At 42.8% G+C, this 72,089-nt stretch overlaps 1 protein-coding gene, 1 long non-coding RNA gene and 1 pseudogene across 2 annotated transcripts; 2 read left to right on the top strand and 1 right to left on the bottom strand.

Annotated features, from left to right (window-relative positions):
• LOC8072054 lies at positions 28,691-38,667 on the top strand (annotated as a pseudogene).
• Positions 47,715-48,221, bottom strand: LOC110436197. Its single transcript, XR_002453940.1, has 3 exons — positions 48,174-48,221; positions 47,994-48,092; positions 47,715-47,842 (listed from the first exon to the last, which is right to left on the bottom strand). It is a non-coding gene; the product is annotated as an uncharacterized LOC110436197 (long non-coding RNA).
• On the top strand, positions 65,034-68,675 carry LOC110436465 (uncharacterized PE-PGRS family protein PE_PGRS20-like). Its single transcript, XM_021463566.1, has 2 exons — positions 65,034-65,125; positions 68,165-68,675. Exons 1-2 carry the CDS (start codon positions 65,034-65,036, stop codon positions 68,673-68,675), a joined length of 603 nt encoding a protein of 200 aa, XP_021319241.1.

Here is a 72,089-nt window from a genome sequence, read left to right as displayed (position 1 = left end):
TATGAATAATACCAATCTTTATTACCGAAGATCCGAATCCAGAGCGTAGTGCTCTACTTCTCTAATTGCTATCTAATCAAACCTCTAAACTTGGAGGATTAGGGAGTAGCTAATTCTAATTCTCTGTGGGAGAGAAGCTCTAAACGCTAACTTTGATGGCTACCTCTGAATAATGATTTCTCCTCTTCTCCTCCAGGGGCCAGGCGGTCTGGTTTTATAGTCCCCTCAAGTGAACGTGAGCCATTGGATCAAACCGACATAGATTGTATGGTTTAGATTGATCCTTTAGGTCGGTGGAGTCTTGCCCCGAAGCAGAGTCCTGGTTGGACTCCAACCCTGGGCGGGCGCCCTGCCCCCGAGCCCGAATCGCTTCCCGTTCGTTCCCGTGGCTTCTGGATCCTTCTAGATTGAGGAAAATTGCGCGGCACGTAATTATCTCGTTGTAAACATGACATGTGGGACTTCTCTCCATATTTTCTGATAAACCCCTGCAGAAATAGATAAACACCAAAGCTCGTGGAATTCTGTCAGATAAAACCCTAATTCTAGATGTTTGTTTCATATTGATCCTTTTTCATGTTTATTTGATTATTAATTTTAGTACTTAAGGACCGTCAACACTCCCCAACAGATAATGGTGCCAGATCTTTAATGCATGTACTACAGCGGCTAGTTCAAGATCATGGGTCGGGTAATTCTCTTCATGTGGTTTAAGCTGTCTAGAAGCATATGCAATTACGCGACCCTCCTGCATTAGCACACAGCCTATCCCTATCCCTGATGCGTCACAATACACATCAAAGGGCTTTTCAATATCTGGCTGGGCTAAGACAGGTGCAGTTGTCAATAACCTTTTCAGAGTCTGAAAGGCTTGCTCACATTGTGGTGACCAAACAAATTTTGTTTGATTCTTGAGCAAGGTCGTGATTGGTTTCGCGACTCTGGAAAAGTCCGAGATAAAACGACGGTAATATCCCGCCATACCCAAAAAACTACGGACCTCATGTACCGTAGTCGGGGGCTTCCAATTCAACACTTCTTCTACTTTACCTGGGTCTACAGCGACTCCCTCCGCTGATAATACATGACCCAGGAAATGGACCTTGTCCAGCCAGAACTCACATTTGCTGAACTTGGCATATAGCTGATGCTCCCTGAGATGGGTCAGCACAGTTCTCAGATGTTCCGCATGTTCTTTCTTGGTCTTGGAATAGATCAAGATGTCATCAATGAAGACGACCACAAATTTATCCAGTTCTGGCATGAAGACAGAGTTCATCAAGTACATGAAATGGGCCGGTGCATTAGTCAACCCAAAGGACATCACCAAGTATTCATACAGCCCAGAACGGGTTGTAAACACCGTTTTGGGTACATCCTCCGGCCTAATTTTAATTTGGTGGTACCCTGATCTCAAATCAATTTTTAAGAACACTTTGGCCCCGGCTAGCTGGTCAAATAATAAGTCAATACGGGGCAATGGGTATTTGTTCTTAATCGTCACCTCATTTAGGGGACGATAATCGACACACAGCCTTAATGTTTGATGTTTCTTTTTCACAAATAAGGCTAGGCAACCCATGGAGAAGAACTGGGCTGAATAAAACCTTTCTGCAACAGCTCTTGTAGTTGGGTTTTTAATTCGGCCAGTTCTTTCGGTGCCATTCTGTAGGCCCTTCGAGATATTGGGGCTGTCCCTAGTTTCAATTCTATACTGAACTAGACATCCCGGTCCGGTGGCAGACCTGGTAGGTCTTCAGGAAATACATCCAGAAAATCTCGAACTACCGGGATATCTTTGACTGCAGACACATTAGCGGCATGAACTTGCCCAATTGTCCGCTTGGGAGTAGCTAACTGGATCAGAAGGTAAGATTTATCATTGGGCAATAGGATTTTAATGGTTCGATGCAAAGTATCTAGCACAACCCCTCGTTGTGCCATCCAGTTCATGCCTAGTATGACATCAATCTCCTGGTCCTTAAGAACAATCATGCTAGTGGGAAAACTATGCCCACCAAATTCGATGGGTACCTGGTGAACCATTTCTTTAGAACTCAGTCGTCCTCCTGGCGACTGTATATAAAAATGATCTTTCGTTTCCCCAATGGGTATGCCATGCTTTAACACAAAGGTGCGGTTGATGAATGTATGAGATGCACCAGAATCGAAAAGCATTAAAGCAGGATGGTTCGCAACAGGAAACGTACCCATCATCACCGGTTCTCCTTCCGGTATCGTCTCCACCTCTGTATGGAAGACTTGCCCCGCTTTCTTTACGGGTTTACCCTTTGCACAGGTTGTCCTTTCTAAGCCCCAGCCCTGAATTGGCTCGGCTGGGGTTGGCCAATAGGTGGCCTTTGGAAAGTGGGGTTGGTTTGGCGGGGGTAAGGGCATTCTTTAGAAAAATGCCCAGGCTTACCACAATTGAAACAAGGATAATTGTGGCTGGGCGGAGCAGTGGGACGAACACCTGGGGCGTTCGGCTGGCGTGGTGTAGTGACGATGGCAGTAGGTCGAGGATATACCTGCTGCCCTGGTCTATATTGTGGAGGGGAAAAAGGACCACGATAAGGTGACGGCGCTGGAAAGCGTCCGTGGCCCTGTGGATGATAAATGATTCTCTGGCGCTTTTGACCGCGACCAGAGAAGGAGGAGGAAGCAGCCTTCTTCTTGGCTTCTTTGTGCTTTCTATTCTTTTCTTCTGAGGCGATGGCAATATTTACCGCCTCGTAGAAGGTAGCATTTTGGCAGGTGGTCATCATGGTCTGAAGTTTGGTATTTAGACCACGCATGAAACAGGCCTTCTTCTTTCTATCTGTGTTCACATGGTCTGTGGCATATTGAGAATGATGATTCAATTTGGCCACATACTCTATGACACTTTTATCGCCTTGCTGCAAGGCGAGAAATTCTTTGGCCTTCATGGCCATGAGCCCTTCAGGGATGTAATGGGCGCGGAACGCATCCTTAAACTCTGTCTAAGTAACCTGGTGTCCTGGAGCTTGGATAGCTAAAAAGTTCTCCCACCAGCTAACAGCTAAACGCATCCTTACCCTTTGCTCGTCCCTGAGCAAACAGCTAAACTCAGACGGATCAGGAGTTGCTTCGATGTTTTCTTTCCTCATAGGCACACATGCTTTTACATAAAAATTCCTCCAGATTAGAGTGAAGTGTTATGGAGTTTAGTACCTGCACTTAAGTCTTAAGTAATCGAAAGACAAAATAGTTAAGTCAAGCACTATCCCTCCTGTCTATACTTCACCTTTGTTCTAGAGTTTTTTTATAAGTTTTCAAAATAAAACTCAGAGTTCCCAGCAATGATTCTCTCAAGTCTCTCTATATGTGGATCCTTACCATAATGTCACTTACCTATAGCTAATGGAATATTTAAGTGGAGCTCATAGGAGTGAAAAACAGCTCATACATATGTTGTCTAATCGAGCCATGGATCCAAAGGAACTCAGCATATAATTAAATCAAGATGTGCATGTGTGGTGGAGTAAATGATAGTGATGGTGATAATAAAACTTAGTTCTCATTGCTTCTTATATTGCTATCTCTCCTCCTCTTTGATCTTTGCCTTGGGAGAACATGGGCTATATATATTTTTTTTCTTTCTTTTTTTTCAGGTGGGTAGTAGATACCCCTAATTCTAACACTTGTCCATTTTTTCCGCTCAAGTGGGCATCTTTGTACCCCTAATTTTACTTCGGACACTTGTCCATTTTTACCTCTCATCTCACTCTTTTTCTTTCTTTTTCGAGGTTCCGGGCACTTTCCCCTTTTTATTTCCTCGTATATTTTTGCATAACCCATGTCTCTTCTGCATTGAATCTTTTTAGAGAGAGAGAATAACAATACTTGGGACAGTGAGTGATAATATTTTTTAGCAATTTTAATGATTGATGATGAATGTTGTGGTAGATGTGTGCAAATGAATGTCTTAATTTAACCACATGAAAAACTCCTAAGGGTCAACACAGCTCGATCAAACTCAATGTAAATATAGTAAAAGATGTTATAGCAAATATGGCTATGGTAGGTAGTTTTGTTTATGCTAGGAACTCATCATGTGATTTGTAGGTTTTCAAAATAAATCTCCAGAACTTAGTGTAGTAAGAACAAGATAAACAGTAGCTCAACTTTATATCATGCCTTTCTCTTACCTAGACTTTAGTTTTATGCTTTCCAAAGATAGTAAGTTTCAGTTTTAGTAATTCCTGGAAGAATTCTAATATAAAAGCTAGGTACTTGAAAGTAAGCAACAGAGCAACTGTTCATCATTTCCATCATGCATCTTTTTGGTCTTTTTATTTTTTTAGAGATTAAACTTAGCAGATTAATAAAGCACACTTATCTACACACTCTTTTTATTTTATTTTCATGTTTATAAAGTGCAGTAAATTAAAGCAAGAAAATATTTATTTGCTTTTCTAAGTTTTTATTTTTTTAAGATAAATTAAATACTAAGACATAATAGAATAGATAAGAAGAGCAAATAAAAACTTACTTGATAAATTAGGGAGGAACTCCCCCAAGCTGGATGTTGACGTCGGTCTTACCCGATGTTCCAGAACCGCATCATGGTTGTGATGTTGTCATTCATTGTTGTTGTATCTTGTCTCAACTCTTGCACTGCAGCGGCATGGTCCTGGTTCCATTTTTGTTGCTCTTCCAGGAGTCTTCCATGTTCTGCTTGCGTGTTCTGGATGTCGAGGAGGGTGTTGTCGGTACGACTGAAGAAAGCACCGGCCTCTTGGTAGTAGTCATTCGTGAAAGCGTAGGAGGCGTCAGAGTATCGTCCTGCATCAAATTGGGGCGGAGGTCTAGATCCTAAAGCTCCATATGGATCAATGGAGTACCTGCCCGTATGAAAAGGCGGGTTTGTCCACTGGTGATCTTGGCTCTCCGGCCATGTCTCCTCTGTTGGCTCTTGTGGTTGCGCATGACGAACCCATGGGTCTCGAAGGACTCGAGGGTTGTAATCGCAATAATGCAGGTGTGCTGCTTCTTCTGGTCCGGGATCAACTCCATACCAGGTGCGGTCTCGGTGAGTGGTTATCCTTTCAGATGCCACTCGCTGTGGAGTTCTCTGGTTCACTGTTTCTTGTAGTAGGATTGGATCGATAGTAGGGGTGTGAATGAAATCTTTGTTCCTCAATTGCTGATAGACTTCCTTCTCCCTTCGGGTCTTTAGTCCAAGGTCTCCTATCTTGAGAAGGACCTTGACTTGCTGACCTGATGAAGATGATGGAGCTTGTGTGGGTGTCGGGTCGACGTTCATCTCTGATGGTTGTGAGGAGTGTCGGGATGAACTCCTTGTACCAATGTTCTTAAGAGCCTTCCCTGCATTCTTAACCTTCTTAAACATCCTGCAAACAAAAGTTGGCAAAAACACAACTAGTGGAAAATGTGAGAGAACGTGTTAGTGGTCAGTTGTCCGGAGTGTCAGTAGTCCAGGGGTTAATCGTTCAAGACAAATTTCTATTTTGGTAGAGCCTCCCCCTAAACAACTTTTAATTCCGCTTAGACAACGGGATCACTACTTGCTAGGTGATAATCACTGTCTCAAAAGAACTCCAACCTTCTCTTCCACTCTCCTCTTTCTCTCTACTCTCTTCTCTTCACTACAAGAGCTCCTTCTCGGGAAACTGAAACTTGTGTGGTTTTCTGGAGTGTTTGTGTGAAGAGAAGGGGAGCTGGAGGTGGCCTTTTATAAGCTGAGCAGGGGACAGGGCGGGCGCCCTTGGTAGGTGGGCGGGCGCCCACTTGTGATGCCCATCCTGGGTGTGCCTCCTCCACTTGCTTCCTTGCTTTGATCTTACGCAGAATAATATTGTGTTGGTGGTGGTTGGACGGTGGAAAGATGTCAGGTGAGTGGAAACATATTGGTGGATGAAATTATGTGATGGGATGTATGTGAGGTGAAGTGTATGACATGTGGGACCCAAAGAGTGTGGGTCATACTTCTAGAAGATCAATATAAATATAATGCAGGAAAAATCTATGAGAATTGAAACTTAATTAAAATGATTATGGAAAATATTTTTGTGCCTCCACAATAATTAATAAATATGGGTTGTTACACACCATGAATATTATTTATATGGGACTTTTTGATTATTATAATTATTCTATGAATGTATGACTAATGCAAGAATTAATTATGCAAGAATTTAAATATGAGAAAATTAATAATGCGGATAAATACCGATTTACCTCCTGGTGAGGGTTTGGGATTTTTAGGTCCCCCAAGCTAGACCTCCAAATCTTTTAATCTTCTGAGTTACCTTCCTCCGGAGATGGTGTCTCCAGTGGTTCTTCATGAACTTCCTTTACTGTAGAGTCTCTCTCTGGTCTGGGTTTGAATGTGAAGTGTTCTTCTTGACCGTTTATGTTGAACTTGATTTCTCCTTTTCCGACATCAATGTGGGCATTGGCAGTGCTCAGAAATGGCCTTCCAAGGATGATGGACACTTTTGAGTCAGGACTCATGTCCAGTACTACGAAGTCTACTGGCACCAGGAAATCTCTGATCTTGACTGGAATGTTCTCGGCGATGCCCAACGGGTGTCGAACCGATTGATCCGCTAGTTGTAGGCACATTGATGTTGGTTCTAAGGTTGCATGCTCAAGCTTTTTGTAGACTGATGCTGGCATCACACTGACACTTGCTCCGAGATCACAAAGTGCATTGTTGAAGTGTTGGTTTCCGATCGAGCAGTCAATAGTGGGGCATCCTGGATCTTCCTTCTTCTTTGGTGGTTTGTTGAGGATGGCCGCACTACATTCTTCTGTCAGCTTGATAACCTCAGTGGTGGGCAGTGGTCTCTTCTTGTTAAGAATATCTCTGATGTACTTTGCATATGTAGGTACCTGTATGGCATCGAGCCGAGGTATGTTGACATATAATTTCTGAATGACCTCTACAAACTTACCAAACTGCTCATCCGACTGCAGTCCTCTGTTTCTTCTGGGAAATGGCAAATAGTTGGTGTCGTAAAAATCTTTCCTCATTTCTCCAGTTCTTGGTGGTTGTAGCAGATCTTCTGCTTCAACTGGGCTTTCTTTTTCTATCACTGCTGGTTGCACTGGTGCTGATGTTCTTTGTTTCTCTTTTAGGTATGGTGGATCTCTGGTGGCTTTGCCTCCTCTAGTAGTTATATTCTTTACCTGCTCAAGGTTAGTAGCAACAGGCAGTGCAGCAGCTAACTTTATTAATTTAAGCTCTACCCTTTTATTAAGAGTGTTTTGCTCATCAAAGGCAGTTAGTAGAAAATCCATTTTATTGTGTATATCTTTTAGAGATGATTCATTTGTATCTAGCCTTTGTTTAACTTCATCATTAATTTTGGTTTGTTGAGCAATTATCTCTTTTAATGAAAGTTGCTTGACAGTATTACCTGAATTCATACCTTTGCTATTGGGTTGACTCGAAGTTGGTTGATATTTGTATGCTGTCTCAATGGCCCTTTGATCTTCTTTGAACTTGGCCCTCTGGTCAACCCAATGGAGCAAATTTTCCATCTTAGTTGATAATGCTTTTACTTCTTCTGGTATTCCTTCAGTTTGATGACATTGTTGAGCTTTATCTTGGAACCAGCTTTGGTTTTCTGCTATCTTATCCAAAAGTATCTCTGCTTTTCCAGTTGTAAGCTCCAAGAATGATCCTTTAGCAGATGCATCTAGGCACTCACGAGCCTTCTGGGTTAATCCATGGTAGAAGGTCTGCATAAGTAACCATGTGGCCATTCCATGGTGAGGACAATCTGATATGTATCCTTGAAAACGCTCCCATGCTTCTGAAATGGCTTCTGTCTTCTGTTGTTGGAAACTGACAATATTTCCTCTTAAGGCAGTTGTTTTGCCTATAGGGAAAAACTTTGATAGAAAGGCATCTGACAAGTTCGTCCAGTTGTTGATGTTATCTTGATGAGTGTAGAACCACTTCCTCGCTTTTCCTTCTAGTGAGAATGGAAAAAGGCGAAGTAGTATGACGTCTTTGTCAACTCCATTGATGTGGATTGTGCTTCCAATCTCTAAGAAATTCTACAAGTGTGCACTGGCATCTTCATGTGCCTTTCCACTGAATTGTGTAGCTTGTAACAAATTGATGAGGCTTGACTTGAGCTCAAACTCGGGTATTCCTTCTTCTACTGCAAATCTTGGACCAGTTGGAATGTTCTCAAGACTTGGAGCAGAGAATTCTCGCAAGGTCTTTTGTGCCATAGCTTCAGCAATTGGTAGCTAGCTTCTTCTTCTCTAGATTGCTTTGGTTCTGATGATGAAGAGTTGAATGTACCCAAAGTCAATCCTGTTATACCCTGTATAAAAATATAAACATAGAAAAACAACAGGGTGAACCTACCAAAGCAGCGGTGCCTTGTTATGATTTCTCACTTAGTAGCTGTTTTGATGCAATTATTTCTCTATAGTCTAGTCTAATATTTTATATGAATAACCTTGACTAATTTTCTGGCTTTCCTAAATATTACCCTTTTGTTCCCTTTTATGACCTATTCCTGAGACTCGTATAATTCCTATAAGTCCCCGGCAACGGCGCCAGAAATGCTTGTTGACACTAGCTAACACCACTTAGATACTAGGTTGTCATCCCTAGCATGGCGCCAGAGTGTACAAAGGTATTTATAAATGTAAAGGCTCTCTAGAAAATAATCTATTCTATCCGCAAGCGCACAGATAAAACACCTCATTGTAGCATTTCACCAGGATAAGTATTCCAGGTATCGTTATTTATAATTTTGCTCAAGGGATCTCAAGAAGATGGAATTAAATCAAGGGGCAAAATCTATCAAGGCATAGACTAGAGATAAACTTGCAAGAACATGATTACTAATGAGAAACTCGTCACACAGTCACATACTTTAGCAGGGGGTAAACCATAAAGATAATGATAATGAATTATAAGTTCATGGGTAGATAACACAGCGATTAGAAAATAGACTACTCCTCATATATGTAGGTGATGTCGGATTAGCTAGAGAATGGATTCTAAGTTATCTACTAACTACTAAGTCATAATCTACTCTAGTTATCTACAAGATCATGTATAGCATAAAAGACTCTTCATTCATGTATAAGGAACATTGATAAAGTAAATTAGAGCATCGCATGACTTACTCCACAATACCGGTTCTGCCTGTCCTATCAACGGAGGGTGGACTATATAAGAATCAACGAAGCTGTCACTATCACGAACTACCACACGACTCGGCCAATAGGATACATTTGCAGATAAATAACATCTAAGCACCACGCTCACATGTGATCTATCACCTAACTCCCTCGCGTCAAGAGCTAAGCGCTTTGCAAACTTATACATAAACTCATTATCAATTAGAACTATATCAAATATAGAACTAGAACAAACTAAGAACATAATAATTAGAGACATAATGCAATTAGAACAAAGAATTAGAGAAAGATATGAATAATACCAATCTTTATTACCGAAGATCCGAATCCAGAGCATAGTGCTCTACTTCTCTAATTGCTATCTAATCAAACCTCTAAACTTGAAGGATTAGGGAGTAGCTAATTCTAATTCTCTGTGGGAGAGAAGCTCTAAACCCTAACTTTGATGGCTACCTCTGAATAATGATTTCTCCTCTTCTCCTCCAGGGGCCAGGGGGTCTGGTTTTATAGTCCCCTCAAGTGAACGTGAGCCATTGGATCAAACCGACATAGATTGTATGGTTTAGATTGATCCTTTAGGTCGGTGGAGTCTTGCCCCAAAGCAGAGTCCTGGTTGGACTCCAACCCTGGACGGGCGCCAAAGGGGGGTGGGCGGGCGCCCTGCCCTCGAGCCCGAATCGCTTCCCGTTCGTTCCCGTGGCTTCTGGATCCTTCTAGATTGAGGAAAATTGCACGGCACGTAATTATCTCGTTGTAAACATGACATGTGGGCCTTCTCTCCATATTTTCTGATAAACCCCTGCAGAAATAGATAAACACCAAAGCTCGTGGAATTCTGTCAGATAAAACCCTAATTCTAGATGTTTGTTTCATATTGATCCTTTTTCATGTTTATTTGATTATTAATTTTAGTACTTAAGGACCGTCAACACTCCCCAACAGATAATGGTGCCAGATCTTTAATGCATGTACTACGGCGGCTAGTTCAAGATCATGGGTCGGGTAATTCTCTTCATGTGGTTTAAGCTGTCTAGAAGCATATGCAATTACGCGACCCTCCTGCATTAGCACACAGCCTATCCCTGTCCCTGATGCGTCACAATACACATCAAAGGGCTTTTCAATATCTGGCTGGGCTAAGACAGGTGCAGTTGTCAATAACCTTTTCAGAGTCTGAAAGGCTTGCTCACATTGCGGTGACCAAACAAATTTTGTTTGATTCTTGAGCAAGGTCGTGATTGGTTTCGCGACTCTGGAAAAGTCCGAGATAAAACGACGGTAATATCCCGCCATACCCAAAAAACTACGGACCTCATGTACCGTAGTCGGGGGCTTCCAATTCAACACTTCTTCTACTTTACCTGGGTCTACAGCGACTCCCTCCGCTGATAATACATGACCCAGGAAATGGACCTTGTCCAGCCAGAACTCACATTTGCTGAACTTGGCATATAGCTGATGCTCCCTGAGACGGGTCAGCACAATTCTCAGATGTTCCGCATGTTCTTTCTTGGTCTTGGAATAGATCAAGATGTCATCAATGAAGACGACCACAAATTTATCCAGTTCTGGCATGAAGACAGAGTTCATCAAGTACATGAAATGGGCCAGAACGGGTTGTAAACACCGTTTTGGGTACATCCTCCGGCCTAATTTTAATTTGGTGGTACCCTGATCTCAAATCAATTTTTGAGAACACTTTGGCCCCGGCTAGCTGGTCAAATAATAAGTCAATACGGGGCAATGGGTATTTGTTCTTAATCGTCACCTCATTTAGGGGACGATAATCGACACACAGCCTTAATGTTTGATGTTTCTTTTTCACAAATAAGGCTAGGCAACCCATGGAGAAGAACTGGGCTGAATAAAACCTTTCTGCAACAGCTCTTGTAGTTGGGTTTTTAATTCGGCCAGTTCTTTCGGTGCCATTCTGTAGGCCCTTCGAGATATTGGGGCTGTCCCTGGTTTCAATTCTATACTAAACTGGACATCCCGGTCCGGTGGCAGACCTGGTAGGTCTTCAGGAAATACATCCAGAAAATCTCGAACTACCGGGATATCTTTGACTGCAGACACATTAGCGGCATGAACTTGCCCAATTGTTCGCTTGGGAGTAGCTAACTGGATCAGAAGGTAAGATTCATCATTGGGCAATGGGATTTTAATGGTTCGATGCAAAGTATCTAGCACAACCCCTCGTTGTGCCATCCAGTTCATGCCTAGTATGACATCAATCTCCTGGTCCTTAAGAACAATCATGCTAGTGGGAAAACTATGCCCACCAAATTCGATGGGTACCTGGTGAACCATTTCTTTAGAACTCAGTCGTCCTCCTGGCGACTGTATATAAAAATGATCTTTCGTTTCCCCAATGGGTATGCCATGCTTTAACACAAAGGTGCGGTTGATGAATGTATGAGATGCACCAGAATCGAAAAGCATTAAAGCAGGATGGTTCGCAACAGGAAACGTACCCATCATCACCGGTTCTCCTTCCGGTATCGTCTCCACCTCTGTATGGAAGACTTGCCCCGCTTTCTTTATGGGTTTACCCCTTTGCACAGGTTGTCCTTTCTAAGCCCCAGCCCTGAATTGGCTCGGCTGGGGTTGGCCAATAGGTGGCCTTTGGAAAGTGGGGTTGGTTTGGCGGGGGTAAGGGCATTCTTTAGAAAAATGCCCAGGCTTACCACAATTGAAACAAGGATAATTGTGGCTGGGCGGAGCAGTGGGACGAACACCTGGGGCGTTCGGCTGGCGTGGTGCAGTGACGATGGCAGTAGGTCGAGGATATACCTGCTGCCCTGGTCTATATTGTGGAGGGGAAAAAGGACCACGATAAGGTGACGGCGCTGGAAAGCGTCCGTGGCCCTGCGGATGATAAATGATTCTCTGGCGCTTTTGACCGTGACCAGAGAAGGAGGAGGAAGCAGCCTTCTTCTTGGCTTCTTTGTGCTTTCTATTCTTTTCTTCTGAGGCGATGGCAATATTTACCGCCTCGTAGAAGGTAGCATTTTGGCAGGTGGTCATCATGGTCTGAAGTTTGGTATTTAGACCACGCATGAAACAGGCCTTCTTCTTTCTATCTGTGTTCACATGGTCTGTGGCATATTGAGAAAGATGATTCAATTTGGCCACATACTCTATGACACTTTTATCGCCTTGCTGCAAGGCGAGAAATTCTTTGGCCTTCATGGCCATGAGCCCTTCAGGGATGTAATGGGCGCGGAACGCATCCTTAAACTCTGTCTAAGTAACCTGGTGTCCTGGAGCTTGGATAGCTAAAAAGTTCTCCCACCAGGCACCTGCAGCTCCCCGCAGCTGCTGAGCTGCGAACAGGGGCTTCTGAGTTTCCGAACATCGAATCAGACTGAATTTGTGCTCCATGGTCCGGAGCCAGTCATCCGCTTCTAACGGCTCATCAACCTTGGTGAATACTGGGGGCCTGGTCTCGGTAAAGTCCACGTACCGAGTTTCTCCGTCCCCATTGTGCTGTGCTCTGAAGTTTGGGGCAGGGTGTGGTTGGCGTTGTGCTAACTCGCGTAGCAAGCGACCATTGTCGGTAGTGGCACTCAAAAGAACCGCAATGTCATCAGCCAGAGAAGGTGGAGCAGGTGGAGGGTTGGGGATGTCCTCCCCTCCCTGAGATGTCCCGGCTCCATCAGATCCTCGTGTGCGCATCGGCATCTGCTGCAAGAGGTATATGTACTTGTTACCACATGTAATTCATAACTTAGAACATATCTTACATGCTTCCATTTATTTATCAAACATTAGTTCAACACACCAGAAACAAACGAGTACAACTTCTTAAACTGAAAGAAAACTCTATACTACAAACCCGACCCCACTACGGTAAACTAGGAACCCTACAACGACGATGCCCGCGGCTTCACCGAACTAGTCGGTGTGGCCAGAGCTGTAGCCCGGGTCGTCATTGCCATCGTCATGATTACCCCCCGGGTTGTCATCATCGAAGTCAGATTCCTCCTCGTCACTGAGGTCTTGGTCGGGTTCCCCAGCATCCGCCAACTCTCCGTCTGTATCCATCTCTCCTTCGCCTGGAGGTGGATTGAGCTGATGATATAGGTCAAATGCAATATCACGATATTGCATTGCCAAGTCGTTGACGGTGTCTAAATGATGTGCCAGCTCCAGCTTCTCCAACTGGAGCTGGTCCTCCCGCTGCCACGCGACATCCCGCTGCGCGGTGACCGTGGCCGTCATCTTCACGTACAGATCTTTAAGGTACTTGGTTTTGTCCAGGTTTGCCTTCATCTTGGTCAGCTCGTGCCTGTGTGCACTCCTGGCCTCTTCTTCTCGGGCAATAGCGGCATTCCTCTCCTCCACCATACAGGACAGCATGGCCTCACAGTTCTCTGTGGCTTGTTTTTCTTTGGCTAGTTGAGCTTTAAGTTCGCCGATCTCCATGACGTTGTACATCCTTTCTCTCATCACTTCGGTCAGCTCGGCGGACAATCTGTCCACCTCATGCTGAGGCGGTGAACGGCTACTGCTTGCTTGATCGCTTCGAGGGGCCATCTGGTGTTTGGGGACCCCTTTTGGACCTGTCCTCTTGCGCGGGGTCTGTTTCCAACGGCCCATCCTGTAGAGGGTAAGTTTGGATTAGTAAGAGAGACCTTACAGGTTAGCAAGAAGGGGATTGATTCTATACAACCCAACCCAAACAAGGAGGAAGGAAATTTAACCAAGTAGTATATCATGATGCATGCACGAACTTACGAGTCGTACTAGTGATTCATAGCAGTATTACTTAAAACTTTTACAACATAGGGCAATACTTTATGTTGCTCCTCCACCCCACTTCAAAATTTCTAACAAGGCCTACAGACAGGGGTAAGGTAGGACTAAAGCACTTGGACTCAAAATAGGCAAGTTTATAGTATTAGATCCAAATGAGTTTTGAAGTTTTTCAAAGGATACAGCAGTCATCCTAGCAACGAATGCTCTGATACCAGCTGTGGCAGAACCTCCTAAGTGTTTGGGCCCACCGGCACCTGTCATTGTCCCAAAGACCTCTGACGGTGATGCCGAGGATCCTCCCACTCTAGAAGTCCGATGAGCATCTCAGGACGCTCATTCCACCGCTACCTGGGGCGATTCAAACAAACTCGTCTTGACCACCAGCAATGGTCAATCACCGAAAATTTCTTCTCCTCGCCCTTACATGATAGCAAGTGGCCACCTTAACACCAGGATCACTCGTTGCGAAGACATTGCAGTATCACAGACGGTATAAGATCAAAATAATATTTCAGAGTAAAACAGCGGAAGTATTACATAACTTAATTTACAAAAGGAGTTCTTCCAAATAGTAGAGTGTTATTACAAGCCTGGTCCAGCGGAGCAACTTAAACTTTAGTGCATAGATTACAAATTTACAGACCCTGCCCATGGGTCACGCTCACTCTTCTTCGTTGTCAACCTCGATGACGGACACACAACAGGGTCCGAAACATGTCGGCTCCTGAGCTTCACCTGCAACAGGGGTTATGAAACCCTGAGTACGGGAGTACTCAACAAGACTTACCCGGTAGAAAAAGAGGAGAAATTAGGAATGCAGGCTTAGGGTAGACAAGGAGTGGCTGAGCAAGGAGCCAGAGTGTTTTGCCAAAAGCTTACTAATAGTGCATCCTTACTTTCAAGTTTTACACGCGAATTCCTCTCCTGAAGAGGCCGAGGAGTTCGATGACAGTCTATCTAGTTGCCTCACAAATTTTGGGGATTTTTGGATATATTAGTAAATTATTAAAATTCATAGAAGTTTCATTTATTACACAAAAGACAGAATTTTTACACATGTTCATAGTATCAGAAAATGAACTTTAGTATTTTTCCTATGTTCTACTTATTTTATGGAACCTATACAAAAATTTACATAATTTTTGGATCAGCACATGATTTATTACACAAAATCAAACATAAATCAAAAACTGCACAAAAAGAAAAAGGAAAACAATACTATGCAGCGAGTGGCCGGGAAATCGGCCCGCAGGCCGGCCCACTCCCGCTCGGCCCACGCGCGCGCCGCGCGCGCTGCCCCCCTCCTCTCTCTGCGGGTCACTGACGGGCGGGTCCCGCTCGTCAGACCCTTCTTCCCCCCTCTCTCTGCGGGACGCTGACGGGGATGCCCCACCCGTCAGCTCCTTCTTCTTCACGCGCGGGGGCACTGCCGCGGCTCCGGCCGCCGTTGGCGAGGGTCTCGGCCCGCGCGCGCGTGCGCATCGGCCTCGCCTCGTCTTCGCGACTCCGACGACATCCTCTACTCACGCTCTACCCTCTCCCTTCCACCTCGGCCACGCGAAAGGCGGGCGGCCGCCATGACCGACCGCGGACCGGCCACTAGGGCTCGGTAGAGCGCAAGCGGACGTGCTAGGGAGTTTCCATGGAGGGTAAGGGACATGGTGCTCACATCACCATGGCGGGAGAGGCAGTAGAAGAGCTTGGCGATGGTGGCCGTGCGGTCGGGCGGGTGCTCCTGCTCCGGTGAGGTCGTTCCGGCGATCCTGCTCGCGTTTAGGGAAAAAGAGAAAGCGCATGAGCTTCTGGGGATAAAAAGGAACTGGAAACATCTCCTAGTTCGATCTTTTGCTCACGGGAATAGCGCGGCCACGGAGAGAGCTCACGGTGGCAGTCTCGGCCGGAGTTGAAGAAGAACAGAGAAGCTCTGGCGACTGGGTGGGTTAGAGAAAGAGCTAGGGGGTGCGCTGAGTTCGCAAGGGCGTGGCGAACATTGTGAAGTGCTCAATTTGGCTCAAGAGGGATCGGGTGTGGTGAATTTGAGAGAGAGAGCCGGGTCGTCAGCGTCGGGCAGAAAAGGGAAAAGCGAGGCGGCCGTGCAGTGGAATCAGCAGGGGAGTGGATGAGCACGCTGGGGGCTCGTCCACATCACGGCGGGCGCGCGCAGCCAAGCAGCTGCGTGGCCAGGCACGTGGCGGCGCTGGGCGCGGCGGCTCTGCCCCGGCGGTAGAGCATTCCCCCCCTGCTCGGCATTGTAGCAAGCTCTATCAAAGCTAATTTTGAGTGGAACTTAATGAATTTGCCAAAACAGTTTGCAATTCAAATCTCAAATCAGGGAAATTCAAATTTTTGAATTGGAGCAAATCAGAATTTCCAAAATTACTTTTGATTTTTCCAAACAACTTGAAAAACTTACAACATGAAAGTTGTTCAACGTTTTGAGCTCTACAACTTTCATGTTGGCCACTTTTCAAAATTCCAAATAGATTTTGAATTGGAGGTTCAAATTGGAAAAGGGGACACTATCTGGAAATCTGTATTTTCAAAATTACTTTGAATTTTGTATTGAAACTTCGAAAACTCAAAACACCAAAGTTGTACATCTCAACATGATCTACAAATTTGCTTTTGAACTCAACCTCAAATTTTGCTTGGTTTTTAAATTGCACAAAAGGGGGTAAATCCAGGGTTTTAAAATTAGGGTTTCCCCCCCTAATCTTTCGGAAATCTTTCACCCTAGGGTTGTAGCAACCAACACAAGCATCAGTACACAATGTAAGCACACTTTAATTCCCTAAGCACACCCAATCAAAATAAACTTGTTTTAAGTTGGTGCATCAAGTCGTGCTTCAACAATATGCTATGCAATGCTCATGATGACATGGTCCAGTTTTAGTAACCGTAACATCAGGGATGTTACATTAGCGTTGGAGGGGAAGCCACTTCGCTGACATAAATTGATGGTTTCCCAAGGACAAGCTTAGTGTCCTAAAACAAGCACTTATCAGATCGTAACATGAACTTCTAATTATTTGCAACATTGCCTTGTGTATTGAGCATATAAAGATAATTGTAGAAATATTCCTTCGGGTATTCTTGCCACTAACCTTTCTAGGATTGGAGCAAGAAGATCGGATGAATGGCAAGCACAAGGTATGTCCAACCAACCATCACACAACATTGAACTAAATTCATCCAAACTTGAATTTTGAAAAATTCAAGCTTGGGGGAGTACTTTACATAGAAACATCCTTTGCCATGTTGCTAGACATGCTTGATTTGTTAAATACTAATCACACTACTTCATCTCCACTTGAGTAGATCTCTATAAAAGCCATCATGCTACCTATGTTTATCCTAGTAAGTCTTGGTTTGGAAGTACTAGACATACTTCCATTGGCATTTAAATTAAGCGTGGTGCTTAGGTTAAATAGCCTTCCTTAATCTGATTAGACATGGAGTCTAGTTTGGTTACTGAACTAAAAACTGCTTGAGTAGGCATTGGTATATTTTGTCGGACTAACCCCTGCAGGAAAACTTTCAATATCAACCTGGGAAGTCCTAAGATACAAACTCATTGGAGATAAAGGAGACACATGAAGTTTAACAATTTGCACAAGGAAGACATAGCTCATTCATCATAAAGAGATGATCCATGGAGGGTCCCACAAACACGATGCAAGGAAAGCTTCCACAAGGTGATACTATACCATCACTCTTCAAGTAAGGTAACACCTTAAGGTACTTGACTATCGCTTTTATAAGTTTCTCCTTGGTTCTGGCATACACATGAATAAAAGAGACAAACATGTATGATTTGTAGCTCCAAATTAACCAACCCAATTAATTCAACATGTTTAGTCCTTTAATCTTTGTTCTTAGTACTACCTTCGTGATCCCACACCCCTAATCATATAAGCTAAAATGTTGCACATTCAATCTTTGGGAAGATATAAAGAAAAAGACATATACATAGATAGATTATCTTTCCATAAGGTTGAGCAATCTGATCTGACAAATGTTTCAAATGCTACACTCATGATCCATCAACTTTGTCTTGCTCACTATGCTTAAGGTTAGAGAAGAACAAATACACTTTTGGTTCTGTTGGTGTTCTCCACCAACAGGGCCCATGCACTTGATCTCTGCCTTGTCTCTATGAACAGGTACACTTCAAGCAAAACATGGAGGAGTTTTACAACTCCCAGACTCCACCAAGTGAAGGATCTGGATCTACGAGCACAAACATACTGAGCAGGATATTGCCAATACCGCACTTCGAACTGCTGGGCAACGAAGAACATGGGTGACTCCGTATCAAGAGGTGCAGACGTCAAGGTCCACACCTTATCAAATGATGCACCTACAGGATGAAGACGGTGAAAAGTCTTGTCCAGAAGACTTAGAACATTGGATCCTTGTCGGAGGAGGTGAAGATCGTCGACTCAAGTCGACTTTCCTGATCAAGAAGGACGACCTTGGTGTTCCAAGCATCGAGTGCACAATCAATGGATACTCTTTTCAGAAGACACTCTACGACACCGGATCTGACAACAACATAATGGCCGCAGTCACTTATTAGCTCCTGCATGGAACCATGCCCCTACAACCAATATATATTCAGCTCCAGATGATTTTCAGGTCATTGACATGGGAGAAGACGAGTATGATCCACCCACCATCCTTGGAAGACCGTTCCTCAACACTATCAAAGCCATCATCTATATTGGAACCAGAGAAGTCCACATGCACTTCCCTCTGAAGAAGGCGACGCAACCGAAACCAGAGGAGGCAAATCATCAAGGACGGATGGGTAGACTACGAAGGAGAAGTGGTAAGGTCTGAAGACATACAGCTTGAATAGAACTGTCCTGAGGAGACCATAGCACCGAGTCAGGTGTGGAGGGAGAAGATAGTTATACACGAAGAGGAGGCGCCACCGGAATCACCGACTACGCCATCCAGCGAATCCCAAGACGACTGAGAAAATGGAGAGTCCCATTCGGAGGACTTAAAAACACCGAACGCCTTGCCAAGAGGTAAACTTGGTTGTTATCCTTTTCCTTTCAACTATTTAAAATAGTTTGCTTAGTTAATCAGGTTCATATCATCTCGAAAAGAAAATAAAAATGTTAAAAATAGTAAGCCCCATGTGAATATGCTCATGGCATAAAACCCATAGGTACATTCACTGTGGTGGCATAAAATAAATATGTTTTCATCTTATAATAAAAATATAAATAATAAGTGCATGATCCTGCTAAATAAAATTTATTAGGAGGAAGCTCAATTTGATAAAGGCAAAGATATTTATGCTAACACTTAACCAGTTCCACAAAGCTTTGTTGTCTATTTGAGCTCCACAGAATTCAACGATCAAAGAAGACTAGCAGACGAAGGATATCCTAATTGTTGTCACGGTGCTGCCGACTTTCGAATACATCTCCACTACCTGCTAGCTACATCAGAAGAAATTACGTCAAAATCCAGCTTGGGGGAGAGCACCCCCATTTATCCAGCTAAGTGTTTCTACTCGCGTTTATACTTTACTCAAATAATAAAATGATGCATAGTCATAAAAAACCCAAATAAAGATTTTGTGCTTTTATATATCTTTGCTTAGTTTGGTAAATAAATAAAGTTTGCTATGAACCCTTATGATAAGCTCTCACATGGAAATGATGAATAGTTGCTCTGCCATGACTAGTTCTTAAAATTAAAATCTCTCTCAAGTTTAGGCATAACTTATAATTTAAACCTGCTCTAAGCTTGAACTTGTGGGAAGAGTACTTGATGTGAAGTCTAAGTCGTTAACGGATATGATATGGGAAGGTTGAGCTACTGTTTATCTGTTCCTAGAGATGTTAGAATTCTAGAGAATTTTATCTTTGAAAAATGTTTAAAATAACACATGATGAGTTCCTGTATGATGAGAGTTTAAATTCCTACCATAGCCATATATACATGCTTGCTAGACTTTGAGCCACACATTTACTTTTTACTACTTATGAGCCTTGAGTGTGGTCAAGCTGTATAGACCCTTAGGAGCTTGTCATGCGGTTAAAATCAAGATTCACTTGCACGTTCACTCACACATGCTGCTTCTACTCCGGAAGTACGCATCCACATATATCCACTCATTTCCATCTCCAGATTCACCCAAAATTATTTTACTCCTATCCAGGAGAGAATAGCCAAAAATATTCTCCTATTTCTGTTTTCCCTGTGAAATAAATGCTCAAGTTATCTTGGTTGCTACCACTTGCTATATTATTTCAGGAGATGAGTGCTCTAAAAAAAGAAGAAAAAAATACGAGGAAATAAAAAGGGGCAAGTGCCCGGAACCTCGAAAGAAAAGAAAAAGTGAGACAAGAGGTAAAAATGGACAAGTGTCCGACAGTAGAATTAGGGGTACAAAGATACCCACCTGAGAGAAAAAAGAAAAAGAAAATATAGAGCATCTCATTCTCCTCAAAAAGCTTCAAAGTGCAAGAAAGGTATGTATCCCCTTAAAAGAGCAAAAGTAGAATTAGATTCTCACCATTGTTATCACCATCATCACCATACACAATTCACTCGCCACACATGCACATCTTGATTTGACTTATTGACTTGTTTCTCTGGATCCATGGTTTGACTATGCAATAAAGGTCTTGTAAGTATGTATTATCTGTCTCCCACCTATGAGCTCCAAATATCAAAACCTTATTAGAGTAGGGTGAGAGAGAAGGCAATATCACTATGCCTCATACCACAAATACCACATACTTTGAGAGAAGGCATATACCATTACTGCCTTGGTGAGGATCCAGAAATACCACAAAAGAGAGAATTGAGAGAGTCATACAAGGAATCTCTGAGTTTTATTTGAAAATCTACAAAAACTCCAGAGCTATAGCTGATCAAGAATAAGAGACATGGCGCTTGACTTGACCGTTCTATCTTTTAACTGCTCAAGACACAAGTGAGGGCTACAAGCCCCATAGTGAAAGGTAAAATGAGTAACTTTTAAGTCTTAACAGTTTACTCTAACTCAGAGATGAGATCTTACTTTTAAGGCATGAAACCACTACAGAAACTCTTAAGTTCATCCTTGCTCAGGGACGAGCAAGAGGTAAGCATGGGGGAGTTGTTGACGGTCCTTAAGTACCAAATATAATCATCAAATAAATAAAGAAAAGGATCCAAATGCAACCAACACCCAGACTTAGGGTTTTATCTAACAGAATTCCACGAGTTTTGTTGTTTGTCTATTTCTGTAGGGGGTTATCAAGAAATACGGAAGAAAGGCCCTCACGTCGGGTTTACATAGAGATATTAACGTGTCGCGCAATTTTCTGTCATCTAGAAGACTCCAGAAGCCACGGGAACGAACGGGAAGGCGATCGGGCCCGGGGGTAGGGCGCCCGCCCTCCCCCTTGGGCGCCCGCCCTGTCCCAGAGTCCAATCAGGACTCTCTTTGGGGATTATGCTCCACCGACCTAAAGGATCAAGGATAACCGTTCAATCAATTTCGGTTTGATCCGACGGCCCAGATTCACTTGAGGGGACTATAAAACCAGACCCCCTGGCCCCTGGAGGAGAACAAGTTCATCATAGAGTTGAGAGGTGCCCTCGAAGGAATACCTCTCCTCTAAATAAAATTTCTTTTAGGCTTAGCATCCAATGTGAGTAGAATTAGATCTTCTAGTTTCTACTAGATTAAGAGAGATAGAGTGGAGGTGTAGATCGGAGGAAGGCCGGCCTGTCGGTGTGTACTCCGAGGTTGTACCTGCGGGATCAAGTCTCCTAACCCGAGGCTTGCTTCTAGGATTCTTCAGTAATCCGACTTCTAATTCTAGTAAGTTCTTGTTTTATTGTTCTTTGGTTTATGAGTTTACTTTAATCTCTTTCGGTTGAGTATTAGAGTAATCATTGCTAGCGTAAACGTGGTGTTTAGGCTAGGGTACTCATAGATATCCCCTAACTAGCTGGACCGTGGTAGTAGCGAGGAACGTGACATTTCTGAGTTACCTTTGCATCCACATCTCGTTAGCAGGACGGATAGGGTTTATAGGTGCGGGTCGAACATCCTTTGTGGTGTCTAGATTCCGTAAGCTTCCCCAATAGAACAGTAGATCATCCTTACCAAGGTTAGAACGAGACTACGGTTGCAGTCTTCTCTATACACCACTCACATCGAGAAACATTCTTTGTAGCCTAAAGGGGTAGTAGCAATAAGATTTGGTTAGTCAGATGCACCCTTTCTCCCAGTGGTAAAAATATAAATACGATACTCTGGATAACCTCCCGGGTGAAATGCTCACCGATATCCGTGCGCCTGCGGATCATTTTCTGATTGCGTTACCAAATATCAACAGTGGAAACAGTAGCTAAACTTCTTAGGCTTCATTCTTCTCAGAGACGGTTGACTAGGGGCTCCGTACGCCAAGCACTTCTGACAAGCTTCTAGAAAACTCCATGACATCTTTATCCTTCTTCTGAGCAGCACTTTACTACACACTGAGGTGTGGGGGGGAATAGCAAGGGTGAGTTCATGTCGAACTCAACAAGTACAGGCAGAAAGTATAATGACATGCAAGGCTTAATTAGAGGAAAAAGCTGACACTGTTTAACTGCAGGTGAGCTTTTAAGATGGTACACTTTTATTACAATTATTTTATTAAAACAACCTATTACTAAATATGAGTGAAGCATCCCAACCCTTAATTAGATGAAAGTATATTAATAATATTATTACTCATCATTATAGTAGTTATTATTATTAAGATTACCGAGGTAGCAACCTCAGATAGTAACTCGGGGTAGCAACCCCAAAAAGGTCATGGGATAGCAATCCCAATTAAGAACATAGGATAGCAATCATGCCAACACGGAATAGCCATTCCACCAAAGCACAAGGTAGCAACCTCAACCAAGTTCCGCCTCCAAGTTCCATGTGATTCCAATTTGCTCATCATGTGAGCCGCTCGTGACCGTGAGCACGACTGATATATCAGTTTTACACTCTGCAGAGGTGTTCACTTTCACTCCAAGTCGTGATTCCCATTCGCCCGGGGTCACGACTCCCTAAAACACTACCAAGGTGAGCAGGCAGGGTTTCACTACGAGACCTTTCACAGGGTCCAACTAATAGGATACCACTCGTAAGTTTTTGCCAGGGCGCGCGACAGCCGTGCCCATAGCAATGGGACCCCGAACTGACCGACCTCTTAATATAAATACACAAGCTACTTCCTTACGCCTACCCGAAAAGTAACACCCTACCAGTGGAGGTCCTGATAATTAGTCAAGCCAGAGCCATATGGCTTGGAGCTGCACTGTATGTTCCAGGGGGCCACTCCATGACTAAGTCCTTACGGAGAGCAGAGACGGGTATGCCCGGCAACCGGGCCAACCAACAATACCCGCTCCCCTTTCCTCAACAAACCACGATGCTCACAAGCACCGCAACATCTCCATCACCGAAGTGACCATTGTTCATCATTTAAACATTAATCATCATTGAAGAATTCATTGGGCAAGATCATTTACTTTCATTTATTATATGGAATAGATGAGCAGAGCAGCTAAGCATATCTACTGTTCACTATACTACCCATATATAAACCCAGGTATTCAAGGAATAGTAGTAAAGGGCTAGTCGAGTCCTTAGGGTTTACAGTATTTAGACTCATGCAATGAAAAGTAAATGTAATTAAAGTTCATAGGTACAATATGATCAAAAGGTGCCTGCACTTGCCTTAATTCCCAGTGTGCAACTACTCAGAATTCTTTAGCTTCTTTCTCCTGATCTCCAACTTTTGCTTTGACTGTCGGTCCTTAGCTCCTGATCTTCACTGATGACGAACCACACTTCTTCTACTCGTAGCAACCAAGCAACACAAACAGACAAACAAACAATCACGACTAAGAACAAATGACAATCAAAAGAAAAGCTTGGAAAGAGCGCACTAAAGGACACGACTTATTGCTACGATCGTGACAATGCGAGAATGATTGAGAACAGAGCTATCGTTAAACGGACACGACTTTCGAGGTTCGAAGTGTAACGGAGAAGACGACTACACGCTGGTCGTATTTTATTTATAAATAACTATATACCACTGAAGCCAATTAAGCATTTATAGTTTTTGAAATATAGAATATATGAAAGCAACTAATCAATTGATTATATATCATGTTTAAACTAATCTAGTTATAATTAATAAAGAAACATGAAGATTGATATTAATAACATGGGCATTTATTTATTTACAAAAGATCAAAATTATAAACCTAAGTTACTTTTAATCAAAAAGTCATTAAATAAATATTAAAAAAAATAATTATATAATTTATGTTTAACTAAAAGAATCATAGTTAATAAATACTTAGGTTAACATTAACAAAGTTGATATTAGATTATAAAAGAAAATACCAAAGTGTAAACCTAAATTGTTCTTTGTAGATTAAAAGGGCATTTAGTTTGACATTAATTATTTTGTATTTATGGTGAAAATCTAAATGGTCAAACGAGGTAACTATTATTGCTAAAGCGTAGTTTACGACGATATAAAACTAACGCGACAAGAACTGGCTCAATTGGAATTAATACGCGGATTCTATGGCCAAAACTAGGTCAGTGGCAAAACTGTGATAAAGCATAACTATTTTTCATATTTTAAATAATTAAAAACTGAATTTTAAAAGCATAAAGAACTAAATAAATAAATACTAAGGGTGTCAGGGTCCTAACTGTTAAAAACAGGACCTAGATTTAATTAAATTTGAAAAGCTGCAGACTGCGGGTTAAATACTAAAATCTTCAGGGGGCTTTGTGCAAAACGGCTAGGGCCGGCGTGGGTGGCCGGCTTGACTGGCCACGTGGCGCTGCGACACTGGTCGGGTCCATGGGGGTGGCGTGGACCGAGGCAGGACGGTGCCGGTCCACCGGTCCATGGTGGACTGAGGCCGGGCGGGTCGGGTGCACGGCGGGGCTCGGCCAGGCCGCGGCGGCGCGCCATGGCCGCCTCCTGTGAGCTCACCGTGGTAGCGCTACGGTGCACAGGGAACCGTGCCGAGGGCACTGGCGTGCTCGCCCCGGCAAGCGAGCGCGATGCGTGCGTCTATGGGAACACGGAGCGGCCGGGGAGGCGGGTGCTCGTGGCGGAGCGGCTCGACGGCGGCGACGCAACTACGATGAGGTCGCGCACGCGACTAAGAAAGAGAGGGCGAACGAGAAGGGCATCGACAGATTCCTCACCTCAACGCGAAGCTCGGGGGCGGTCCTCATCGTCCGGGGTGCGGCAACCGAGAGAATCCACAGCGGCGGGTACCTCGGCCCCGCGGCTATGGTGGTGACACGGCGCGGCCGAGGTGCGAGAGAAGGCGGCGGCTCCTAGGGTTAGCAGGGGGCGCAGTATGCAGGGGCGAGTCCCTTTAAAGGCACAGGCGAACCTCGGGGTGCGCAAAAGCTCGGATCGAACGGTGGCGGGCGCATCGACGTGATGCGGGCGAGAGGTTGGGGACAGGCCTGACGTGTGGGGCCCGCCTGTAAGTGGCTCTGGGCGTCTGGCAAGAGGGGCCCACATGGCGGTCACACAAGGCGTGGGTGGCGTGCGGGCCACTGCTGCTGCTGGGCCGAGGACCAAGTGGAAGGCGGGGGCAGGCTAGGGCAGGCCGGTTGTGGGCTGAAAGTCTGGGAAGAGAATAAAATCTCTTTTCTCTTTTTTTAATAAAAACTGAGTTACAAACTATTTTACAAAGCAAATTTCAAACCATTTTGAATTCAAAAACTTGAGATTATTTTAGAACTTATTTTTAGACTATTTTAAAATCTAAATATATTTTAGTCTAAACACATTTTTAAATTGTTTTTTCAACTCAAATATAGATTAGTTTTTAAATATGACTTTTTGTGTTTTATCTTTCCGAAAATCGAAAGGACCTAAACGTGCTCGCTAAAAAATTTTGAAATCCATTTTTCTGAGACAAGCCAAACAAAACTAGGGCACACATCAAATAAAACACCCTCCACTTAATTTAATAAAAGTTTTAAAATTTCATAGTTTTCTCATCTTATAATAACAATAATTAATAAAATCTTGGAATTTTTTTTTAAAAAAAATTAAATCCTTGTTTAATTTAGTGTTTTCTAATAACAATCCAAAATTAAAAAATTTTGGAGTGTTATAGTCCGACAGTGCTGGCTTCTTCTGAGCTTCCCACTGCTTCTTTTGGTGGTCCGCCACCTTCTTCGTCGGTTCCTTTGGCTTTATATACAAGTACAACTTTCTGGGTTTCGTCGCTCTTTCACTTCCTGGTCCAATTTAACAAACCATTCTTTCACATGTGCTCTGGACGAAGCATGTACCTCCTTTTCACTCTTTTCATAAGATAATTTTTCTGGTGTCTTATCTTTTTTCGCTGAGGCAGCCTTCTTTGGACGTGGGGCCGACGACTTTGATCGTTCTGGGGCAGACCGCTTCTGACTGCCTCGCGTTGGAGGAGATGGGACCGACCGTGTACTCTTTGGAGCGGGCGGTGCAGGCGGTGGAGGCAGTGGGGCCAATCTTTTGGGCGTTGGAGAATGCGGTGGAGGCGTTAGAGACCTTGGTGGAGGAGGTGGAGACCGCGGTGGAGGCGGTGGCGAGGTCGGTGCGGCCGCCGCAGGTGTTGAAGGAGATGGGGTTGCAGCAGTTCCATCGAATCCAGCATCGTCACCGCCCGTAGCACTATGATGCACTGGGGAATGAACTTGACTTAGGTTGGAGGAGTCCCTGCCGAGAAAACAAGGAGTTCTGTGAGCAAACTTTTTTAAATGCAATATATATATATAATATAAGAAGTAAAATCACGCACACACCTATGGTGAGGAAGAGGCGGCAGTGACACTCCTAGAATAATTATGAAGCGCTTGCGCCAATAAATAAACGTCTTCTCACCTTCACCTAAGGTATTCTCCCTGTCAACCCCTTCTATTTCTAGAGGCACGCTGCCACAACCTCTCTCAACCCTATCCACCGAGACGCTAGCATATCCAGCTGGTACTAGTCGACTATGAATTTTTGTAGTTCTCGTTTGGTAGATAGGTTTAACAACACTGACAGCCACCTTTTTTTTGGCATTCCCATCTACTACGTGCAGCTCACAAGTAGTAAAAGCCTCTGTGACATCATCCACGGGGAATTGTAGCTTCGTGTCATCCTAAATAGTTGGTACTTCATGGATGCACAACTGCTTTTCAACTGGTCTGGGGGCTATTCTTGACCTCAGGCTGTGATGTACCTTGCCCTTTCGTCATTTGACTATGTCCTTCTTGCACTTGCCATTTAATCTCTGCCTGCATCCATTCTTCATGAGATTTCTCGTGCTCTTGTGACTGCATAACAATAGCTTCCAGCCGACAGATCCGCTCTGCCTCATCGTCCTTCTTTCTCTCGCGGCTTCTGTAGGTTTCTCGATCACCTTAGAATGAATGCAGCCATGGAACTACCACATAGCCTCTCGTATGCCCACCATGCTTAGGATTTTCAAGCGCGTACATAAGTTCATCCTTCTGTCAGTTGGGCCTGTACTCACCAGACTGAACCGCCTCTCGTGCACGGACTAGTTTCTCTACTGCTCTGGAGATTTCTTGGCCCCAAACTAGCACCCCAGTGTCTGGGTCAATGCTTCCTCCATGACTGTAGAACCAATGCTTCAAGCGCTCGCTCTAATTCTTTGCTATTGTATCAGGTGTGACCCCTCTAGCAAGCATCCTTGTTCCATTTGGTCCTATTTGAGAATGACATTCTTATAACCACCTGATCCCATATGATTGTGGTAGGTATTTTTACTTGCATTCTCTTGGTTCCTAATGGCTCGTTCCTCACCCTCTTCTGATGTTTTGTACTGCACGAAGTCATCCCAAAAGGCCCTCAGCTTGACATATTGCTTGAGGTTGAAATTTGGGGTCTCATTTTTCTTTACAAATTTATTGTACAAAGTTTTCTTCCAATTCTAGAAGAGTACCGCCATCTTCTTCATAGTCCAGTCATAAATTCGTGCCTTTCACTCTTCATCGTTGGTGTCGAAGGAGAAAACCATCGTGACGGCTTTCCAGAGTAACTCCTTTTCACGATCAGAGATAAATCTGATTTAAGGAGCACCTTGCTTCTCTCTCCATTCACGAGCACTGATTGGTATTTGGTCTCTTACAAGGTAACCACAGTGACCGACATATTTAGTTGCATGTACACCAAGTGGTCTGCCTGTAGCTGTCTCAAACTTGGAGATTACATAGCGGCCCTCCAACGGCTTATATGGCCCTCGTGGAGGTACGCTTCTCCCCGTAGAGGTCAATCCAAAGGGCTACATATATATAGAAACAAAAATACGAAATTAATAACCATGTAAGTCTAAAACCTAATGTAAGAGATGCATTATATATGTTTACATTTACATTTACATACCTCGCTGGTATTCCCTTCTTGTTGCACGATGAGTTGTTGCTCAGGCGCATTGCCCTCTTGTTGCTCAGGCGCATTGCCCTCTTGTTGCTCAGCTGGATTGTCCTGCACGAGCTCGTTGTAATCAGCAGAGTACTGACTACCATCGTCGATCATATTCCTCATGGCATCTTCCATATACCTAGGATCATCGTGAGGACATATGGCTGCAACTATATCTATATATAGGAAAAAAATCTAAAAAACACACTCGACTATGATGAGTCATCTAACCAGGGCTCTGACTTTAAAACCGTCTAATCTTCACATTAAGATATGCAAAATAGGGCAAATTATAACCTATGGCTGTTTTGGTGGCTGGTATTGGGGACGTGGCGTCCAGCGTGGCGGCAGTTTTCCACGATGGCGCTGGTGAGGGCGGGCAGCCGGTGCGCCTGGTTCCTGACGGCGAGGTCTTCGCGTTCCGCTACGGCCCCGTGCCACCGTTCATCACCTACTTCCGGTTTGACCCAGCCGGGAACAAGGGCCCTGACGTGCCCATCTTCTCAGTGCAGCAGTCGTCGTTCCTGCACGACTTTGCCGTCATGGAGTGGTACACCATCTTCCCGGAGATATAGATCGTCATGCAGCCCATGGGCATGGTGGCAGGCGGTGCGCCCGTTGGGTCTAACGTCAGCAAAGGTGCCCCGGCTCGGCGTGCTCCCCAAGTACGCCACAGATGAGTCGGAGATGCGGTGGTTCGAGGTGCCGAGGTTCAACATAATGCACTCGCTGAATGCGTGGGAGGAGGCCGACGGCGAGGAGCTGGTGCTGGTGGTGCCCAACGTCCTGTCCGTGGAGCACACGCTGGAGCGCATGGAGCTCGTGCACTCGTGCTTTGAGAAGGTGCGCATCAACCAGCGCACGGACGCCGTGTCACACACCCCGCTCTCGGCAGGGAACCTCGACTTCGGCGTGATCCACCCAAGCTACCTCGGCCGGCGCAACTTGGCATCGGTGACCCCATGCCGAAGATCTCCGAGGTAGCCAAACTAGACTTGGACCGCGCCGGCACAGGAGACTGCACGTGGCACGGCGCGACTTCAGGCCCAGCTACTTTGCGAGGGAGTCGTTCTTCGTCCCCGACGACGTGGAGGGGAACGACTACAAGGACGACGGCTACTTGGTGTGCTACGTCCACAACGAGCGCACCAGTGAGAACCAGTTCGTGGTGATGGACGCGAGGTCACTGCGCTGGACATCGTCACCGAGGTGGAGCTACCCACTGTTGGGTATTTTAAACACAAACAGAAAAATCCGCAAGCGCAGGGATACCCATGTAGCTTTCACTCGGTTGTATTCCAGAGTATCGATTTTCCACAGAGAACGTGAGTGTACTAATTAAGATCCAAGATCGCCCAAGGATAACTATATAATTATTTTTGGTAGGAAGAGAGGAAGTTTCCTAAGAGTTCTCTAGTTGATCTAAGAATCAAGAATTACTTCAAGATTATCTATATCGGGACATCAGAGCACTAACCACAGAAAGAGATGAGAAGGGGGTTAGGAAGGTCTGACTACGGTCCTACAAACACCGATCCGAACGTGGTGTAATACGTCGACCGTTAGGGCTGTCACTACCCTAAGGCTACCACAACAACCCGCATGATTGGGTGCAATTCCAGGTAATTGCAAGACTAAACACCACGTCTAATCTATTAATTACTACTCTAACGTTATAAAGACTAGAGCACTTGATGCAAGCGAGAATCCAATAAATAACTTGAATGTAAATAAAAGTAATGAAAGAACTCAAGAATTATGAATTGAAGAACCTGGAGAACGATGAAGAACGAACCAGTTGCTGCAAAAGTACAATGTTGAGGAAGATCCGACAAATCAGGCTCCTCCTCCGCTCTCCTCTTCTCTCTCCCTATTTTCTAGATTACAACTAGAACTAACTAGAACTGGAACTAGAGGAACTAGAACTAGAACTAGATGAACTAGAACTAGATCTAGATGAACTAGAGGTAGAACTAGAAGAACTAGAGGGATCCTCTCTACTTGGATGAAGAATTGAAACCCTAGCTTTGATTCGGTAGAAGAGGTATGATCTCTAGGGGCCAGGGGGCCTTGCTTATATAGTCTTTTCAAATGAATCTGGGCCGTTGGATCAAACCGACATTGATTGAACGGTTATCCTTGATCCTTTAGGTCGGTGGAGCAATATCCCAAAAGAGAGTCCTGATTGGACTCTGGTAGAGGGCGGGCGCCCAGGAGAGGAGGGCGGGCGCCCTGTCCCTGAGTCCTCTCGGCCTCCGCTTCGGTCCCGTGGTGTCTGGAGTCTTCTAGATGATAGAAAATTGCGCGGCACGTTAATATCTCTATGTAAACCCGACGTGTGGGCCTTTCCTCTGTATTTTCTGATAACCCCCTGCAGAAATAGACAAACACCGAAACTCATGGAATTCTGTCAGATAAAACCCTAAGTCTAGGTGTTAGTTGCATTTGGATCATTTTCCATGATTAGTTGATGGTTAAATATGAGCATTAAGGACTGTCAACAAGCTCCCCCAAGCTTAACCTTTGCTCGTCCCTGAGCAAAGATGGACTCAAGAGTTTCTGCAGTGGTTTCATGCCTTACAGTACACATGCGTTCAAACAAGATCTCAAATCTGGGTTAGGGTAAACTGTTAAGATTTAAACTTACCCATTGTGCCTTCCACCATGGGGCTTGTAACCGTCACTTGTGTCTTGAGCAGTTAAAAGATAGAACAGTCTAGTCAAGCGCCATGTCTCTTGTTCTTCGATTAACTATATCTCTAGAGTTTTTGCAGATTTTCAAATAAAACTCAGAGATTCCTTGTATGACTCTCTCTAGTCTCTCTTTTGTGGTATTTCTGGATCCTTACCAAGGCAGTAATGGTGTATGCCTTCTCTCAAAGTATGTGGTATTTTTGTTATGAGGCATAGTGGCATTGCCTTCTCTCTCACCTTACTCTAATAAGGTTTTAATATCTAGAGCTCATAGGTGGGAGACAACTAATACATACTTATAAGACATTTATTGCATAGTCAAACCATGGATCTAGAAGAACAAGTCAATAAGTCAAATCAAGATGTGCATGTGTGGCGAATGAATGGTGTATGGTGATGATGGTGATAACAATAGTGAAAGTCTAATTCTACTTATGCTCTTTTAAGGGGATACATACCTTTCTTGCTCTTTTGAAACTTTCTGAGGAGAATGAGGTGCTCTATATTTTCTTTTTCTTTTCTCTCAGGTGGGTATCTTGTACCCCTAATTCTACTGTCAGACACTTGTCCATTTTTACCTCTCGTCTCACTTTTTCTTTTCTTTCGAGGTTCCGGGCACTTGCCCCTTTTTATTTCCTCGTATCTTTCTTCTTTTTTTAGAGCACTCATCTCTTGAAATAATGTAGCAAGTGGTAGTAACCAAGATAACTTGAGCATTTATTTCACAGGGGAAAACAGAAATGTTTTTGGCTATTCTCTCCTGGATTAGGAGTAGAATATTTTTAGGTGATTCTGGAGATGGAAATGGTTGGATATATGTGGATGCGTGCTTCTGGAGTAGAAGCAGCATGTGTAAGTGAACGTGCAAGTGAATCTTGATTTAACCACATGACAATCTCCTAAGGGTCTACACAGCTTGACCACACTCAATGCTCATAAGCAGTAAAAAGAAAATGTGTGGCTCAAAGTTTAGCAAGCATGTATATATGGCTGTGGTAGGAAATTAATCTCTCATCATACAGGAACTCATCATGCAACATTTTAAAGATTTTTAAAGATAAAATTCTCCAGAATTCTAGCATCTCTAGGAACAGATAAACAGCAGTTCAACCTTCCCATATCATATCCGTTAACGACTTAGACTTTAGATCAAGTACTCTCCCCACAAGTTCAGGCTTTGAGCAAATCTTAATTAATACCAGTCATGCCTAAACTTGAGAGAGATTTCAATTTTGAGAACTAGTCATGGCAGAGCAACTATTCATCATTTCCATGTGAGAGCTTATCATGAGGGTTCATAGCAAACTTTATTTATTTATTTATTTAGCAAACTAAGAAAAGATATATATAAGCACAAAATATTTATTTGGGTTTTTATGATTATGCATCTTTTTATTATTTGAGTAAAATATAAACGTGAGTAGAACACTTAGCTAGATAAATGGGGGTGCTCTCCCCCAAGCTGGATTTTGACGTAATTTCTTCTGATATAGCTAGTAGGTGGTGGAGGTGTATTTGAATGTCAGCAGCACCGTGATAGTGATTAGGATGTCCTCCGTCTGCTAGTCTTCTTTGATCCTTGAATTCTGTGGAGCTCAAATAGACAACAAAGCTTTGTGGAACTGGTTAAGTGTTAGCATAAATATTTAGCCTTTATCATGTTGAGCCTCCTCAATAAATGTTACACTCTTTAGTAGAATCATAAATCTATTTTTATAATTTCATTTTTATAGGACAGGAATATATTTATTTTATTTTTATGCCACCACAGTGAATGTACTTATGGGTTTTATGCCATGAGCATACACACATGGGGCTTACCATTTTTAACATTTTTATTTTCTTTTCAAGATGATATGAACCAGATTAACTAAGCAAACTATTTTAACTAATTGAAAGAAAAAAGATAACTACCAAGTTTACCTCTTGGCAAGGCGTTCGGTGTTTTTAATTCCTCCGAACGGGACTCTCTATTTTCTCAATCGTCCTGGGATTCGCTGGATGGCGTAGTTGGTGGTTCTGGCGGCGCCTGCTCTTCATGTATAACTATCTTCTCTCTACACACCTGACTCGGTGCTACGGTCTCCTTAGGACAGTTTTGTTCAAGTTGTATGTCTTCAGACCTTACCACTTCTCCTTCGTAGTCTACCCATCCGTCCTTGATGATTTGCCTCCTCTGGTTGCGGTTGCGTCGTCGTCTTCTTGTCCTGACCTGCTTAGAGTCTTCAACTATATAGTTAGGGTCAGTAAAACAGTGGCGTACCTTCTCAGAGGGGAAGTGCATGTGGACTTCTCTGATTCCAATGTAAATGATTGCTTTAACGGTGCTAAAGAACAGTCTCCCAAGAATGATGGGTGGATCGTACTCGTCTTCTCCCATGTCAATAACCTTTCAGAATGTCTGATCTGCCATCTGGAGCTGAATGTATGTCGGTTTTAGGGGCATGGTTCCGAACAGGAGCTGATAGGTGACTGGGTCGTCCTTTTTGGTCAGGAACGGTGACTTAAGTCGACGGTCTTGACCTCCTTGAACTGCAGTGACCATCTTAGCTGACTCGGTCTACATTTGCTTGTTCCTGTTCCTCCTATTGGTTCTCTTCCTTGGTTCATGTCGGGATTGCTCTAAGATTTGTGTAGTCTTATTCTTGAAGGAAAACGTCTCCTTTCTCCCTTTTGATGTAGAAACTGATCTTTGCAGTACTAGCGTAGATGACAGCTCCTGAGGTGTTCAGGAATGGCCTCCCTAGGATGGGTGCCCTCTCATCAGTACCAGTCTCTATCACCATGAAGTCTGCTGGAGCGTACAAGGTACCAACTCGGACGCAGAGGTTCTTCAATATTCCCTTTGGGAAACTTAGTGTCTGATCTGTAGGCTACAAGCACACGGTTGTTTCTAGTAAAGGATGTGTAAAGAATTTTTTCATAGAGTACCCTGGGCATAATGTTAACGCTGGAGCCAAAGTCGCAGAGTGCTTCTAGGAAGTCCACCATGCCGACGGAGATCGGGATGACGGGGCATCCTGGGTTGTCTCTCTTGACCGGCAGAAGGTCAGTAATTACTTCCACAACGGGGTTACTCCAGTAGTTACGTCCTCAAGCATCTCAGGGCAGTGATTGCCTGAGTGTCCAGTATCTCCAGTGTGTTTGTGCTCGTAGATCTAGGTTCTTCACTTGGTGGAGTCTGGGAGTTGTAAAACTCCTTCATATTTTGCTCAAAGTGTACCTGCTCATAGAGACAAGACAGAGATCAAGTGCATGGGCCCTGTTGGTGGAAAACACCAACAGAACCAAAAGTGTATTTGTTCTTCTCTAACCTTAAGCATAGTGAGCAAGACAAAGTTAATGGATAATAAGATCATGAGTATAACATTTAAAACATTTGTCAGATCAAATTGCTCAACCTAATGGAAAGAAAATCTTTCTATATTTATGTTGTTTTTTTTATAAAATATATCTTCCAAAGATTGAGTGTGCAACATTTTAGCTCATATGATTAGGAGTGTGGGATCACAAAGGTGGAAGGACTAAACATATTAAATCGATTGGGTTGGTTAATCTAGAGTTGTAAATCATACATGTTTGTCTCTTTTATCCATGTGAACGCTAGAACCAAGGAGAAACTTATAAAAGTGATAGACAAGTACCTTATAATGTTACCTTACTTGAAGAGTGATGGTACAGTATGACCTTGTGGAAGCTTTCCTTTCTTAGCGGTTGTGCATCGTGTTTGTAGCACCCTCCATGGATCATCTCTTATGCCTTCCTTGTGTAAATTGTTAAACTTCATGTGTCTCTCTCTTTGTCTCCAATGTGAGTTTATCTCAGGACCTCCCAGGTTGATATTGAAAGTTTTCCTGCAGGGGTTAGTCCAACAAAATATCCCATATCTACTATAGCATACTATCGGCTCAAAAATCAACCTAGACACCATGTCTAATTTGATTTAGGAGGGAATTTTAACCTAAGCATCATGCTTAATTTAAAAACCTTTGGAAGTAAGATCATCATTCCTAAACTAAGCACCATGCTTAATTAAGAGATAATTGAAACTACTCCAAACCTAGACATATACTAAAGTAAATAAAGGTAGCATGAGAGCATTTATAGAGATCTACTCAAGTGGGGATGAAGTAGTGTGATTAGTATTTAACAAATTGAGCATGTCTCAAAGGTAGGGACAACCAACATAGCAACATGGCAAAGGATGATTTTATGTAAAGTACTCCCCCAAGCTTGAATTTTGCAAAATTCAAGTTTGGATGAATTTAATTCAATGTAGTAAGATTGTTGGTTGGACATACCTTGTGCTTGTCATTCATCCGATCTTCTTGCTCCAATCCTGAAAAGGTTAGTGACAAGAATACCCGAAGGAATTTTTTTTACAATTATCCTTATATGCTCAACACACAAGGTAATGTTGCAAATAATTAAAAGCTTATGTTACAATCTGATCAGTGCTTGTTTTAGGACACTAAGCTTGTTCTTGGGAAACCATCAATTTATGTCGGTGAAGTGGTTTCCCCTCCAACGCTGACCTATATCAAGATCAACTCAACGAGATCTGCAATATTTCATATAGACATATGCATCGACAACCGCCCTTTTAAAGTTTTTATAAATAGAAAGGAAGAGGGGGTTGGAGATCTCGAATGTGGTGATGTTGGAGAGACCAATGGATTTGGAAGATGTTGCATATGAGCATGGAGTAAATAAAGTGGCTATCAAATAAATTCCATGCTCATTAATGCTTAGAGTGAAATCCATGTGGTATGGTGAAAGTGATAAGGTGAGTGTGGTAACAAAGGAAAAGAAAAAGGATACACGGACAACTTGGTTCGAAACTAGCACATCTACCATTTCCCCGGCAACGTCGCCAGAAAGCTTGTTGGGTATTTTAAACGCAAACAGAAAATCCGCAAGCGCACGGATACCGATGTAGCTTTCACCCGGGAGTATTCCAGAGTATCGATTTTCCACAGAGAACGTGAGTGTACTAATTAAGATCCAAGATCGCCCAAGGATAACTATATAATTATTTTTGGTAGGAAGAGAGGAAGTTTCCTGAGAGTTCTCTAGTTGATCTAAGAATCAAGAATTACTTCAAGATTATCTATATCGGGACATCAGAGCACTAACCACAGAAAGAGATGAGAAGGGGGCTAGGAAGGTCTGACTACGGTCCTACAAACACCGATCCGAACGTGGTGGAATACGTCGACCGTTAGGGCTGTCACTACCCTAAGGCTACCACAACAATCCGCAGGATTGGGTGCAATTCCAGGTAATTGCAAGACTAAACACCACGTCTAATCTATTAATTACTACTCTAGCGTTATAAAGACTAGAGCACTTGATGCAAGCGGGAATCCAATAAATAACTTGAATGTAAATAAAAGTAATTAAAGAACTCAAGAATTATGAATTGAAGAACCTGGAGAATGATGAAGAACGAACCAGTTGCTGCAAAAGTACAATGTTGAGGAAGATCCGACAGATCCGGCTCCTCCTCCGCTCTCCTCTTCTCTCTCCCTATTTTCTAGATTACAACTAGAACTAACTAGAACTAGAACTAGAGGAACTAGAACTAGAACTAGATGAACTAGAACTAGATCTAGATGAACTAGAGGTAGAACTAGAAGAACTAGAGGGATCCTCTCTACTTGGATGAAGAATTGAAACCCTAGCTTTGATTCGGTAGAAGAGGTATGATCTCCAGGGGCCAGGGGGCCTTGCTTATATAGTCTTTTCAGATGAATTTGGGCCGTTGGATCAAACCGACATTGATTGAACAGTTATCCTTGATCCTTTAGGTCGGTGGAGCAATATCCCGAAAGAGAGTCCTGATTGGACTCTGGTTGAGGGCGGGCGCCCAGGAGAGGAGGGCGGGCGCCCTATCCCTGAGTCCTCTCGGCCTCCGCTTCGGTCCCGTGGCTTCGGGAGTCTTCTAGATGATAGAAAATTGCGCGGCACGTTAATATCTCTATGTAAACCCGACGTGTGGGCCTTTCCTCCGTATTTCCTGATAACCCCCTGCAGAAATAGACAAACACCAAAACTCATGGAATTCTATCAGATAAAACCCTAAGTCTAGGTGTTAGTTGCATTTGGATCATTTTCCATGATTAGTTGATGGTTAAATATGAGCATTAAGGACCGTCAACACCCACCCGTGTCCCCTATGTCTTTGTCACGTAGGTGGAGAGGGGGAGAAGAAGGAGACTCCCAAGGCTGCCAGCAATGTGGAGGGGCAGGAGAAGGAGCAGACTACCAAGGCTGGCAGCACTATGGAGGGGGAGATGGAGGATACTCCCAAGGCTGGCAGCAATGTGGAGGGGAAGGAGGATACTCCCGGGGTTAGCAGCAAAGTGTTGAAAACAGGTTGCAAGAGGCAACAAAACCCTCCTAATATGAAGAAGTTGTTTGTGACAAAACACCGCAAGTTTGTTCCGTTTGAAGAACTTGAAGACATTTACTACAACCTTCTTAATGATTGGTATGTTTCTGGAAACATGATTACATTCTTGTAAAATAAAACTTGCTATACTGACATGTGTGTGTTTTCAATTTGAAAAGTGAGAAAGCTGATGTATTGAAGTTTGATTGGGGTAGTCCAACGGATGATATTTCAATGACTGCTGGTCAATTAGAACAATGCCTCCAGGGAGGTCTGGATGCTATAGAAATTTTCTAACTCTTAAGGAAAGTCCTGGATGATGAAACAGTGAAGCATGAAGCGGTGTCTGTGAAGAGAATCATTGCCCAACCAGTAGTAGACAAGGTAAAATGTTTCCCCTTAGTACTTAAGAACAGCAATATCTTGTACTTATGTTTCCCCTTAACTGCAGGGCAATATGGATTTGGTGGTGCAAACGCTTGTGGATGCACCCCCCAAAAGAAATGGTGATGGTCTAAAACGCAAGACCAAATTAGAAGATACAATTGTAAGTTGTGCATCAGTCTTCCATTTTTTTCTTGGGAACTGTTGGTTCCCCAAAACCAAGTTACACAAGTGTTTGTTTTTGCAGATTCACCTCCCTATTTTCTTCGAGGGAGAATGGATTGTTGTTTGTTTCCCGTGTCTTCAAGCAAAGAGCCGGATCAATCTTTATTGCCACAACCAATCCTTCACAAAAGTTATGGAATTCGCTCTCCCTTTGGGAGAGAAAGTAAGCAATGCTTTAGTGGCTAATGGATACCACAAAGTAACATTTTGTAACAAAGGAGCATCAAATACGGGTTCCCTTCTAGAGCTCAAGGACAGTGCCCTTGGAGCACTGTATTTCATTGAGTATTATCTTACTTCTCAGTCTACCAATTTCAAGAAGTTCCTCTTGAAGGGCGATGACGTCACGGTCTGTTAAGTTAGGGATTGTGGCCTTATAATTTTGCTGTGGAGTTCTGAAAATACTGACATCATTTCTCTCTATTTTTTTTCAACTTGCAGCTTAGGGAAGGCATCATAGTAGGACTCAAGTTAGGGATTGTGCAGATCTTATTGGCTCACAAGAAAAATGAAGCATGCTTGCCTGATTATGTTGATGTTTTGAAGAAGGATGTTCCGAAGAAGAGGAAGAACAAATGAAAAAGGCCAGACTAGATTAGCATGTTGCTGCATTACAATGGCTGTGAACTGCTTAGGATGTGACTGTAACAATGTCGTGATCTGCTTAGGATGTAACTATGTGCTACCTAGGATGTGACTGAAGAGTCGGTACTTAGCAAGAAGAGTTTAACTATATGTAATGCAACTGGTTGTAGTCACGACATGATGCTGTCAGTTTTCTAGAAATAACTGCACCCTTAACCCGGATTCAGCGCCCTTAACCGGATTTAGCGCCCTTAACCGGCTAACCGGCTTCACTGGTTAAGGATATTGACTCCGGTTAAAGTCATAGTCTCCGGTTAGTGATAGTGAGTCTCTGGTTAGTGATAGTGAAGCCGGTTAAGGCCTATGCACTGAACTCGGGTTAACCTGACGGTATAGGCTTTACGGCGCGTCGCACTTGCACCGGCCGGGCACGACGCGGCCCACGCGGCCGCCGATGCCCCGGCGCTTGACGGACAGCTATGCTACCCTTGGTGTGGCGAGGCGCGGCTGCAGAGACGAAGCCTGTGGTCGCCGGCGGCGAGGGGAGCACGAGCTGGTATGGGAACGTCGCCGGGAGGGACGTCGTCGGCGAAATCGGCGGGCTCGGGACGGCGACCGCGAGTACAGAGTGTGGGGACGGCTGGTTTGTCGCTGCCACCTCCTTCGCGTCCGCCGCATTCTTCGCGTCCACGGCGTCGGCCTTCTTCACGCCGTCGGACGCCGCTTTCACCGGCGTACCCGCCGCTCACCACATCCCTGCCGAGACCTTGCGGTGGCAGCGTGGGCGGGCGCATGGAGCAAGTCCACAGTTGGCCGCCATAGCCATCACGCCGTGCAGCACCGGCACCACGCCGCCATGGGACACCGCTCTGTGCATCCCCGGCCCCGGGACAATGCAAGCGGCGCACTGCAGGACACAACTCCAGCATGGCGGCGGTGGTGGAGGAGTCATGGGCGCCACGGCAGGAACTCCGGTGGCGGCGGTGGAGCCATGTAGACGTGCGTCGAATACCACGACACGGGTGGCGACGGTGGCGGCATCCATGGCATGCCCCTCCGCTGTGGTATGTAGGCCGGGGCGGCGGGGCTCAGTGTGCTGACAGAAGGCGCCATCGCGTTGTGGCTCTGGTGGGTGGGGGTGAGCTGATGGAAGGTGCTGTGAAAGACGGCGGATGATGGCGAGTCTAGACTCCAGAGTATAAAAGGAGGCGAGGAGGGAATATAAAAGGAGGCGAGGAAGACGGACGAGTGGACGACGCTGGACGTTTGGAGATGGAGTGGAGACGTGCAAATTCTCTTCCTATACCCTGCGATGCGGTCTTCTACGTGCTGCCCGAGTCCACTGCCGGGACGAGATGACTGTCTAGACGAGACGAGCGGAAACAATGGGTTTTCTATGACTGGAGGGTTTCTATGACTAGAGGGTCATGGAGACAGCAGAGGGACGCCAGGATTCATGGCGTAGGCGTATATAGGCACCTATGATTACAATCCATTCCATTAATGCACAAGATTTGTGTGCATATCCTCAAGGATAGTTTTGGGCAGCCGCCCATCTCTCTCATCTGTTGTTGGGGCTGTACATTCCCTGTCACCGACAATGTAGTGGGCGTCCTATGTATCCTGTGATCGGTCTCGTGTTTCTGTGTGATGCTGTAATCTGATCCTGTGATATGCGGTCTTTCCGTTCGTTTCAAGCCGCTGACACTGTCTAGTCGATCACACGTCGCACGTCAATCACGTCGTAGGAGGCAGCGCATGATTGCACAGTTGAAAATTTGGACCCTCTCCCCACTGACCGAGGCATGGGTGAATCGACCTCAGCAGAGGCAGATCGCCCTCCTATCAACTCGCACGGCCCCCCGTACGTACGTCCCCGTTCTGATCGATGGATCGTTCATTCCCGCACCTCGGTACACAGACTACTTAGGCTCAACAGGTTCTATAGTAAACTAGCATCGAATCCACCTACTACTACACTACCGTCCAAAGTCCCCCAGCCTACCCCTCCTCATCAGCTGGTGCAGCCAGCAGAGGCGTCGCACGGGAAGAGGAAGAAGGGGAAGGCACACCTGATGGACTTTGGAGTTCGGATTCACCGTCGACGCGACCGTCCCACGCTTACACCACCACCGACGCACAACTCCTACAGCACATGCTCCGTACTCCACCTCGCATATGCCCGCGTCCATCGTGTGCATGCATGCATCGTTTGACTCCAGCAACTAGCCACCTCTATGGCGCTAGCTAGCTAGGCACTAGTCGCCTTAGACGCGGAGCGCGCGCCCCGGCAACCCAGCGGCAGCATGCGGATGCACCTAGGCGAGGCGGGGACGTTCACGCTGTCGCGGGGCGGGAAGAACTCCACCGGGAGGAAGTCGTCGTTGGCGCACTCCATCCTCATCCACTCGAAGTGCCTCACTAGCATCAGCCGGCCCTGTGCACAAATCAAAAGCCACCCATGGCAGCAAAGCAAATCATCGATCAGTCAAATTATCAGTCACACGCCAAACACGGCAGCATCGCATGCAGGGGAAGCACACATGCACATCAAATCACGTTCATGACTGCATTTTTTGCGTAAAGCAGGAGGTAACACACATCAGCTATGCATGCATGACACACCTGCTGCGCGGCCTGGTCGATCCTGATCACCTTCTTGGAGTTGTGCACTTTCCAGACGCAGTTCTGCAGGGAGCAGTAGAGCGCCTTGGCCGCCACCGGGGTGGTTATTTTTTTCATTTTAGACTTGCTATTACTGTTGGCTTCTTGTTTCTTCAAACTTTCATCTATTTCACAAAGGGATGAAGGTTTCCCATTTTGAAATACCTACTCCTTTGGCGCACTTAGTGAAGAATCCATGCCAGTCCCTGCAACATGTCAAAAGTAATCTTTAGTTATTAACCTAAAAATATTGTAAGACACATTTTATCATCAATTACTACACCACAACCTTTAAACAGTGATGGACAATCTCTTGCTGAAAGGGGTATACAACAATGTACAATCCGTTGCTAAAGGCTATAGCGACGGACCACTACTGTTGCTATTGAAGCCGTCGTTATATATATATAGCAATGGACATAGTCCAAACTTTAGCAACGGATAGTTTGTTAACGCTTTTAGCAACGGACAGTCCATTGCAATAAAAAACTTTTAGCAATGGACAGTCCATTGAGATGAATTAAATATGAGAAAAAATAATCCAGATGTATATAAAACTGTAGTAAACATTCATCAGACAATACTGAATGAAATACACAAATGGGGACATCCACCATACTCATTCATCAGCATATATCAAATAAGAACACACAAATGGGCACATTCATCTACATATATCGAATCATGTCACTAAGTTGAAGCTTAATTGTTTATATCAAGCCAACATACAAGCACATATAGTAGCTATTAGGTTTGAGTACAGAAGCCAAAACTACAAGTCCAGAACTACTTCCAGCAACTTTCCTACCATCAAGCCAACAAGCTTGCACCTTAGTCAACACCAGCTAGTAAACAATGCTAATAGTTTAGCCAAAAGCCATCAGGTTTGAGTCCAAAAGCCAACACTACATGATTGTAGTCCAAAATTGCTCCCAGCACCCTTTCTGCCATCAAAACCAGCAAGCTAGCACCTAGGTCAGCACCACTTAATCCAACCAAGCTAGCACCGCCTAGCATCTCTGAGACGATCCTACAACAGCACCTTAAGAAGATCTGTGAGAACCAGCAACACCCTTAGAAGATCTTGGTTACTGACTGCAGACCTTCATCTGTCACAAGTATCATTAGTTAGAAACTGTAGATACCACATTAAAAAATGAGATAATAGAATCAAGCTGACATTACTCGATTAAATGGCTAGGCAATGGCCATCTTTATAGCATCGCCTAGAGTCTTGATTTCAGCATAAGGGCGTGGCACTAATGTTTCACGTCGAAGGACAACATTCACAATAACATCACAATATTTTGTTCCAAGAGCCTCACCCGCTAGCTTATTGTTTGGATTAACTGAAACAACAGTTGCCTTATGTAACATCCTTGATGTTACGGGTACTAAAAACGGATCATGTCATCATGAGCATTGCAAAGCATATTTGTTAAGCACATTAGTATGCATCAACTTAAAACAAGTTTACCTTGATTACTTGAGCTTAGGGAAGTAGAGTGTGCTTATGTGGCGTGTTGATGCTTGTGTGGTTGCCACAACCCTAGGGTGGAGGTTTTCCGAAAAGCTAAGGGGGGAAAACCCTGATTTTGGAACCCTAAATTTGCCCCTTTTTGCATAACTTATGAACCAAGCAAAATTTGAGGTTGAGTTCAAAAGAAAAGTTGTAGCTCTTGGCAAGATGTACAACTTTGGTGTTTTGAGTTTTTGAAGTTTCAATACAAAATTCAAAGTAATTTTGAAAATACAGATTTCCGAGAAGTGTCCCCTTTTCCAACTTAAACCCCCAATTCAAAATCCATTTGGAATTTTGAAAAATGGTCAACATGAGAGTTGTAGAGCACAAAAAGTTGAGCAACTTTCATGTTGGGAGTTTTTCAAGTTGTTTAGGAAAAACAAAAGTAATTTTGGAAATTCTAATCTGCCCCAATTCAAAAATTTGAATCCTCTCAAATTGAATTTTGATTTTAAAACTGTTTTGGCCAAATTCACCCAGTTACACTCAAAATCAGCTCTGGTCACCGAAACATGTTTTGTAGCTTATAAAATTTGGAACAACTTTTGTTTTCACACAAATTTGACTTCAGTTCAAATTTCGTTTGAATTTCACAAAATCCAGAAAAGAGGGGATAAGGGTTGCTACAGTGATCCGATAGGGATCACCGGCTCCCTGTTCCGCGCAGCTGCCGCGCGAGCAGCGCCGCGCGCATGCGTGAGTGCACGCAGCTGCTTGCTGCCAGGGTCGCCAGGCGACGTGGACGCCTCGGGCTTGCCTTCCCCTCCACTTGAGCACCGACGTGGACGACGCCGTCCGTTTCCACTGTCCACGGCCGGAGAAAACTCGACGCCCCTCTCCCTGAAATTCACCGTACCCAGTTCCCCTCGCGCCAAATTGAGCACGCTGCCGTATTCGCCACCTCCTTGCGGACCCAGAGCACCCCCGAGCTCACGCTCTAACCCCCTTAAGCGCCAGAGCTCCTCCTTCTTCTCTAAGTCCGGCCGGCGTCGCCGCCGTGAAAACCTTCACGTGAGCACGCTGCTCCAGTCGGTACCACGCCTTGAAGGCGGTCGTTTTGAGTTCTTCTTGTTTCCCCGATACTCATGCGCTCGCTATTTCTCACTGGACGCCAACAGGATCGCCGGAGCAACCTCGCCGGAGCCGGAGCATCAGCCCGACCGCACGGCCACCGTCGCCAAGCCTCTCTACTGCTTCTCCCGCCGTGGTGATGTGAGCACCATGATCCCCACTCCTTCCCGGACCTCCCGGACCTACTGGTTCACGCTCTACCGAACCGTCGTGCCCGGTCCTCGGCGACCGACGCGGCCGTCCGCCATTTGCGTGGTTGAGGTGGAGAGAGAGCGGGAGAGCGTCCGTGAGTGGTAGCTTTGGAGTCGCAGGATTGGCGCGGTGCTGGTGCGCGCGCGCGCGGGGGCCGTGGAACCCGCTAGCGGTCGCCGGAGTGGCGGCAGCACCGCCGTGAGCGAGGGAGACGAAACTGACGAGCGGGACCCGCTCGTCAGTGATCGTGCGGAGAGGGGAGCGCGCGCGCGACGCCCGCATGGGCCGAGCCAGTGGGCCGCCTGCGCAGCGCGGTTGTGGGCCGCAGCGCGCGCAGTCCGCGCGGGAGATCGCTCCCAGGCCGACTTGGGCCGTGCCCCAGTGGGCCGCCTGCGCAGCAGTGTTGCTTTTCTTTTTCCTTTTTGATTAAAATTGCTTGATGTTTGAAATTATGTGATTAATGGTGTGCTAATCCAAAAATGATGAAAGTTTTTGTATAGGTTCCATAAGGTGGGTAGAACACAAGAAAAATAGTGGATTCTGTTTTCTGGTAGTTTGCATGTCTGTAAAATTTGCTCTTTTAATTAATGAATAAAACTTCTAGGAATTTTAATAATTTATTTGTATGTCCAAAAATCACCAAAAATTGTGGGGAGCCTCTGAATATTATTCCCTGGCTCCACACAAAATTTGATGACATTTGGATAATGTTTGATTAGAATACTAATAAACCCTTATTTAGTACTTAAGTAATAATTCCAAAACCATTAAACAATAATTAATTAAATTCTCATGATTAGGGTTGAGTGATTTTGGGATTGTGTGATGACCTGAGGTCATTAACCCTAATGACCTCTGGCATTTAATTATTGTTTAGCCTTAATGCTTAATTACTGTCATTAGTAATTAATTAAGAATTAATTAAGGTAAATAGGTTTAATAATTACTTAATTTAAGATAATTATGAATTAAGTAAAGTCTTAGTTTACAGATGCAACCTCTTGGGTAAAAACAATAGGTTACTAAACAACTTTATTTATTGATTTTCTGTATTGCATTGGGAAGGCAAATTGTACTTGATTTGGCCCTTCTTGCATAAGTGTCATACGCATATCATGAGCATTCATCATTTTGCGTGTAGTGTCCGTGACCGAAGGAGCGCCTGTTGAACCGAACCCCGAGGTCGGTGCTCCGTTCGAGGAAGTCGGATCCGAGACTTGGGAAGTCTCCGAGGGTCCCTCTCTGCCCTGCAACCAAGGCAAGCCCCGGATGCATTAACCCCTCCTTGGATATTTTAAATCTTTTATCACTTATGAATTGAAAATGCTGCATTAGGTAGTTGAGAATTGGGTTAACCTACTTGCTGCATTTACTACCTTGATATCTGTTATCCTGCCCTTGATACCTGTTTTATTTTAAAACTGCGTAGCGATGCTTAGCCCTGCTACTAGATAGGTTTTCAAACAAGAAAGTTTGAAGGGTTGTTGTGGGATACACTTATGATCAATGATGTTTCAATTTGAAACCGGTCGGTGGACTTGCTTTAAGAATGGAGTCTTAAAGTAATGTCTCCGACTATGTTGATTAAGGACCGTTCCGTTGATGGCCTGCTGGGTTGAGAATTTATAGTACTAGCCACTTGCCTCCGGTAAGCCCGGTCTTGTGATCCCTCGACGCGAACAGCTACTCGCGCACTGGGAGTGGAAAGATGGCGAGAGTAGTGTGTACCCACCTTACGGATCTGAGATGACCGGAAAACATCTAGATCGGCTGTAGGATGGTGGAGTACTGTGCTCTCGGGTGCCGCGAACCTGGTCAAATTTGGGGAGAGCTTGATTTGGGTTGATATATGCAAGATTTGGTTCTACATATGTCGGGTGGTTAGGAACTCCAGCTGGATTGCTAAGCGATTCGAATCGTCGTTGCTCCCCGATTGGGAGACTCAATTCCTTCGACCCTCATCGTAGTTAAATATGCAACTGAATGATAAAATGAGAAAGGGAAAAATGTCTCATGAGGTTCGGATCCCAATTCCCGGACTCATAACGACATGAAGCTATGGCCATCGATAAATAATACTTAATGATAGGATTAGGATCTCACGGATTCGTCTGTGGGGAACAACTAGTTAAACTGTCCTCGAACTCCTCGGCCTCTGCGGGAGAGGAATTCGCAGGTAAAACTTGAAAATAAGGATGCACCACTAGTAAGCTTTTTACGCAAAACACTTTGGCTTCTTGCTCAGCCACTCCTTGTCTACCCTAAGCCTGCATTCCTGAGTTCTCCTCTTTTCCCATCGGGTAAGTCTTGTTGAGTACTCCCGTACTCAGGGTTTCAATACCCCTGTTGCAGGTGAAGCGCAGGAGCCGACTTGTTTCGGACCCTGTTGTGTGACCGTCGTCGAGGTTGACGACGAAGAAGAGTGAGCGTGACCCATGGGCAGGGTCTGTAAATTTGTACTGTCTGTACTGAAGTTTAAGTTGCTCCGCTGGACCAAGCTTGTAATAACACTCTACTATTTAGAAGAACTACTTTTGTAACTTAAGTTATGTAATACTTCCGCTGTTTCACTCTGAAATATTATTTTGGTCTTGTGTCGTTGAGTTACTGCTCTATCTTCGCAACGAATGATCCTGGTGTTAAGGTGGCCACTTGCTATCCCGTAAAGGCGAGAAGAAGCAGTTCTCGTTGTTTGACCATTACCAGTGGTCAGGACGAGCCAGCTTGGTACGCCACAGGTAGCAGTGGAATGAGCGTCCAGCGATGCTCATCGGACTTCTAAAGTGGGAGGACTCCCGGCATCACCGTCAGAGGTCCTTAGGACAATGGCAGGTGCCGGTGGGCCCAAACACTTAGGGGGTTCTGCCACACCTTAGCCACTTTTTCATTACCCGATGAGGCAAATAAGATTACCTCATTTCCAGCCTAAAGTAGATGAACTTATAAGAAATGGATAATGCTAGGTTGAGCAAATAATAAATCACAAGTATAAAATTTGCATGAGAGGTTGAGAAGATTACAAGTGCATCATGTGAAAAGTGTTGGACATCATTTCTTGCTGATGTTGTAATGTTCATGGCAGGCGAGGTTGTAGGGGCTACAACATGTTGATTGGCGTCACCATCAGGTTCCTCATTACAATTTTCATTCTCCACATAGTCATCATCTTCTTCACCATGAACATGTTCATTACCCTCACCAAGTTCAGATCTTAGGCTCTACATGAAGCATAGGAAGAACAGTCATAACAAAGCAAGTGCTGAATGTAATATGACAATTAAGACATGTTAGGTACTAAAATTCAGATTAGTATCACAAAAATTTAGATTTGTATACAAGAACCATTCTGTGAAAAAGCTTTTTGAATTACTTTACCATGTGTTGTCTTGAGTTAGAACCATGCTGTGAGTTTGTTTCGACATTTAAAAATTCTTGTGCCATCATTTCCTCCTCCCTTTGTTTCATTTCCAAGATACTTTGTCGCAGCACTAGATTGTCACTTTCAGCCTTTTGGCGTGCCAAAACTTGTATTTGAAGCCTTGTCGATGAGTATGCCTTCAGACCTGGGGCACCAATGTCTTGAGGAGTTGATCCTAGACCCAAACAACGGACTCTACCCCTTGGCTCCTTTTCTCCACAAACAACAGCAAAAGCATCACCTTGCTGAATTGCCTTGTCCTTCAACTCCGGATAGATTTCAACAACTTCTTTTAGGGAATCCTAGGAAGAATGAATATGTATGTTTACAAATATTTGACATCAAATAATTTACATAATACTTCAACTCAAAATCTAAGATTACTATGGTTATTACTACTACTGTATACTACAACAAACTAGTGTTGGTCCATGCTCTCTAGAAAAAACTTACAATTACTGATGTTGCTGGCCTTAAAGGCTCTCTATTTTTTCTTGTATGTGTTTTTATATAGACTTCATCTCTTCGAGGAGGACGCCCAAGTTGCTGACCCTACAAGTTTTTAATTTGAACATGTCAAAATGGCCCAAAAATGATCTATTCAAATGAGGTGACAATGATAAGAGGATGTACCAGTTTATGTGCAGCAGAAGCATAGCTCACACTGCCTGATGTATGAAGGAACATCAGCTTTGCACGATTGTTTTTTCCTCTTTCCGTCAGAGCCTATGATAAGAAGTGTTATTACTACTACTACAATAAATATACAGACTACTACAAGTCCAATAGAAGTAACTACAACAACAGATTCGTAGTAGTTAATCCTTACTTTAGACTCAGGAGACCTCCAATATTTGAGAAGAGAATCCAATTCATCATAATCTATTCTATTACCATGTAAGTTCTTTAATTGTTCATCAGTCAATGTTTCATCAAAAATTTGTCGTTTAAGGTTTGCCTTAAACTGCCTCCATTTTGCTCCAGCACTAGCCATAACCCAGTCCAAGGCTGCATCATTTGTATCAAATCGTTTCTAGAAAGGCAAGAAAATAATTCAATCAGTATGGAAGAAGACATGAAGAGCAATGGCACAAATACCACACAAATATCATAACAATATATAGATAGTACCTTTATGTCATCCCAAAGTGTCATCTTCTTTCTAGCATCCACAAGCCTCCAATCAGAGCATCCAACTGGCAACATTTTCCGTGATAGAATTCCAATAACACTAGAAAGCTTCCTATAATTTTCTCCAACAGGCTGCCCTATTGAGTTTAGTTCTATTTTAATTTTAGCGATTGTGCCAGGTTCTTTTAATAATATATCATCCATTCTACTGAGACTCCTTCCGCCTCTCCTCTTCTTTTTTGTATTACTATGCATATCTGAAACTATAAGGTTCATCAAGAATTAGCTACAAGATTACAAAGTGTGATAATATGCTACGTAGGATAGAGGTGCAGCAAGCAGACATTCAGAACTAGTACTTTGTCAAACAAGAGCAGCCTAGATTTGTAAGAACTATTAGCAGATTGTAGGACTAGGACTAGGACAGCCCCAACAGCCCCAATTGTAGGACTAGGACTGTATTAAGTGGTAACAATTTAGGAGGTGTGGAAATACATGATGCGAAAATCACCTTCATTGTCACTTAAGAAGTCTCCAATTGTTTCACAGTCAAGAATTTCCACATTGGCACTTGCAATCCCAGAACTTTTTGTTTCAGGCCTTGGCCGCAAATAATGATTGTTAGGTGCTCCTTCCCTTGTGCCCTGAGTTTTCTGTAGGAACATCATGTGATTGTGAATTAATCATCTACAAATCTGCATGTACTATTCTACCATGATAATGCATTGCAGGAACATTAGGCTAACCTTTATTCTTTTCCTAGCTTGAATTGGCTGCACTATGTCTTTCATAGAAGGAAGATTCAGAGATTCCAATTTCTTTTTGTTCCTTGCACATTGTGCTATTTTCTGCAGCTCATACGGATTGATAAAGGCCTCCTTATTGTTTCCTCTTGCGCTTGACATTTTTACTCCTATGAAGGAACAAACAAGTCAGCCAATTTGCAATAAAAGAATAACAAAAACATAGCAGCCACACTGTGCAAACAAGACTTACTTCTTAGATTGTTTTCTAGGCTTTTTTCGGTCAACAATTATACCATCTATATCAGTTCTAACAGCAGGGATAATCCCATTAACAATATCCACAATCACACCGACATTTAAGTCAGGCAATGGCACAACTAGTCCATTGCCATTTTTAATGTGCTCAATCTCCAAATTATCAATGTCATAGTAGTCTCTTGGTTTTGATTGAAAAACAGCAACCCACTCAGTATCAGTTCCATCAGGAACATAGAATGAAAGGCTCATCTGAAATTTTTTCACCGGTATTGAATAAATGCTTAAAGTTGACACTGGTGACACCAAGTTGATCGGTCTTAACCCATTTACCTTGCACACGGTTGTCAACCCAAACGCACTTGAAAAGAACCACATTACCTTCGTGTGCATAGTTGAGTTCAATAATATCCTTTATAACTCTATAATAAGTTTTCTTTCCCATTACAAAGTTATTATTATTTCCACTTTCAAAGCATGTTGTCTCTGCAACTAGAGCCACCCCACTATTTTGGACAGACCTACCTGCATCATAGGAATCTGTGTGGAAATCAAATCCATTTATTCTGTAGCTACTATACTTTCGTGCAGCCATCATTGGCATCTTAGCTAATTTTTTTATCTCATTTGGTGCTTCCTCACACATTTCTTCCACCTGAGGTTAAACAAAATACTTTGCTTAATTACTAAGATAGATGTGAACTAGTCAATAACATGTGTCAAGCTCTTTTCCTACTTACATGTGACCTAAACCACTCATGAAAGGATTCATGCTGCATGTGGTTGATATCTCGCTGATTTCGAACTCCAATTGAGGTTAGATATTGAGCATACTTGCTGCACATGTCAATTTGTAAGATTATGATCCATGGGAAAGTAAACATGCGATGTCAAGAGAATTAGAAACTTACTCCAAGTAAGGTTCTATATTAGAATAGTTGAATAAGACATATCTATGTGCCTGAAGCCATGTCTTGTGGTCTAAAGTCACCATGCTCTTCCCAGCCAGACCACGACCAGTGCTATTAAATAAAGTTGTACTTGAACTTTCTATGTGCAGCCCCTCATTAACTATAACTGTTCGGTAAAATTGAGTTGACCCATGTAAATAGCGGGCACAAAGTGTAAGGCTGTCATAAAACAAAGAACCCTCCATAATTGATCCATCCGGATGGCTTTTTGTACGAACACTACCCTTAAGTCGCATCAGAAACCTAGACACATATAATAGCCTCATCACGTTGAAAACTTAGTATGTATGTAGCTTGTTTCTTAAGTTCAAATCTGCCAAAGAAATTACCTCTCAACGGGCCACATGCTACGAAAATGTACTGGACCAGCCATTCTTGCTTGGGCAGGAAGATGAACCATCAAATGTACCATCATGTCAAAGAAAGATGGAAGGAATATAGCCTCAAGAAGGCTCAAGGTTTCAGCTATATTAGCCTCTAGATTATCCATGTCGCTTTTTCGAAAAACAGGTGCAGAAATCTTCTTAAAAAAAAGACTAACATGAGCAACTGCAGCAGTAACTATCTCTGGCAATATTTTTCTTACAGCTATCGGTAATAAGTCTTGTAGAACAATGTGGCACTCATGACTCTTTAGCCCAAACACCTTTTTCTCATTAATATTGACATTATGTCGAATATCTGATGCATAACCAGCAGGGAACTTTACACCTTTTAGTACTTCACAAAATAATTTCTTCTCATCAGGACTCAATGAATATGGCGCTGGTGGTATATAAAATTGGTCTTCAATTTCAACAGGGTGAAGGTCACTTCTAATACCAAGAACTTGAAGGTCCAAGTGAGAATTAAGATTATCCTTAGATTTCCCATCAGTATCCAGGAATGTATTAACAAAGTTTTCATAAACATTTTTCCCTATGTGCATGACATCAAAGTTATGGCACATCATCAAATCTTTCCAATATGGAAGTTTGAACCAAATAGATCTCCTCTTGAAAATAACTAGCGGCTCCCCTTCCTTGCGTCTCTTGCTTGCTGGTTTTTTTCCAGATGGATCCTTGCCATAAACTGTAACATGATCTTTAGTACACTTTAAAATTTCCTCTTGAGAAAGTGGAGTCGGTGCCTATCTAAGCTCGGTTGAACCAAACTTCTGCTCATCAAACCTATGGGTGCTCTTCATGCAAGAACCTACGATGACCCATATAGCAAGTCTTGGTGCCATTACCAAGTCTAAATGAACATATATACGAGTGGCAATCAGGACATGCTGCTTCACCAGATGTAACACAACCAGACACGTATCCTAGACCTGGGAAATCTGTAATAGTCCATAGTATTGCAGCACGCAACTGGAAATACTCTCCCTTTGAAGGATCATAAGTTCTAACACTACTAGAAATACCCCTTGTAGTGACGCTTTATTTATATGTTAGACACGTTTTATTTCAACTCTACAAGATTATAGACACGTTTTTATAAAGCGTGGTAGAAGCGTCTTCGCATGGACCGTGTCAGGACTTTATAGAGACGAGTTTATTAAGCGTGTCAAGGTGATGAAGATACATTTTGTAGAGACATTAATAGCATGCCTACACATATTGATACACTTTTATAGATACTTTTATATAACGTATCTATTTATCTAGTTACGTTATATAGTAACGCTTCGTTATGCGCTAAGAATTGTAGAGACGTTCTAATAGATACATTTATATTATGTGTGTACTAATATAGTCACGTTATGTAACAATTTTTTATTGCGTGTTAAGAAGTGCAGAGACATTCTAATAGACACATTTATATTACGTATGTACTAATGTAGTCACGTTTTTGTTTTGACGTCATATTGTGTATTAAGAAGTATAGAGACGTTTGAGTAGATACGTTTATGTTACATGTCTAATAGTATAGATACATTATCTAGTAATATCATTTTGCGTTTCAAAAAATATAAAGACAGTTTTATATTCATTTATATTTCGTGTCTACTAATATAAAAGCATTATATATTACTATTTTATAACATCATATAAAATATACACATATAAAGAGACCTACTTGAAAAAATAAAGAGACCTTTACAAATTTAAACACAAATGAATTTGTACGATTAGATAATAAGAAAGTGAATCATGGAGTCATTGCATTGAAAAATCCATCGTATTTACAAAATAAGATAGAATAACTCATTAAAGTGCACTCAAAGAGAAACCTATCATAAAGAAGCATATGAAAAGTGGTATCATACAAATATCTATATTTTTCTGGAACATCTAAAATCTATCTTATTCACTAAACTTGTCGAGTTATCTGAAACTTGTAGCTTGTCTTTCCATCCACATCAAGTTACATGTTTCCATCATGCTGCAAAATAAGAGGAGATTGAGTTGGCAAACATGAATTCTAATGAAAGGAATATAACAAGAATGAAACATACCAAGGTTGTACTGGCTTGAGTTGAACTTTTAAGTTGTTTAACCTATAATGAGAGGATGTGAAGTACAATTTTAGAAAATTACAAAATCATAAAGAATTTATTAATATAAGAGAAAACTTACATGCGAACGGGGCCAAGCAATAACAAAGCCAATAGCATCCTTCATAGTTATCACAGAATAGAACGGTCTAGGTAACATCTCATCTCCATTGTTTCCACTGTCAAGGGCATCAACATAAACCCCAACATATTCTTTTCCAAGCACAGTGCCAGCAATGCTTCGAGTACTATCACGAGTCACTAACTTTCCTTTGGCCACGACTTTACAATGGTTTCTTAGTGAAATAAGATACACCTCCAGTTGGCTCTACCATTTTGCAAAACATAAAGCCATGGTCATCAAATTTGTAATTAATTTAGTTTCAAAATAAGGAAACAAATACATACCGATCCCGATTGATTACAAACTGGAGCTTTAGTTCTGTGAGATCCCTGCAATAGACAAATTCAAACCATATCATTGATCTAGCAACTTCAGCCATACCATGAACGATTACAATAATAGAAAACAAAGACATACCAAGTTGGTCATTATGCTAGCACGTGGTAAATTTAAGTCTTCAAAACCCTTATCAGCTTGATTTTGATTGTCAATATGTGCCACCTGCAGTCATAGTTGAATCCTCAATTCTGTGACATATAACATGGGTTATGTAGCACCCCATTTGAACTTATAATAATCAAAATAGATGTAGATGGCTATATTTCATAATCTAGCACATCTCAGACTATATTGCACATTGGAGTTTTCGGTCCATGCAAGAAAAGTCTAGCAAGCCTATAGCCAATGAACATAAATATTCCTTAAATTTTAGTGCAGACTATTGTTTTCAACTTGTATTGAGAGTTGCAACAAGACTGTAAATTTAATCTCAAATCCAGATTCCCTCCAAAATTATCATAATCAGAGTAGTAGCAAGTCTTTAGTCATGTGAAGTGTATAGCATGACTGCCTAACCCATGGCTTATCAGCCAGCAATTTCACATAACATAATTGAGCAGAATTGACGGACATCCACAGACCTGCTAAATTAATTAGTGGCAAGTTGTGGCTTTCCTCAACTTGCCCTGCCTACTATACATTATATATTCTAAATAGAAAGTACTCGGACAAAGCTTCCAAAACTCCTTTTTCTAACAAGCAGTGTTTCTCAACTACAATTTTCTAAGGAAACACATTTATTATTTCAAGAAAGGGTCCACGCAATAGTCATATGATGCATGCCAATTGTCAAGAAACGATCTTGCAGCCAAAAGATAAATATACACATTCCTGTTCATTCACAAAGAAAATGAAGCTGCTTCCTGGCACAATTAGACTACCCTTTTTTCTAGTGGCAAACTTACGAATTTGTGATATAATTAAACAATGCTAGATGGACAACACAAGCAAGTTCATAAAGCATAGTAATAGTTGATCTGTCTGATATTCTCTTATGCACTGTGCACATAATAAAACAGCGCATCAAGGTTTCTGAGTAGGAATAGAAAATGTAACAGCAGATGACACTTAACTGTAACATACCTTTGCAACCATTGGCTCACGTGTTAACGATGAGCGCAAGCAATCCTTGTTGACTTGACTACAATTATGGTTCTGTGGCTCCTGCATATTTATAACCATAGTATTTAGGACATTAGCATGTGCTTACATACTATATTATAGCAAATAAAATAGAAATAAGAGCTATGTTGTTCTTATTCTTATGGCTGCAGTAACATAGAATCACATATAAGCATGTTGAAGAGAGGTATAGTGCTACCTGAACAGAATTTTCTGGAGAGTACACATTATCTTTGGGTCTTTAGGGTTCATGTCAATATCATTATCACTATATGTGCCATGGATACTGTCATCACTACAATCCTGCTCATCATCAGTATGACCATCTATTTCGGTATGAACAACCTATAGAAAAATGAAACATCAATCAAATAGTTATTAGATATGAATAAACTCATCTATAATAGATGAAGACAGACATAGAGGAGGCTTACTTCATCATGTAGAATTCTTTCCATTCTTTTGATAAAATCATCATTTGGGTACTTTTTTGACATAAAAGAAAGCCAAAGTTTCATAGCACCATTCATGCATTGCATCTTATTGTCCATTGTATTTACTTTGTCACGGTACCTTCTTTCTTCTTCAGTTTCAGTAACAAAAGTAATACCTTTAGAAACTTGCACTTGACTCCAGTACTTGTCATCATAGTACCCACGTGCTTTTAATTGTTTAGCAACAATCTCATTGAACACCTCATTAAAATCATTAGCTGAAAGATTACCATTGTTCTGCTCCTTTCTTTTTTCTAGTTCCTCAAATGATGCATCCTATTGAAATAAGCATATAGGAAGGTCACACATTCATAACAATAATTTCAAATCCAATGTTAATTGCAAGTAGTAGAAAAATATACCATTACTAACTTCACTTTGTTGGTGCTGTATCTCCCACTCTTTTTCTTATGAGCGGCGTCCCATAATTCTATCCTATGAACCTTTCCTTTCCTTTGATCTTCCTGCACAAGAATTAAATTTGAGGATGAAATCACTTCTCTTACATGATCTTTGAACCTGACAGCAATAAGAATATATATCACCATCTCTTTCTTCAGTCTAGCATGGCTTTTCCTCCCTGTTGTGTGTGTATTCTTCTGTTCTTTTGCACACCGAGAGTTTGTTGCACACAATTTCTGTAAATATAGCAAAGTTATAAAGCACAAATGTTACATAAATTTATTTTAAAATTCTTGTAAATGTTAGATAAAAAAGGTATCACCTTATGTGTTTCTTGACACCAAAAGCTAACAAGAGATCTCCACTGATGTTCATTAACAGTTCTTGGTCTACCTTGTATAATTTGTTCTAGAGATCTCTGTTCACGATTGAAATGTTCTTTCTTCAACTTAGATTTGTAGGCTCGTCACCTATTGTTTACAGTCCTTAAGATCCAATCTCTTGTAAGCTGTAGCGTTTGGCTAGGAAAGACAAATTTTGACTGTACAAAGAAAAAGTAAATAGTTGATGATCGGAACAAAAAATAGTGTACTTTTCTTGCATTTTACATATTACATTTACCTCAACATCCACGATTATTTGTTCCTTGTGTTTATTGAATAGATCATTGTCCCATCTTGGAATGTGTAATGGGGCAAATGTTGGTTTTTGTGCTAGATCCCCAAGGTGTTGTCCAAGAACAGAGGCTGACCTTTCATTTGGTACACCATTTTCATCGGTCCCTACAATTACCTTTCCTCCTTGTAGTTTTGATAAGTCTGAAACTCCAAAATCTCCTAAAACTTGCCGTGCCTGTCCATTTGACCCTACATGTATGAAATTATATCATTTGACATTGTATTTAGATGTGTCATGAAAATAAATATCAAACTTACATATTATCTTGATTGGAGATGCACGTCGGTTTGGCATGCGTGCTAATATATTGTCAACATCTGGAGGACCTTGTAAATTCTCCTCGATCTCATCGTCTGCCAAGTCATCAGGCTGCTGCAGCTCCTGTCCTGCATCTTGTGCTTCAAGGTTCAAGTTTCTTAACCTTCGAGGTCCCCTTGCCATGATTTCTACTGCAAAAGGAGCAGTTTACTTTTCTGCTCAACAAAAAGATAACCAAAGAAAAGTTTCAATGTTGATTGCAAATCACATAGTACACTCATAAGATGTTGCACGGATCCAAATAAGGTGAATGTAACAGAGAAATCATGGAGCCAAATAATTACTTCTACATAATGGGCTCATTTGATTCTAACAGAATGACAACCAAATAAAGAGAAGTCATAGAGCCAAATAATTACTCCAAACAAAATTGTGGAGCCAGAACTGCATTAAGTCATGCCCACAACAGCCCTTAACCTAGCAATTTAGGATATAGGCATTTTGATTAACAGTTCACATGCAAGTCAGAATAATATACTCACTTCCAGAGCAGAAATGTGGATGGACAGAGTTGAATAGCATAGGACTACTGTAGGCACATTTCTCTGGAAAAAGCACATTTCTGTACTGCTTACTACAAACTGCAAAAAGGGTCCCCAATAATAAAGCCCACTAAAAGGAGATTCATCGAAGTAAAAGTTCTATGAAAACTAAGAAGCCAATTCCTAGTTTGCATATCCATATCATTCGAGAGGCCTATGAGTTTCCATCTAAACATTCATCACTTATACAATCATCAATTAGGTCCATCCATGCTTTACTTGGTGTCATATAGTGTATATATGAATAACTATAAGACTACGTGTGAGAATAAATATGGAGTTGCAGATTCCACAATCTTTTAAATTTTGACAATAAAGAGGACTTTATAATAAAGAGTGAATACAAACTGCCTTTAGGGTCGGAGGATGCACTATCGTCCAGAACACCCTACACCCTTCGCAACTGCATGAAAAAATACAGACCTATCAGTAATAAAGAGAGAATACATAATGCCTTTTACAGGAACATAGGATGCAATGCTCAGAACACCCTTCCCTCTACACAACATCAGGTTAAAAGAAAAAGACTATTATCAACCAAAATGTGTAATTTTTTCTCTGCTATAAGATGGTTATCAACATACTATAGCAGAGATGTCTATCATTGACATTGCAAAATTATGAAATAATTTGTATCTTCATCTGCTACACGTTCAGTTGTTTTACCCAGTATCAGATTAGTACATCTACACAGTTGAACAAAGGGGCATCAGATCCTAAAGTGCCTAATCAGGATTAGGGAGATGGGAATCGAAGCTAACTCACCCACACAGTAGTAGTTGCCGACGACGATGGGGCGACCACGGAAGTAGGAGTAGAGAAGGGCTCGTCGCCTCCTCCGGCCTGGTGACAGGCGCCGACGAACAGGGACGTGGGCAGCGGCGATATGAGAAGCAGGGAAGGTGTACAGAGATGGCGACGGTAGGAGATGCAGGGATGAAAGGGCGGATAGGGTGGGCGGGCGGCCGCCGCAGGAGGTGCCGGTGAATGGCAATAGGTACGCGGCTCTAGGATCCCCGCAGCTTCAGGATCCACACAGCTCTAGGAACCGTCCTTGCAGATCGCAAGGCCCCTGGAGAGCAGAGCGCTGGACAAGGCAGATAGATATAGGATATTTTCATTTATGTACCTACAAAAAAATGAGGTTTGCGCCAAAATCTGCATTCAGCATTTTTTTTAGCGCCAAAATCTGCATTCAGCAATTTTTTAGCGCTAAAACAAAAAAATTAGCATGACCCACTCGCCTCCTACAATTTTTAGCGCAAAAAAGAAAGTACATAGTAGGAGGGAGACCAAAATAAAAGAGGGAAAAGTTTTCTAATACATGATAGATGCGCTATTTCTGTAAATCTGACAAAATATTTTTGCTGGATTTATTTTCGAAATACTATTTTTTACATATGTTAACGAAACTCAAATTTCTCTTATTAATCTCTCGCTAAAACATATAACTAGTCTTTCTCCCTTGTACTAATTTCAAATTTAATGATTTTTCTTCCTAAAAATTTCTAAAATCATGTTGTATCAATTTATTATTTTCCTACAGCTATTATTTTATCCATATTTTTATGTGACCGTGTTTTATCTATTTGAATTTTGAATTTTAAAAATAGCAACTTTAAACATCATTTTAAAATATTAAATGATTTTAGCTAAAAAATCATGAATATAAAACTTGCAGAACTCATCAAGATCTACAATATTTATTTAGTTATTTATTCATATGAAAAATGGGAGTAATATTGTTCATAAAATTTACATATCTCTCTTATAGTTTCATAAACTATTAGAGAGGTATGTAAAATTTATGAACAATGTTACTACTATTATGTTCGATGAATAAATGACCTAAATAAAAGTTGTAGATCTCATAAAGTTGTAGAAATTTCTAGTTGACAACTTTTCCATTTAAATTCATTTTGTACATGAAAACTACATTTGAATTTCACTACTACAATAATCTTTATTGGAAGCGGACAAAAACGATTAACCGAGGCGGTTTTCATAACCGCCTCGGATCTGATAAATGACCTATTTCCCAAGGCGGTTTGCTTCCCGCCTCCGTTAATCAAACAAAAAAAGAAAAAAATCAATAGACAAGCCCAGCGAGCCCATCCACGGACTTGGTCGGGAGTGAGGGAGCCGCCGCCGCGACTCGGTCGGCAGGGAGCCGCCGCCTCTGCTTTGGGAGGAAGGACGTCGCCGCCACTGCTTTGGGAGGGAGGGCGCCGCTGCCGGTGTGCGAGGGGAGGGGCACTAGGTGCAGTCGTGCGAGATGAGAGTGGGGAGGGTGCGGTTGTGCGAGAGAGGGAGGAGTGGGAGAGGGTCACGACTTGGAAAATGCAAAGTCCAAATACAAAACCCTTGGAGATGCTCCAAGTAAACACCTTTAGCCTGCATCCATGAACGCTACAGTTTATGCTTGGACCCTTGAGTTATTTTTGCTAATGTAAACAGCAAACTGACATGTTAGCTAATGTTTATTGGAAGGTCAACTCAAAAAAGAATTTGCATGTATCCTCCATCTAGACGATGTTGAGTTAACTAAATAAAGGGTTTAGCTTCTCAGTGTATGACACTAATCGTGTATTGCAGTGGTAACCTTTCCCTAATCCTCTACGGGAAGTCCGGAGGTCAAAACCTTAAAGTCTGTATTTTATTTATATTTTATTTTAATATTTGTTTCCAAATTTGTATCACGCTCAACAATTCTATAATTTTCTCACTCAACGAGATGATTCAAATGAAAGACACATTTTTTTTCTAAAATTTTCTAGTGCTCAACTATTTCCAAATTAAATTCGCTGACGCAACAACTCAAGCAAAGAAAATACATGCTGCTTTCATGCAAACTTTACATATAACTAGCCTCAATTTCTCATGTAAATGAGTTTATGTTTGTCAAATATATTCTCAGGCAGACCACTAAATATAAATGAAACTTCTTTAAAAAAACATATTACAAATAAAACAGATTCTAGCAGGCTACAGAATCTCATGCTCCTCGATCCATCTTGCAGAAACACAATCCTCCACCAGCGTGAACAAGGGCAACAAATACCCTCCTGCGTAGACAAAAGTAACCTGCAAACTGAACCACTCAATTGTCCACTATACTCTCAAAAAGAAGGCTGTTGTATCTGTATGCCAGTTAGTCTAATTTGCTTCATCTGCTGGCAGTTCATCATCACCCATGTCAAAATTATCTCGTGGCTTAACGCTTACCACAACATTCCATACTTCAGCTTTTGGGTCTTCAACATAAAAGATCTGCTCCACTTGTGAAGAAAACACAAAGGGATCATGCTCCATTTTTTCCCCGGTGTGAATTTTCCGAGAAAAATTCACATGTGTTAATCCAAACTCATCTTTTCGTAAACCAGCACGATGATGGACATCATACCAATCACATTTGAAAAGAACTACCTTGTAGTCAGTGTATGTCAGTTCTATTATATCTGATAATCTTCCATAATAATTAACTCCATCTTCTGCAATGTTCACTACACCACTGTTTTGTGTCGACCTTGCAGCCTCACGACTCAATGTGTGGAACCTGAAACCATTAATAATATAGCCGCTGTATCTCACTCCATGCCTACTTGGTTTTGCAGCCAAAGCTCGGACCATTTTAGTGATTCCTAGTCCATCACCTAAGATAACCTGCATTGAAGAAATTTATTAGATCAATTCATTCTATTAGACTCATGGCCCAATAATTTATTTCATATGTACTGCACCTTTTGTTCTAACCAGTCAGCAAAGTGTTGGTCTATCAACTTCTCAGTGGAAGCCAGAGTCAAAGTAGACGAAGGACACAATTTTCCTTTCTCCTCATCCACAAATTCTCTACAACAATGGGGTTATTTGTTATACAGTGTCATGGATTCAGATTACTAAAACTTAAAAATTGAGGCAGGGGGACTATATTACACACTTGCGGAAACCTTCAAGATCATCGCAGTGCCGCAACACGTATCGATGTGCCTGAACAAGAAACTGGATATCAAATTGGCTTACAGTAGTAGCCTTTCCAATTGGTTCTCCGGCACTCTCAAACAAGTACATGTCTTTCATATTATCTGAAGGTTCTGGGTTTCTGGCTGGTCTTGTAAAACGAGTATTTCCATCAAGAAATCTAGAACAGAAGTTCATGCACTCCTCCATGCAATATCCTTCAGCAATTGAACCTTCTGGGTGAGCTCTATTCTTCACAAGCGCTTTAAGCCGAACAAAAAATCTAAGTGAAATCATGAACACATATTAGTCAAACGAATTATTGACAATAACACTGCAATATGTAATTACATACCTCTCCATGGGGTACATCCACCGGTAGTGAACAGGGCCACCAAGTTTAACTTCTTCTACCAAGTGCACCATCAAGTGTACTGTCACAGTAAAAAATGATGGCAGGAAAATTCTCTCCATATTACATAGTGTTACCACAATACTCTCTTGAAGGTTTTGTAGCTCATCAGCATCTATCACCTTAGAGCATAACTTCTTAAAGAAATTAGATATTCGAATAACTATTTCCATGACATCTTTGCTGGGGTAACAGGATCGGAGTGCCACTGGAAGGATGTCATGTAGTAAAACATGATAGTCATGACTTTTTAGTCCACTCAATGTACAATCTTTCATGTTAACACACCTAGAAATGTTTGATGCATAGCCATCAGGTGTTCTCAGGTTTTGGATTACTGAACAGAGAATCTCCTTTTTTTCTCTAGACATGGTAAAAGGTGCATCAGGCATAGTTTGCTTTCCTTCATTATCTACCATAGGATGGAGATTGTGTCGGATTCCAAGTTCCACTAAATCTAGTCGTGCTTTAAGACCATCCTTTGATTTGGAAGGAATATCCAATAAAGTTCCAATTAAGTTTTCACACAGATTTTTCTCTAAATGCATCACATCTAGATTGTGCCTTAGTTTGTTCTTTTCCCAGTATGGTAGCTCAAAGAATATTGACCGCTTTTTCAACCAATCTTCTGGCTTCTTCTCCTTATTCTTGCTACTGTCCCCATCTTTCTGTTTCTTTTGTCCTCCTCTTTTACGCTTGGATTTCTCATGGCTTTCATCTTGCTTTCCTTTCTTTTTTCCTTTGTTATTATCCTTTTTACTCTTTTTTGTGCGGTCCTTTTTCCCTAAAGCAAAAACTCTGCCTTCTAACATTCTCAAAACAGAAGTACCACTCATTGTTTCAGGTGCAAGACCAACCTCTGTCGTGCCATCAAACTGGTTCTTTTGCTTTCGATATATGTGGTTCTCTGGAAGCCATCTACGATGTCCCATATAGCACATCTTTTTACCATTCTTTAGGTGAAATGATTTTGTTGCCGCACCGCATGATGGGCATGCATATTTACCACCTGTGCTCCAGCCATACAGGTAAGCTAATGCAGGAAAATCATTTATAGTCCACAATAGTGCAGCTCGGAGAGGAAATTTCTTTCGAGAAGAGGCATCACATGTTTGCACTCCTTTCCACAATTCTAAGAGTTCATCAATCAAGGGTTGCAAGTATATATCAACATCATTCCCTGGAGAATCTGGTCCTGGAATGATCATGGACAACAGTAAAGATGTTTGCTTCATGCAGATCCAAGGTGGCAAATTGTAAGGAACTAGCATTACAGGCCATGTACTATGCTTTGAACTCATATTCCGAAAAGGGTTAAATCCATCACTTGCAAGACCAAGGCGTACGTTACGAGCGTCTGATGCAAAATCAGGATTTCTACGATTAAAATCTTCCCAAGCTTCAGCATCTGCTGGATGTCGCAGTTTTCCATCTTTTGTACGTCCAACATCATGCCATCGCATGTCTTCTGAAGTTTTGGTAGTTGAAAATAACCTTTGGATCCTTGGTATCAATGGAAAATAACGCAACACTTTTGCTGGTTTCTTTTTCTTCTTAGGCTTAGCTGCAGAACCAATCTTCTTAGCATCTTTCCAACGAGAGCTCTTGCACACATCACAAAAATCTTTCTTAGCTGCATTTCCTCGGAAAAGCATGCAATCTTTGGGGCAAGCATGTATTTTCACATAGTCAAGGCCTAAAGCACAGATGATTCTCTTCACTTGATAATATGTCTTAGGTAGGTCTGCCTCAGGAGGATATGAATCAGCTAGCACACCCAGAAGTGTCGTAAATGATTCTTGTGTCCAGCCATTTAAGCACTTTAAGTGATATAAGTTGACCAAAAATGACAACTTAGAAAATTTGCACCCAGGATATAAGCTTGTGTGTGCATCTTTCAAGTACCTTTCATACAAATTCTGTTCATTCCCCTTAGCATCGTCATCATCTGCAAGATGCTCATCCTCAGCTACCGAATGTTCCATATCTGCAAATCCTGATTCAACATCACCTACTTCACCTTCAGACATACTTGGTACTGACCCTAACATTTCAGCTCGGCAAAAGGCAGCTTCAAGTAGTTCTTGCATGCCATCTTGTACTGCAGCAGCCCTTGGGACACCCGAAGTGGGTAAGTTTGTAGTGTTATTAGGAACGTCAACAAATGCTAATCGTGGACTGTCATACATTTCTCCATGATGAACCCAGGTTGTATAACCTTGAACAATACCATCACATCTCAAATGCGTCCTGACTTCATCATGACTCTGGTTTAATCAGTTTTTGCATTTTTTGCAAGGACAAAGTATCTCGCTATCACGTGGAATGTCATGATAAGCAAAATTCAAAAATTGCTCAACACCATCTTGATATGCAGTATCCTGTCTTGGCTTACTCATCCAACTTCGATCCATCACCTTTTGACAATAATAAAAATGAAATAGAACCAATCATTGTTTTTCTTTTGCGATACATATAGATATGTGAGGGACGGATAATAGTACTAGATTTGCACCAAAAAAGTCATATATTTATATCTAAATTTAGCCTCCTGGTTAAAATTCACCTTGAAGCCCTCTTCTAAATTCAACCGACACACTAAGAAAACTATAGTTGCAATATATAAGCAATCTCAAATTTATAAATAAATAAATAAGATCAGCCCAAAACATCAGTTATCTGCATATGAGCAAATTAATTAATTAAGATCCTCCTTGCACCCCATTGCTAGCAGTCTGCAGTCATTTGGCATAATAAAAATATTTTATCCTCGTATCATTGAATCATGGATGGAACTCATATACTAAATTGCTAACAACATATAGTGCCACCTAGGCATCTCTAGTTTTCTGCAGTTCTAGGATTATAGAAATTGCAGAATTGATCAACTTCACCAGTGGACTGTAGGCTAGAATAGTATACAATGACAATGACTCACTGGTTATTGACATTTGTTGCATATCTGAAATCCAACACAGAACAAACAGATTACTGCACATAATTTCTATCCAGCTAGTACAACTAGTAATAAAAAACAAAATAAAAATTCATATACAACTAGTAGTACACTAAAAGACATAACAACAAATTTCTATCCAGCTAGTACACCATAGTGAATCACAATGCAAAAATAGAGCACCTAAAGTAAAATTAGTCACTGAATAATTTTGTGTTATATATATCTAAATTATATTTGCGCAAAATATAGGAGATCACACAACTAGCAACCAAAAGCAGCTAATTCACCACAGCAACTATCACAAAGGAAGAAAATATGCACCTCGGAACCGCACCGCCTAAGTCACGGTCGCGGGGTGCTGGCCTGCTAGGGGCTGGGGCCCGAGGGTTGCCTGGCCGTGCGCCCGTGCTGCGATGGCTTGCTGGGGGCCGAGCCACCGAGGGACGCAGGGCTTGCTGCAATCTGCGGTGCTGTGATGGCCACCTGACCGTGCTGCTCACTAGGGAAATGGAAATCACCAGAAGGGGAATCGCCTAGGAGCTGTCGATCTGGTTAGTGGTTATGGCCACCGGATGGGACTATGGGAGCAACAGCAGCTGGCTGCTGGCGGCTGGGTGGGAACCGTGGGATGGGAGCAGCTGGCCGGCGCCTGGGTGCTAGTCTGCTGGATCTCTGGGGACCGGGGTTAGGGTTAGCTATTGCAATATACTAGTTGGGCTAGATGTTGGACTGGACCTAACGTCTTGGGCCTCAGCATCCATGTTCTATACATTTGTATCTATTAGCGGAGCGGATACGCGGGTTTCGGGTACGGTGACAAAGGGAACATCCCCAAACCCGCGAGACCCGATGGGGAGAGAATTTTCCCCATTAGTCTCTCCGTGGGGAACAAATCTCTCCCATCCCCGATCCCCAATGGAGGAATTCATCACGGGGAATCGGGTTTCGGGTCCCTATTGCCATCTTGACTGACGAGGCAGCGCCCCAGCGTCGCCCCAGCGAGCCAACGCCCAAGCAGTCTGCGTCCCGGTGGCCTCGCCCCCGGCGTACCGCATTCCCGGCAGACGACGCCCCAGCGAGTCACGCCCTCGACGGACCGTGCTCCGATGCTCGCCGATGCTCCCCTCTCCTTCGTGATCCGGTGGCGTGGCACGCCAGCAGGGCTCCTACCTCGTCAGCGCTCCCTTTCTTCGCTCCCCGCCATAGCGGTCAAGCCGTCGAGCGTCGTCGCAGCAGATGTGCCACGACGTTCGCCTCCCCGCCATCTGGGTCGCCGGCGCTCACACATGTACCACTGCAACGCTCAGGCTTCGTGGCTGCAGCCCCTGCCGCTCCATGGACAAGCTCGCTCGGTGGACTGTAAAAGAATCTGTGATGGACAGACTGCAATGTGTTTGCATATTACTATCAGACTGTAATGTGACTGCAATGTATTAATTTAGTAGATTAATATATGAACTTTCCTTGTATTATAGTGCTAGTGCTGCCATCTAAAATACCACATGTTTGAGTTCCAAATTATTACTAGCACTATATTTTTGTGTTCTATTTTATGTCATTAATATTCTATATTTTTGGGTTATTTTTTATGATATTATATTATTATATACTATAAGCTGGTCTGAAAGACACTTGAGGTAGAATGTTAATAAAATTATTTTTCAAAATTTAAAATTAAATGTTATGACAATATAAATCATAAATACAAATGTTAACTACAAATTAGTAGAAAAATATGTACAAGAGGACTTACATATGTAACAGGTGTTAATAATTTTTACATGCTACTGATTGATGACCAAGACATATTTAATTTTGTTTCACTTTGAAATGTTTTTAATATTGTAAATCATTTTTACATGACTAAGTATGATTATTAATACGCTTTGCAACGTATATAGATTATACTAACAGTTTAAAGCGTGTCTAACTTCATGTTATTTTGAGATGACTTTAGTATTGTATCAAAAAACATCTTTAATTGTCCATGGAACGTTCTATGATATGCTTTGTAACGTGTCTACAAACTATTGACGACTAAAAGCGTGTCTACCACCGTGTCATTTTGAGACGTTTTCAATATCATATAAAAAAGTGTCTCCAGATTCCTTTTGACACTAAAAGCGTGTCTAATATTGTGTCATGATGACACATTCATAAAATCGTATCAAAAAAACATGTTTACATGACTATGTAAAGACGACTTTAGTGTGCGTTACTACAAAAGCGTGCCTACAGGCACTTTTTCCTGTAGTGTAACTCCTTCGACAAACATATCTAACAAATCCTCAATAATTGGCTCAAAATACACATCCATATTATGACCAGGAGCATGCTTCCCATGAATCAAAAAGGAAAGGATGAAGTTTGATTGCTTCATGCACATTGAAGGCGGAAAATTTAATGGTATACATATACCGGGCCAAATGCTATAACTAACATTCTGGCCCCTATATGGATTAAATCCATCTGTGGCAAATGCTAGACGAATATTGCGGTTGTCCTTAGCAAACTATGGGTGTTTCTCATCAAAATCTTTCTAGAGAGGAGAATCTGCAGGATGCCTAAGAAAATCATCTCTTGTTCGCTCCTCATCATGCCATCTTGTAAGAGTTGCTACTTTTGATGATAGAAACAACCTTTGCAGACTCTTCTTTATTGGAAAGTAGTGAAGAACCTTCTTAGGAACCCTATAAACATGCTTTCCATCAAGACTGTTCCTAACTGATTTCCACCGTGAAACCTCACACTTTGGACATGAATTAGAATCCTTATGCTCCTTCCAGTAGAGAATGCAATCATTTTCACATGCATGGATACTAATGTACCCAAGACCTATGGATTTAATTAATTTTTTAGACTCATGGAAGTTTTTTGGTAGTGCTGAACCCTCTGGTAATGCATCATTAAGAAGATCTTGTAGGAGGTCAAAACTTCTATTAGTCCATCCTCCAAGAAGCTTGATGTGAAGCAATCTAATCAAGAAACGCAGTTTCTTATATTTCTTGCAAGTAGGGTACAACTCTTGGCTATTGGATTCTACCAACTTTTGCAGGGCTCGAAGGTCATCACTAGGCTGCACATCAGAACTGTCATCCCCAAAATCCCCTCCATCATCTAGACCACCAGCTAGGTCCCTAAGCAATTCAGATATTTCATCATCTTCAACCTCTTCAATAGGGACAGCACCCTCACTATTCCCAGGATTCACATCGGATCAACTAGCTTCTCCATGGAAGTTCCATGTTGTGTACCCCTTTAAAAACCCATCACATATCAAGTGTTCACGTATATCACATGCCTCTCTCCAAAATGAGTTAGCACACTTTTTGCAAGGGCATAATATCTTGTTTCCTATCGCTGAAATTTTAAATGCATAAGCTATAAAACCATTGACACCTTGTATATATGCCTTTGTGTGCCTACATAGGATTCATTATGTTAAATTCTATGTCAATTAGATTAAATCTAAGCAGTTAAGAAATGGTTCTTGTGTGTACCTAGGCTCATTCTCAATCCATGTTTTATCCATAGACCTTTGTGGGGGGAGCAAGAGGCTTTCTTTATATATATATTTCCACACTAAAACATCACACATCAATACAAAACCACAAGATAGATTATGTAGCTTAGAACAAGGCAATCAGACAGTCATGAACGAGAACTAGATAAATAAAATCTTACCGTTTCAGGGACCTCTGGAGCGGCGTGCTGGACGAAGCCGAACGGGCGCCGGCCGGGGTGGCGTGCTGGATGCAGCCAGCGAGCGTCGGCCGGGGTGACGGGGTGGAGGCGGGCGTCGGCCGGGGCGACGAGGTGGAGGGGGTGCACGCAGCTGAACGGGCGACGGCCGGGGCGGCGTGCTGGACGCAGCCAAAGGGACGCCGGCCGAGGCTGCGTGTTGGATGCAGCCAGGCGGGCGTCAGCCGGGGCGATGAGGTGGAGGCGAGCGTCGGTCAGGGCGGATGGGGCCTCGGCAGGGGAGGTGGGGCGGATGGGGCGTCGGCCGGGGCGGATGCGTGCGTCGGGCGTCGGGAGGGGTGGGCGACGGGGTGGAGGTGGGCGTCGGCCGGGGCGAATGGGGCCTCGGCAGGGGAGGTGGGGCGGATGGGGCGTCGGCCGGGGCGGATGCGTGCGTCGGGCATCGGGAGGTGGGGCGGATGGGTCGTCGGCCGGGGCGGATGCGTGTGTCGGGGCGGATGAGGCAGACGCAGGGGCGGCGGGGTGGATTCAGGGCGCGGGGGCTTGAGTGGCCTTAGGGTTTAGGTCATGGGCCAAAATTTTCGCGGGACGGGCCGAAAACTTCGCGCCACTAGATATTTTATTTCGCGACGGACGATCCGATTCAGTTGATGACATATAGCGACGGACGATCCAACGTAAATTTACAATAATTATAGCAACAGACCGTCCATTGAAGTATTGAAATTCAACAACGGATGCTCTGTGGGGATCCTTTAGCAACAGACCGTTCAATGCTAATATTTATCTTTAGCAACACACGTCTGATGCTATTTAAGTGTTGTGGTATAGTGAATGTTTCATGCATAATCAGTTGAAATTAATCTTTATGTATACCTGTTCAGGACATTTAACAAGACCTCCTTATTTGATAGTAAATGGTAGCATTCAACAATAGAAGTCGTTCTTGGGTACGTACCACTTTCATATATAGGACCACCCATCCTGTCATAGGAAAGGAAGAAATACAATAGGGACAAATTTTATAAATTACTACAATTGAAAGCAGACATGAGCATGAAGAAAGATGTCATCTTTCCATGCGAATGATCCATGAACCTTTCACAACAAGCACAAGATTTCTTCACCTAGGAGCCTTGTCCAGCCATGTTCAGTGCAATTTGTAGGATATATGTCAGACTAGTTTGTTGTGAATGTGGTGATTTGTTTAATTGCTTTCCAGATTGGGCGTGAGCACCAAATGACTTTCTGCTTCATGCAAAAATTTGTTGACCTGCGAAAAATTGGTATTAAAGTGCCAATTATCACAGCGAATGTGTACTTGATCACATAAGAGGGTTTGCAAAACAATAAAGAACATTTGGTGATTTCCATTGGAGAATTTATGTACAATCTACCCCGCCACAGAGCCCCACCCTTCCGCCAAGCCCACCATCGCCCTCGCTCGCAAGGCCGATTTCGAGTACCATTTCGTGTCGTGGGTGGCGGAGGAAGCCTGGGGCTGGTTCCCCTGGACGCCGGCGCGTCGGCGGCCCGCTGCGGCTAGGGCGTGATGGCCCGCAGCAGCTAGGGTGGGCAGTGACAGAACCAGGGGGCCAGTAGGGGCGTCAGCGGCCTGCTGCGGCTAGGGCTGGTGGCCTAACAACCTAGCGCCCCCAACCCGGACCATCCTCTTCTTGTTAGTTGAACATCTGCATCGGCACGGACGCACTCCACTTACTTACGCCCCCAACCCGGACGATATTTCAGTGCCTGAACTCTGAATTTCTGATTGTTTGCTTGTTCTCAGAATGTAGTGTCATGCAAAACATGGATGGCCAACACCTTGTTTCTGAAATTTTGGTTGGTAGCTGAAAGAAACGTCAGACAATACGTTGCATTGCTTTTCCTACTTGCATGTTTACTGGAAGTCTGGGATGCTACTTCGCGCGGCAGCAGCAGCCAGTGCCATAGGAGTTTTGTTCTTTGACAGAACTTTGACAGAGGTATCAGGTGTCAAACAACAAAACTCCTATGGCACTGGCTGCTGCTGCTGCGTGAAGTAGCATCCCAGAATTCCAGTAAACATGCAAGTAGGAAAAGCAATGCAACGTACTGTCTGACGTTTCTTTCAGCTACCAACCAAAATTTCAGAAACAAGGTGTTGGCCATCCATGTTTTGCATGACACTGCATTCTCAGAACAAGCAAACAATCAGAAATCCAGAGTTCAGGCGCCAAAATATGCGATCAAAAAGGGACAAAAAGGGACAGTGAAGAAGCCGGGTGCGGGCGGAAGGAACGATACGAGAAATGGAGTGCAGTCCTGGTCCTGCAGCAGGTGTCCATCGCCTTAACTCCATCCATCGTCCAACAAGAACACGAGCATTGCGGCAAGAAGCATGCAGACATGGCAGCAGGTCCAGATCAGGTAACTGATCGAAAAACCCTATAGATAAAACATGTTTTATTATCCCGAGGTAGATCATGAGGCCAGGATTTATTATCATGAGCCCATGCGCTAAAACCGGGTCATATATCCAGTTTTATTATCCCTGTCAGCTGATCATGACTACGAGTTTTATTATCTCCGCTGAACTGCTAAAACCAGGAAAATAAAACATGTTTTATTATCACGAGGAAGATCATGAGGCCGGGTTTTATTATCAAGAGCTCTTGTGCTAAAACCAGGTCATAAATCCAGTTTTATGATCCCTGTCAGCTGATCATGACTAACAGAAAACACATCACTATGAGTGTACAGAAAACGAATCACCAAATTTACAGAAACATATATCATCATCACAAATTAACAGAAAACATACCATCAGATGCGGTTTCAACTAAAGAGTTTTTTGAAAGTAGATAAACTACAACTTGTTCATCAGATGCGGTGTTCATCCATGCCTGACAATTAACTACCATAAAAACCATTACATGTCCATTCTCTGACGAAACAAAAGATCAGTTTTACTGGCAAAACACCAACAGTCACCGCCACGTCTCTCCTTTCCAGCAGGCTTCATTCGATGCCCAACCCTGCCGCCTTGTTTTTTGGGTGGGAGACAATGTAGTCCAGACTGAGAGATGGTATGTATCCAAGCTAGGCTGCGAGCATTAAAATGGGTCATGGACAGAGTTTTCACAGTATGAAAAATGCAGGTGAGAGTCAATACTTACAGTGAATGGTATGCCATTAAAGCTCTCAAGAAAGCACATGGACAGCAAGCCAACTTTATGGGAACTACTGGAAGTACCAATGCACTCATTGAAGCTTGGTATGTGTGTGTAATTAACACATACCGCTTCCCTGTGAGCAAAAGATGGTTTCCTGTTCCACTTGCTCTCAGCGGCCTCTTGCAATGCCTTGAAAACTTTTATGCGCTGATCTTTCCTTGTTTTTTCCTGGGGTTCTTTACACCTGAAGCTCACAAAATTTTGAGCCTTGGACACAACGTAGATAATCGATAGTTCACCATGCAAGATAGGTAAAAGGATCTGGAAAAACATATAACGAATTCAAATATATAGGGAATTTCAAAACTTGGGTTTACTTAAGTTTAAAATCAAGACTGGTTTTACCCTGTCATAGTTGTTATATAGTTTGGGCATGGTATTCATGATGCTTTCCTTGAATTTCTCAGGGTCTTCTTCCAATAGTGCCTGGTGCAAAACAAACAACATGTTATTTTGTAGTAGAGATCACTATAAATTTAATGATGTTTAGGGTGCAAAACAAACAGAGTAATCTTACATAGTTCTGGGGCGGAAAAAATATCATGAGTTTATTCTTCTTGTCCTCATCAAATCTCAAGCATTCGATGAATACTTGTAGGATATTGAGGGTGAGCGCACCACCAGAAATGAACTCGGCTACATCAGCCCATTTTATAGATATCCCTTCTATACGAATGATCTCCTCTCTATCATTTACAAT

The sequence above is a fragment of the Sorghum bicolor genome, chromosome 6, assembly GCF_000003195.3.
Source record: "Sorghum bicolor cultivar BTx623 chromosome 6, Sorghum_bicolor_NCBIv3, whole genome shotgun sequence".
Lineage (NCBI taxonomy): Eukaryota > Viridiplantae > Streptophyta > Magnoliopsida > Poales > Poaceae > Sorghum > Sorghum bicolor.
The sequence above is the reverse complement of the archived record's forward strand: the minus strand, read 5'-3'. Positions and strand labels throughout refer to the sequence as shown.

Bases quoted from the DNA above. Each gene is read 5' to 3' on its own strand.
- LOC110436465 (XM_021463566.1), top strand. From the start codon at position 65,034: ATGGCCACCGGATGGGACTATGGGAGCAACAGCAGCTGGCTGCTGGCG. The intron at 65,126-68,164 runs GTGCTAGTCTGC...TTACCGTTTCAG, and splicing joins AGCAGCTGGCCGGCGCCTGG to GGACCTCTGGAGCGGCGTGC.